The sequence below is a fragment of the Miniopterus natalensis genome, chromosome 14, assembly GCF_054644295.1.
Source record: "Miniopterus natalensis isolate mMinNat1 chromosome 14, mMinNat1.hap1, whole genome shotgun sequence".
Classification (NCBI taxonomy): Eukaryota; Metazoa; Chordata; class Mammalia; order Chiroptera; family Miniopteridae; genus Miniopterus; species Miniopterus natalensis.
The window spans coordinates 59304927-59376560 of NC_142094.1; the positions used below are offsets into that span (position 1 = coordinate 59304927).

The 71634-nt window shown below is 47.9% G+C and overlaps 1 protein-coding gene across 3 annotated transcripts; it reads right to left on the reverse strand.

Moving 5' to 3' along the window:
• Positions 1–824: 824 nt before the first annotated feature.
• WDR11 (WD repeat domain 11) lies at positions 825–39893 on the reverse strand. 3 transcript variants are annotated; one of them, XM_016207161.2, is made up of 29 exons: positions 39770–39893; positions 38473–38584; positions 37077–37230; positions 35972–36145; positions 34366–34552; positions 32106–32271; positions 31592–31706; positions 30610–30805; positions 30247–30350; positions 27602–27778; positions 25792–25876; positions 20297–20403; positions 18681–18756; positions 17817–17925; positions 15909–16033; positions 15115–15262; positions 12720–12826; positions 12311–12425; positions 11810–11975; positions 9092–9200; positions 8126–8188; positions 6922–6987; positions 5999–6173; positions 5298–5393; positions 4841–5006; positions 4280–4377; positions 3709–3854; positions 3116–3195; positions 825–1794 (listed from the first exon to the last, which is right to left on the reverse strand). In XM_016207161.2, exons 1-29 carry the CDS (start codon positions 39853–39855, stop codon positions 1637–1639), a joined length of 3666 nt encoding a protein of 1221 aa, XP_016062647.2. In that variant the 5' UTR covers positions 39856–39893; the 3' UTR covers positions 825–1636. The 3 variants fall into 3 exon arrangements, with proteins under 3 accessions (XP_016062647.2, XP_087680204.1, XP_087680205.1); XM_087824078.1 differs by lacking the exon at positions 825–1794 and having other exon boundaries at positions 2793–3195; positions 30247–30347; XM_087824079.1 differs by lacking the exons at positions 825–1794; positions 3116–3195; positions 3709–3854; positions 4280–4377 and having other exon boundaries at positions 4850–5002.
• Between the last annotated feature and the right edge of the window lie 31741 nt (positions 39894–71634).

Sequence of the window (71634 nt, forward strand, 5' to 3'; positions counted from 1 at the left end):
ACGTCCACTCCCAGGGGACACAGGCGGGCTCGGCGGGAGCTTTTGCAGAGAAGACACCTCAGGGACTGGCGGAAAGTTGTCTCTGATCCACGCGATGCATGTGCTACCCAGGGAGGGACAGGGCCTCCCAGATCTCTGCATTTGGGTGACACGCCTGCTGGCAGACATCAGGGCAGGGGTTGGGGTTTCCCGAGAGGGTGGCTTGAGTTCCCTCACTCCTGCATCATTCACTCCCTCCCTCAGCCACTGTTTGAGCACCAGCTATGTACCCTGCAGGCTCATCTGGCTGCTCCCATTTGGTTCCCATCCTTGCTGGTGGGTCCATGGGGCACAGACAGTAGACCTGAAACTGCACATAGAAGGAGTCGGCTGAAAGTGACCAGTCACAGCTGTGACCAGGCTTTGAAGGAGACATTCAGGTTCTCAATGCTCAGCCCCAGTGCAGGTCTAGGAACAAGCAATCCTGACAGGCCCTTTCTGTCTGTGGGTATCAGTTCCTCCTGGGAGCAGGTGGGCAGAGGCTATGATTCTACCTAAGAATCCCACCCCTGGGTGGGTGCACACCTGGGAGGAAAACCACAGGAATGCTGTTCCTTCTTGTCTCACCCCTAAAGCCGCATGCCGAGCCAGCTCTCGGGAACATGGCAGCGGACGGCTTGGGGGGAGCAGGTGCTCGGTCCTACCCTGGCTGCACCCTCGGGATCCCACAGCCTGGCTTTCCCGGGCTCAGCGAGCAGCCTGGACTTCAGTGGGTGGGCAGCCGACTGACCCCGAGGAGACTGCACAGAGCCCGCCTAACCCCCACACACAGCACCCGCCTCACGCACAGCACCGCAGAGAACAGAAGCCTGGCTGGAGTTTCCATTTTATTGGTTGCTTCCGAGTTACACACAACCTGCGTTCTCAGCAACAATTTTCAATAGCCACGCCTCACATTAACAGACAGTTAAAGCATAGATTCCAAACAGGCAGCTACGTGATGCTCCACAGAGGAGGTAAAGTTTAGACTATCCAAGACACATCCCCACCCCCGCAAATTCTGGAACAAAACACGCTTAAAATTCCGCCATGAGCCTATGAGCCCGAAAGTACAAAATCTAGCCACTGCTTAAACCTGGGAATGGACAGTCGTGTGTTTTCTAGGTCAGAAAACAAGGAAACAGGAATGCTTCGGAGTCATCTCTACTGTCTGAGTATTTCTGCTCTATTTGTATCTTAAGTGACTGTATAAACACAGGCACAGCACGTATCTGAGAATAGGTTTCACAAACAATACAGATTTTTCAAACATCTTTAAATTTAATCAATGAGAAAAGTAATTCAGTCGCTTGAATTTTAGGTTTAAAAAAATTAAAAGTATTTCCATGGACTATTAAAGCTCTCTCCCCAAAAGTATAAACCGTTACACACTTTCAAACCTGAAGCGTTCACCTCTTTCTCTGAGATGAAAACAGGAGAGATGGGGCCCTAAAGGTATAAACGATGTAAATACTTGACGCAGCTGCACAGGAGCCTCAGAAGCTGGAGGGACAGCGTTCCCACCAGTCTGGGCTGTGACCGTGACGATGACCACGGCACGACTGACACCTGCCTCACCTGGCTTGCAGGGTCAGAGTTCCTGGCACGTGGTAACCTGTCACTCTTTGGCGGGTTCCTGTTTGGGGGTTTCCAGCTCATTCAGTAAATCTCTGCCGGCAGCTCCAGCTTTCGAAGCAAACAGAATGGCTCCCTGTTTAAAACCAAGGCTCCTCAAGCTCCGGGCATAGTCTGCGTATATGGCGGAAATGAGTCTCTGTGAACCACAGTTAAGGGGCAGAACAGAGGCAAGGGCCCGGTCACACTCCGGCCAGGCTCCCAGGCTGGAGAAGCTCCACCCAATACGCAGGAGGGACTGAGGGCCACTCCCGGCCTGGGGGAGGTGACGGCTCCACCTGCGATGACACCAAGTCAGCAGCAGCTGAGTTGTCGTCCTCCTAGAAAGCCCAGCAAACATCCTCCCGGATTCCCCCGACCTAAACAACTAAAGGCTGGAGGAGAGGACTCGTGCATGCCCCTGTCTGAGAGGCTGGCTTTTGGGGGCAGATACAGGTTCAGTGAGAGGTTCTCCTGACAGGGCCTGACCCAGGTACCTGGGCTTTGGGTTTTTAGATGGCCCTGCTCGCTGGGTTCGGCTCCTTTGAGCTAGTCAGCTCCACCAGTGCCTAGACTCAGGATCCTTAGTACGCTTACGTTCAGTTTAGTTTTCTGTACTAAAAATGCACAGAAAACCAAGTACCCGACACGCAGAAATGAGATCACAATGTAGTAGGTCAGGAGAAAGTGCAATGAGGACAAGCAGGTCTACAAACAGAAGGAAGGGAGTTGTCCTCTTGAGCACGAGCTTTTCAAAGGAAAACGGACTCAGCTGACACCCAGAGCAGACAGACCTGGTTACAGGTGGACCAGTGCCCGCCTGCATGACACGTCTCTTCACAAAGTCGCGTCCTGTCCCGCACTAGACTGTCACTATGGATAAGGAGGAGTCTTTCTTTTTACTGCTGTACATATCTTCCAGATTAACATGTAAACTTTTACTCCACGGAGGAGTTTTGACATCGTGCCACGTTAAAATAGCTGCCCCTACACCTTTCGTAAATTATTCCTTTACCTTTTAAAGTTCCGACAAGAGCCCGGCTGGGCGTGGCTCAGCGGTTGAGCATTGACCTAGGATCCAGGTGATTGGGGCACATGCCCGGGTTGTGGGCTTGATCTCCCGTTGGGGGCATGCAGGAGGCAGCCGATCAATGACTCTCTCATCATTGATGTTTCTGTCTCTCTCTCCCCCTCTCCTTTCCTCTCTCTGAAATCAATAAAGATATATTTTATAAAAAATAATAATAATAAAGTTCCGACAAGATAGGACAACCTGAGGCCCTCCCCTTACAGCCCCTCCTGCTCCTAGAGCTGGGGCCAGAGGTGCACCGTCCTTGTCTCAATTCTCCCCTCCCTGCCCCTCCTCGGCTCTGGATCTTTCTTGAGATAACAGAGTTCCTGCCCAGGCAGCTCGACAGAGAGGAATTCTAAACCCACTTGTTCATCTGCTTCCTCCTCAGCATAACCACCCAGCAAAGGATATCTGTGTCCTCGCCGACCTCCATCGCCCCGTACATGAGACAAGCCTCCACAAACAGGGCCGCCCGGTCGAAGTATCTCATGCTGCCCAAGGGAAGAAAACAGGAGTCAGGCTTGTGACTTACGGCATTTGGGGTAGAACCATCCCAGGGTATGTCTCTGTATAAAGACCTGTACACGTTTTCCCTGGAAACCCAAGTACTACGAAAGTTACTCCAGCACCTTTCCAAGTCCTGGCTTACAGAGGACAGGAGGGAGCTCACGCAGGTCCCTAACCCCATGGTCTCTTCTATTAACACTTAAAAGAATGAGGAACAGCTGAAATACACAGAAACCTTTAGAGACGGGACTGCAGGCATGTACCCATGGTCCAGCCATGTTTACCTCCACCGACCTCCCTGACTTTTACACAGATAAAATGCCCCATAACAAGCTATGGTCATTATTACTCTTCACGGTTGCAAAGGGCATTCCCCCCACTTGCCACACGGTCTCCCTCCTGCTGCTCACTGCCCTCACGGCAGGTGCTCTGCGCAAAGCTGAACCGCCCCCAGCCCTCTACAGAAGCCTCTCATATTCCCGCAGCGTGTGGGGCACCTGTGGAGCGTCTCGGCCACGCTGGAAAAGCAGCCCAGGGAGAGGAGGACCAGGAGGGCTTTCGCCTTCTGGTTGACTTGGGGAGAGCACAGGTGGTCCACCCACCGCTTCAGCACATCGGCGCACTCCTCAGAATTCAGACGGACCTGGGAGAGGTGCCATGTGAGCAGACATTGCACTGTATATATGTATATAAATCAACCAAGATGGGGCCAATTCACGAGGCAAATGCTAGGTTTTGCTCCACTGTCCCACAGCCCAGACGCTGCTGTTGCCTGTGACTGGGGGCGACAAGGACCCGGGCTGCGGACATGGGGCCCACAACACCCGAGGGCTGCAGTCTGGCTCACACCCCAGCAGGGAGAGGAGGCGGCCACTCTCACTTCACTGCCACCAACATGAACTGCCTCTTCTAATAGGAAGCAGTGCAAATTATACTCAGAGAGAACAGGAGGGTGGGAGTTACAAGGAAACATTGCAAAGCAGCTCTGAAGCCAAAAATACTTCTGATCATGAGTAAGAAGTTCAAGATGAGATCCCATCCCAAATACTCAGCACCGACAGGAATCACCTTTGCGAGCCATGCAGCCCGATTCCACTCGCCGTAGGTTTGCAGGTAGCGGCAGGCGTCCGCGGCCTTGTCGATCAGGCAGAGCAGCTGCACACCCTCTGGAAGACACAAGGGCAGCCCCTCGTGGCACCACAGCCCCCTCTCTGACCAGCCACCCACAGTCAGGTCAGACTGACTCCACCTAGTCATGTCATTTACACCTGCTGGAGACTCCTGACTAAAATTTTAAAATAAAATATTAGGACATAGTTCTATGATGCTGCCACTCAAGTAAACCAGGCAGGAAACACAGTCAGTCCTGAAAATAAACAGGTAAGCACCTCACTCACTGGCTTTCATCTATTATTTGCCCTGGTTTGTCCATCTATGCCTGTCATCTTGGCATTAACAGTGCCCCCTTTCACTCTTAAAAGTGCAATTATATAGTTATCTTCTAAAGAGCTGGCAATTATCTTTCTTTCTCCAACACATATAAAAAAGACAAAAATATCCGCAATAATCTAATCCCTTGCTAGGAACAGGTCTGACTTTCCAGAGCACTGACCCACAGACACGCCTCACCTGCCAACTTGCCATTAGCGATCATATTAGTGGCCACGAGCTTGATGGTGCTCTGGGAGGGGCCCGAGGAGGTGACGGTGGTAACCAAGCAGGCTTTTAGGGAGTCACAGTAGTAATGCTGGTTCTCCGCACTCGTTTCCAGGAGCAGCTGCACAGCTCTGTCTGTCTGATAAAGACACAGCTCCTCTAATTCCTCTCCTCCAACACAACCTTTTAAGTTCATAACCTGGAACACTGACACAACTGGAAGAGGCCTTTCGCTTCCAGCAACTGCCTATGAATGCTTTGTTTACAAACATTTACTGGTCTTATTTTGAGAGAAGGCCTACATTTATACTTATACTTTCAGAGAAACATGGTGTGTGTATGAGAGAGAGAGAGAGAGAGATGTGATACTCTGAAACACCTGTCAACCAGCAGCTCCATGAAACGTGAGGAGTTATAAAAACTGACGCACTTGGCCCAGGAGAAGTAGCTGGTCCGTGCATTTCCGCGCATGATCGTAAGTCGACCGTTTAACTTCCTGCAGATTAACCCTTTCCAGCTGAAATTTCTAGAGTAAAGAAAAAAAGAAAAATTGAGCCTGGGTTATAAGACTTCTGAATTATTTAAACTTTACTGTCCTTAATAACTTCATTTTAACAAACATTACTTGGACTTCTGAGGTTATTAACCAACTTTACAGAAATCCACAGTCTAACAGGAATGTGACAGGAACACCTGAGACGCAGCACCTGCCAAGGACACGGGCACCTGCACAGAGCTGGAGGGAGAATCCCTGAACACTAAATATACTGCAGATTAAAAAGCTACGAAGCTACCTTCTTATATATAAAACAGCAAATTCAAACCAAGTGAAATACTTTTTATAGAAAATAATAAAGGAGAACTAAAACAAACCTCCTAAGTTAAACATTTTTAGGCAAAGAAAAAATAAAGGACTGTTAATAAAATTTCAATGTGTATTAAAAAACTCAGAAACATTGGTAAACTTTTCCAAGTCCTGGTCAGGCCTTTTCTGCGCGAACGTGCGAAGGGGCTCGTTTCTTTTGTGTGGACTTTAACTTAGTTCCACAGCTTCCCAAGTTGACCAGACTTACAGACACACAAGTAACCGAGACGACAGCTCTCGAGGATGTAACACATGCACTATGATACCTGAAAGTAGGCGTTTTCACAGAGTATATCATAGCATATGTCCAGTGGGTTGCTCGCTCTGTCCTGAGGGGCCGCTCCCTGTGTGGTCCCTGTGCTCTCCTTCCCTCGGGACAAGCTGTGCAGGTAGTGGGCGGCCACTGTCCAGAAGTGCAGCTCTGACTCGTCCCCATAGAGCCTGCGGAGGTGGAACCGAGGTGTCCCCTGAGCCACCCGGGAAATGGGGTCTGGACAGGGCTCCTCAGAGCACCTGAAACACTGGGGCTCAGTGGTGCCACGTGGCAACATGTGGTACCGGGCGTGGTTCCTGGCTCCGTGAAAGTGCTGAAGCAGCAAGTCCTCCAGCCTGTCCCTGGGGCTCAGACAACACAGGGCCAGGCCTGAGCGCAGAGGGTCCTGTCAGCCAAGACCTGTCTCCGTTGTGTTAAGAGTGACACCCCAGTTCAGAAGCTTGGGCCACAGTGCCTTTCACTCTGAACCACAGACCTCAGTGAGGATGAGGCTCCTCTGGGGTAACTGGCCACACGAGGTGCGGAGACAACTTTAAGTTATTCCCCAGGGCGTGGAGGGAAATGTCTTTTTTGTCAGTTACTACTCTGTTGTCAATGAACGTACAGCTCATTGATTCTATAACTTACTGATAATACAACTTATTGGCATGTTTAAGGGCAGGTCCTTTATAGCTGATATTGTAAAAAGCTGTCTGTAGGAGGAAGTCTTTTCAACACAGGCAGCCTACATCTCACATTTAAATGTAATTTTTTTTTTTTCTATTCGTGTTACTACTTTTAAAATTGTCATATTAAAGAACGAACTAAGGTATTTTTCTAAAATCTAAGAGTTTGGTCTTAACTAAAAATCCACAATAAGAGAAGTGAGTTAACCTGAAATTCTCAGTCTCTTACACAGATTCTTCAAAGTGTTACCTGGAAATGAGCAGACATCTCTGCAGGAGAGAGAACTCGGGATCAAGCAAGAGCCTCTTTATGTCGCTGCAGACAGGAGCCCAGAAAGAGGCAAGAAAACAATTAATTAAACAATGAAGCAAGGAGATAAATCAACATGCTCTAGAAATGGAAAATTCCACCCAAAGGGTGTGCTTGGAACTTACATAAGACATTCCTTTGCCATGCCCCTGACATTACAGAAGCTTCTAGAATGTGGAGTGTGCACCTGGGCAGAGAAGTGGTGCCTGGCCCCACACAGGGGCCAGGAGGCGCTGACTGGCTGACGCTCCTGCCACACTCCAGCCCACATGTCTGGAACTATAAGCAGCTGCCTGACTGCAGGCAGGAGGACTCGCTGCTGATGAAAGGACCTTGCTAATCACCAGGATAGTGTCTGCCTTAGAGAAGCCGCATTCAGACTTACTTCTGAAACTACCCCAGGCATAAAGTAGTCAAGGAAGAAGGGCTAGTGTTTTAGGAACGGTTATCTGTAGAGAGCCACACACAGAATATTCATAAATTGGCAGTGAGGGGAAGGAGAGAAACCCTTTAAATCTATTCTTTTCCTTTGAAACGCAAATGTTCACCTCTGAATAGAGAAATCAATAGGTATTTTGAATCTGACATCGATAAAGCACTGTATTATGGCGAGTTTATTAAATGCTATAATCATGAGTAACAGATTCTAGATGGCATACATGTGTGCTGTTTTACTGAGAACTCCTCGTGGACCCGTTCCTACTTCCTCTGCAACATTACTCCTAACACACACTTCTCAATGCTCTTGGCTTAGGGAGCACTGGGTTCTTCCCCAGAACTGTGCGTCGTCCTGCAGGGAGAACCCACTGCAGGAGCAGGAGGCGGGCACAGAACCGCCTGAGTACGTCCTCGTGTGAGGCTCACAGGGTTTGTGGTGGAGGCTGGAGGACGCACACGCCTGCTCTGTTCCTCCCCAGACAGGAGACAGGGCACCTGACACAGAGGAGCTTGCTGAAGACAGATGCTCAGTGTAACTATGAAATAACCACTCACAGAACCAGGCTCTACAGGACACAAACTCTGCCGGAGGAAATAGCCTCTCCTCGGGTCACCCATGCTTCCTAGAACACACAGTCTTAATTTCAAATAGCCTAAGTTACTATGTTTCTTCTATCTTCTAACCAAACATAACTAGGGTGCTTACTTAGACAACGAGCTCAGCTGTTCCTGGAGGAGGCTCTTTATCTCTTCATTCTCTGGATAATCGCTGCAGGGAAAGATTGTGAGTAAGTTCTTTCTCTCTCCACTGACAGCCGTTTATTTCTTTACCAGAAAAAAAAAGCTGTGTTAATGACAGAAGTAACCTTTCTGTAACCTTGGTCAAAAACCTGGCTACAGACCAAACAGCAACACTGTACTCAGGAACCCGCCAATCATCTTCAGTGTCTGCTTCTACCTCATTCAGTCAAAACGAGGAATTGGGTGAAGAGGGTCTCTTTGACTTTCAAGAAACCAGAGAATGTATCAGTGGGCTCCAAAAACAATCAGGTTTAGATTCACATAAATAAGGAGTTTAGCAATGATGAAGGGGTTTGCTCATTCCATTCCACCAAACGAACCCTCGTTTCTCCTCCGAGACACTTCTTGGAGCATAGACACATCAACGTCTACTTTTACCCACCTGACTCATGCCAACCTGCGCACTCCACATGGCCTGAATTCAGTGACACCTGTGGGTTTACTTACAACTACTAACAATAGTTTCTGTGAATATTTCTTTGCAATGAGGTAGGTATTGAGATTTATAAAACATGAAATACCTCTGAAGTAGGCCCATTCTGGGTGCTTTTAAAAAGATTTCAGCCTGGCCCCAAATTGCTCGTGGTTTCAACCGACCCTCTCCACACTTATGATGCCATGTTCAAACTGTGGGTGAAGCGACTACAGGGCCAGCTGAGAGCAGCATAGGCTCTCAGCCCCCCAGGCTCACACCACAGGGCCCCAAGGGCAGGAACAAGACAGCCTGGCAACTCTCTCTGAGTCTCTGCCTCAGCCTGGCTTAAGGTTCCAGTCCTTTTAAGTCCTGGAGTGCAGAGGCCACTGCTCATTTTCAGGGATGTCCTTCATCCCCCAAGGAAATTAAAAAGGAAAACAGAATGGGGAAACTTACACCTGAGAAATATCCAGAGAGTACTGTCCATTCCATGGCTGGTGCAGCAGGAAAGCCTTCAGGGCGAGGGAGGCTCTCGGAACAAGGAGGTGGGGGCACCACACGGGCTCTGGAAAAAAGTTTAAAAAAATAAAATTTTATGCTGCTATGAAGCTTCGGCTACAGACAGTTTACAGAGGAGTCTGGTGGCAGGTGAGAGTAAGGTCAACGTAATCACTGCTTGAGACACAGAGGAGAGATTCTCTTCTTCAAACTGAGGTATCTTTCTTCCCCTTTCAAAGATCCAGGTGTCCTGGAGGGTATATGATAACATCCTACCTGAATGAAAGATCCAATGCAACAATCCAACAGGTGTCAACAGAGCTCATTACTGTAAAACACTAACAAGCACACTTAGCAGCACCACCTTACCCCACCCATTCGATGTGTGCTTTTCTGAGAGTTAAACTAACACGGCACCTCAACCCTGAGCTGCTTGCTGCAGGGACCAGGCCAACTCTGACGAGTATGTCCGCAGGTCTCACTCAGAAAGTGGCCCTTGAACAAAATCACTATCTTCCTGGACCTCGGGCCCCAGAACCCCCCACACGCAGTGGCGGGCTCACTTAGGACACAACAGACAAGATGTGCCTGTTTTCCAAGTTCCAGTGCAAAGAATCTGAAGACACAGAGGCTCCAACACACAGGCAGCGGGGCTCTGACTCCCTGAATGGCCACATTCGCCAGACTCCTGACCTCAGCCACAGCTCTCTGGGACCCACTGCCCCTCACACATCCCACAGGACCCGTGGACAGATGCATTTACAGGAGATCACACGAATCTACCACAGTGCTGCCTTACATAACTGACCACACAGACCTGGCACTGTGCTGTCCAGCACGAGAGTCTCTGGTCCTGCGTGGCTCCTGAGCACGGGAAACATGGCTAGTCCAGTGGAGGAAATGAATTCTTACCTACTTAATTAATTTAAATTTAAAAACTAATGCCTGATTCAGTCATTGGATACTTTTAAGAATATTTGGAACAACCTGAATATATGACTACTTTCTCAGTTGTAAATTTTATAAAATCTAAACACAACTCAAGAATTTCTGCTGAAAATTTGTCCTTTGAATTGAGATACGCTCTAAATGAAAATACCTGGATTTTGAAGATCAAGCACTAAAAAATGTAAACTATCTCATCAGTAACTTTAATAATGATTTTGTGTTAAAATGATGAAGTTTTGGATATATGGGCGTAAATAAAATTTTCATTAAAGTCAATTTTGCCTGTCCTTTTTACCTTTTTTTTAATGTGGCACCAGCACTGTACTTCTACTGGACAGCACTGCTCAGAACACTTTGCTCTGTGTAGTTAAGTATAAATTAAATCACAGATAAAATATTTTATGAGGACTATTCAATTTCAAGGTTGGAGAGGGGTCAAGCATGTTTCTAATATTACTTTTTCACAACCAGAGGTTTAAACACTGACTCAATGAAATTATCTAAAACACAGCCCACATTCAAGTTCTGCCACCCTCACACATCCCGGGAGCTGTGTTCTTTTTGGGAATCTAAGGCTCGTCACGGCCATGCCTGCACTGGATGTCCTGCCTCCTCAGTCTCCGCAGCCGTGGGACAGACCTCCCTTTGCTTCTGATCTCACAAGATGTTTTTGCATTTAAAGTGCCAGCTGTCTTAGGAAATAACCCACATTCTGACTTGTGTGTTTTGAGCATCAGACGCAGGTGAAGCATCTCTGGCAAGAAGAGCGCTCAGATGATGGTGGGCACCTCCCACTGATCCCACCGGGAGGAGCAGGTTAGTGGGTCTTCTTCTGGTGACACCAAGTCAGATCATCTAGTTAGGAGAGGGAAGTCACCAGAGCTTGAATTTTTGCTAATCAGACAGGTGAGAAATGGTGCTTTGTGTAGTTTTAATTTACAGTTTCCTTAGTATGAGTAAAGTTGGGCATCCTCTCACCTGCTAAGTGCAAGTGTTTGTCTTTTATACGCCCCCCTTGCGAGGACAACCTGTTAATGACATGCACATACTTTCACCTGGTTATCATTTGTATTTTGCTCATAGTTTCTTTTGCTGTGAAACTTTTAAAAAGTTTTCCATTTAGTCGAATGTATGTTCTCTTTTACACCCCATCATAAAGGAAGGAGTGTGCTTGGTAAGAATGATGCCCACCTCCTCCACAGAACCACAACCCCACGCTGGGCAGGGTGAGGGAGGCGTTAGTTTGCTCAGCCCTCTCTCTGTCCATCCCTAATGAGGCAAGCTCATGATTCTCAAGTTTTCCAGGCAGCCCCTTCGCTTCAGACAGTAGCTGCCAGCATCCAGTCACAAAATGTTTGGAAATAGTAAACGTCAGCGAACAAAAATGAACAGAAGGCTAGCAGCACCTCATCCCCAGGCTCATGCCCTCTGATGAACTCTCTCAAATTCTGAGTCAGCCATTTTCATGACTGTGAACTTCTCTGACCATTTGAAGAAGCCCTCAGGTGAGAGTCAGAGAAGGCATCTGGCACACTGGAGTTGGGGAATGATTGACATCTGCAATTACAAGGGTCCAGCAACTCAGCAGTAAACACACCCGCGTTACTTTCTCAAGTTCAGGCCTCAGGGAACAGGGACTGAAAGAATGGAAGCTGTTCCCTCCCCGGAAGAGAGCCCCCTGCACACAACGAAGCCCGGGGTCAGAGCACCGTTCAGTAGGGTCCCTACCAGTCAGCTCCTGCTCATCCATCCTGAAGCACGCAGACTTCATGGACACCTCAAGAACACGGATGCACCCGTCATCACACGCCAGGATCACTTTATCTGACATGCACCAGTCCACGTCCAGTATCCGGAAGGTCACGTTCCTCCCGCTCCGTAAGCTGCTCACCATCTGCACATTCAGGAGTGAATTTGGTCGTCACTCTCAGAGAGAAAAGAAGACATTCACCACTCTGATCAGTCAGAGAAAGACGGTGCATGGCAAAGGCCAGTGCAAGGTCGAAACGCAACAGTCTCTGGCCATCCGTCTGTCCTCCACACGCAGACAGTGCTTTAAAGGTCCCAAAGGTAGTAATAACATTAAAAAAACCTGCTGAGCTGTCACCTTTGGAACAGAAATACTTGGAAAGGAAAAGTTTGAGGAGGAAACTGTTCTACGTTTGACAAGCCGCGCACAGTGTCATCCTAAAGCAGAGGGCCTAAAGCCACTCGAGAAGCTGGGCCTACCTCCTTAGTGTCCCACACTTCAGCTCCATCATTGTACATCGCTATTAACTTCTGGTTTCCTTTGCCAGGGGCAAAGCGAATCTTCCTCACCCAGCTTCGGTGTGTGGGTATCCCTCTGCGGACAGACAAAAACCAAAACCCCAGTGTGAAGGAGAGTCAGACCTAGTCACCAGAAACGATGCCCTAGATCTCTTTCTGTACCCTCTGACAAGGTCTGGGAGGGAGGCCACACTGGACAGGAGGCGCCTGCCCCTCACCAGCAGCGGGACAATGTCCTGGCACTTCTGTGGGAACGAAGGAGCCAGAGCTCCGTCCGCCCAGCGCTTCCTCCCGAGTTCAGTGACAAGAAGCTCATATCAGGTTACTTTTTTAAAAAACCAAATAACAACGCTGCATTTTTAACTCATACCTGGATATTCTGCCTTTCAAATCCCAAAAATTTAAATTTCCATCCACATCTCCGAGGACGAGCATGTCGCCTTTCCAGGCAATGCAGGTGATGCTGCCCATGCTTCCCTAGAAGAGCAGCAACAAGCACACGTGAACGCGCCACCTGCAGGCCGTCGCACAGAGCGGTGCTCTTACTGAGTAACTGTGACAAAGTAAAGATACTGTAATAAAACCTGACTATAAATGGTTTGCTTTATTATGAGTACAATCAAACACTAACTGGCCTTGGACACTAGAAGAGCTACATAGCCACCTGGCTGGCATGGCTCAATGGTTGAGCGTCAACTTATGAACCAGGAGGTCAGGGTTCGATTCCTGGTCAGGGCACATGCCTGGGTTGTGGGCTCGATCCCCAGTCAGGGGCGTGCAGGAGGCAGCTGATCAATGACTCTCTCTCATCAATGATGTTTCTCTCTCTCTCTCCCCCTCTCCCTTCCTCTCTCTGAAATCAACAAAAACATAAAAAATAAGAAAAGAAGATACACTGCTTCCAAAAAGCCAAATCTTTAAAAAAAAAGAGCTACCTGGCCTATCAATTTCAACTATGAAAAAAACCGAATTTCAACTTGATGGGCATTAAGTAATCTGAACTAGATTTATAGAGAAGGGATATCTTTTGAGAAAGAAATAGCTAAAAGAAAAGAAAATTAAAAGATAAAAAAAGAGAAGGAAAGGAAACACTGACCAGAGAGCTATGGTCTCCAACTTCTCTCTCCCTGCAGGACAAATAAATCTAATCCAGGGGGAAACGAAAAGCTGTTTCGTAACAATCATGCAGCAATTTTTCCACCAAAAAAGAGGATCCAGAGCTTGTGATTCCTCTGGAATAACGAAGGTGAAAAGAGACGCATGTCTGCACCAGGTGCCTGCACCACCAGAATCCACAGGAAGCTTCGCAGAGAAGTTACTTAGGGAAGCTCGCGGTTAGAATGTAACACTGTCGGTTAGAATGTAACACTGTCGGTTAGAATGTAACACTGTCGGATTGACTCCCGGCGGGAGCAGCCGTAACAAACATGCCAAGGTCATGGGACAAGGACTCTGCAGCCCGCTGCCTGTTTCCCAACTTTACCACTAATTTGTTGCATGATTTGGGGCATGTTTACTTAACCTTTCCATGTCTCGGATTTTATCAACCATAAAGTAGGGCAAGCTCATGAAATCTGAGGAGCTCCCATTACTATTAATAAAAATATACAGGTAATGGCCTGAAAACAGCACCTACCGCACAGTGAAGAGTCAACACGTTAGCTATTAAATAATAGCATCAGTCAATTCCTTCTCTGCTTATTTTTGCTTTTATAGAACAATATAAAAATTCACATTTTCATGGCATCTACAGTAAGGAGCAGGAAGGGCCTAGGGCTGCCAAGCGGACCATGAACACACTGGCACCCCACCAAGTGCTGCCTGAGTCCCAGCCATGGTCAGAGCAAAAGGGAAACCAGAAAAGTTAGAAAGTTATGTTCAATAAACATAATTCTGTGTAACATGAAGCAACACTCCGAGATCTCCTCTCTGTCCTCCTGACCATATTAACACAACGTTTACCAAGAATTTGCCTTAAATTTACTTATTATTCCTGAAAATTTTTCCATTTTATAATCTTACTTTCAGACTTCTAAAAATCAGATCATTAAAGCTTGAATTAACCCAGAAGTCAGTGTTATCAGCTCAGAATGGCAGGTGATGTGCTAACACAACTGTATAACTAGGACGTAGAGTTTCTACACCCTCATCTCGAATGCGAGTGATGAGAGGGACTGAGCTGTTTCAGGGGCACGGGGAGGCCCAGGGGGCTGTCTGGGCTCCGAGGGGGAGGTTTCACACATCACTGAGACAGCCGGCCCCTCGCCCACAGGGCAGCACAGCACAGGGCAGCTCTCGGTCTGCACACGAACAGCACGCTGATCCCTCGCGGGTTGTTATGGGGATAAACACAAGCCGCACGTGTAAGTGTTTAATGAAGCAGTTACAATGCCCGCAGTATGGAACAAGTTCATTCAATGACGACATCCCCTTAAATGCTGAAGTTTATTTACACTGAATTTTTCTGAAATAGCCTTCCCACTGAAGTATGGCTTCACTGGATATGGAACCAACAAATCTTTGATGAGAACTTCATTTTTTTAAGAAAAGCTTATTGATTTTTAGAGAGAGGAAGGGAGGGGGAGAGAGAACATCCGCCGCCTCCTGCACGCCCCACCAGGGAATCCAGCCTGCAAGACAGGCACGTGCCCGACTGGGAATCGAACCGACAGCCTCCTGGTACATGGAACAACGCCAACCAACAAGCCACACCGGCCGGGGCACAACAAGAACTCTTAATAAAGACAGTCAAGGGCTGGACTCACGTCGGGCGGGATCCGCGCACTGTCTTTCACAGAGTTGCCCTCGACAATGAAGTGGTAAACCTGACCATCGTTATCGGTGAACACGAAATGCTCCCTCGCGGAGATGTTCTGGCTGAGCTCAGACTTACTCTCTGCCTCCTGCAGCAGGCTTGGGGTAGCAATAAGATAAAAATATTTCATTTTCTAGGAGTGACATCCATAATTAATTAACACAAAATATAGACGCATTAACAGAAGGTCCAAAACCCATTAAAAAAAAGGTTGAAGCTAATAACAAGGAAACCCAAGCCACACCCCACTGTCCCACCACAAGAGAACATCCACCCGTGGAGGAGGCAGTGCTCCCCTCCTGACAAGAAGACACTTCCTCACTGCTCCACGTGGAACTCTCTCCACAGGGGAGGGCCTGCCCTGACCCAGCGTCCTGCCGGACATTCCTTATTGGTAAAATAAAGATGTATACTTAGAATTTTCAATGTTTCCTTTGGTGAACGTAAATGACAGTCTGACATCTCTGCATGTTCACTGCCACGTGTGTTTGAACTCCAGAAGCTCAAGTTTGTGGAACAGAAGGATCATTTCACCGGTGGACGTTACTGTTTAGGTTACTGACTGCATCAAGCGATGTGACAGTTGAATGAACTCTCCAGGAATCCGGGTATTGAGTGAAACACCAGGTGTGTTCAAAGGCAGAGGGCCGTATGCCTCCAGAGATGCCTCTGGATGGCACCTGTCAAAAGTTCCCACCACGACACGGACATTATGGGTGACAGGGCAGGAAAGGGCACACTAACCCAATCACAGACGACTCGGCGATGCTCAGCTCAGTGTCCGAGACCACGGTCTGCCGGGCCATGGCCTCCCGGGTGGCCAGCTGCTTCTTCCTCAGGCTCTTCAGGTTGTGAGATGGCGACCACTCCTGTGGTCAGAGACAGACACACTCAGCAGTGCTCAGTTTCCCTGACAAACAGCTTCCTTCCAGAACCGCCAGGCACACTCACCAGTGCCCAGCGTCACTTATTATCCCTACACACGAATTTACAATCTGTCCTTAAGGTTTACCTATTTATAGAAAGGCTGAATGAATGCATTTTAATTAGACCTTAAGGTAGAAGAGTTTAATGGCAAACTTCCAAAAAGTCTAACGACTTGATACTATTGGTTCTACAAAATGAAAACAATACAATTGTAGCATCTCCTATTCCTTCCCTTCCCCCCACCCTTAGGTGTGCAGGGTGAGGTGATCGTGTTCCCTACCATGCCCCTTATCACCCACGGGTCCAGCTCAAACCTCTCATCTTATTTGGTTCTCTTATGTACCTGCCTACATTAATGTGTTTAATCTACTACCCTCTCACACGTACACGCATGCACTTGTAACTTCTGTGAATAGCACCGAGTTTCCTCCCCATCCCCAGACTTCACTCAGCAGTGCCCCGAAGTTCCTGCTCTGCCGAGTCTACAGGCCATGGGACACTCCACCTGTGCACCACCAATGCCAGTCTGTTCTCTTAGCACAGGACACCCGTAATACCTCAAACTCTCATCACGACAAGTAACACTGCAGTCAACATCCTGACAAAAGTCCCTTATGACCAGGAGCTGAACACCGGGAGCCTGGAGGATGTGTGCTTGCCTCAGTGCTGCCAGGTGGCTTCACTGGACCACATTCCTACCAGCAGTGCCCACAGGTCCCTACAGCCCACATTGCACCCTTATCTAGGCCCCTGGCTGGCTCTCCAGTTCGTTAGCCTAGAAGGTACAGCATGGTTATTTACTTTACGAATCTCTAAACACTGGTGTGTCTGGATATGTCTTCATCTGCTCGCTGGCCTCCTAGGCTTCTCTGGCATTCACTAACTGGTCACAGACTTGGTCCACCTCTCCACTGAGCTCCCATCTTCTCAGGAGTCCCCACAATACTGATCCCCTAGGGGGATGAGTCAGTCCCATCAGCCTTAGGCACTGGAAAATTTACTTTTCCAGCTTACCTTCCACACTCAATGATGGTGGTGCCCTCTGTTGAACGGAAAGCAATCTTGATATAATGAAACACATTTTTTTTGCCTTTTGGGTTGACTTTCTGATGCCCTCTCCTGCCCCTAGAGCACGAATATTCTTCTACATTCGATTATATAATTTTATAGCTTTACTATTTCACAGTTAGGTCACTAGTCCTCTGGGGCCCACCGCTGAATGTACTGGAGACCCAGTATTTTCCCCACCAAGTGAGACTGTTTTTGCAGGACTGTCCTACAGTCTGTCCCCCCCCGGGTCTGTTTGCTCCTTTACTGTACAGTAAGTTCCCAAACATCCACAGGGTCTGTTCCTGAGCTCTTCCGACACTGGCCCATTTCCCATTCTTGGGCCAGTACAGCACTGCTTCCATTTCTCTGTTTCATAACTTGTACTGTATCAGGTAGAATGGGCCCAACCTTTAGTCTTAAATAAACACTTTGGAATATGTTCTTCACGCTCCTCACAACATCTGAGTAAAACCTGAATTGGAATTGCACTGATGCAGCATTAGCTTAGCACACCCAAGAATAAGGGTTATCTCCATTTATTTAGATCACCTTCTCTGAACACACATTTTTACCAAGAAAATACATGGCAGTAATGATTTGAATCCAGGCTAAAGAAAAACATTCACCACACACACATATCTAAGTAAACTGCTTAGCTCTTAAATTATAACTTACCAAAGCGGTTATTACAGGGAAGTTTTTGGACATTTCTCTAAGAATAGTGCAAGTCCTAATGTCCCATAACTCCAGGGGTTTGTCTTTGAATACAACTGCCAAATACTGCCTAAAATAAACAAAATTACTAAATAAGCCCCTTTTTGAAAAATTTTCACCATACATAGTACAAGTAAAAAGTTCAGTAAATCAAAACACTCAGATGACATAGTCTCGACTCTGTGTTTCGGTTACTCACAACTGTAAACCTGTACACATAAATTATATTCTGTTATTTTGTTATTTTGATAGACTGAATTTCTATATTTCATATGGAAATGCAAAGATCCCAAAAAAGCTAAGGCAATTTTGAAAACTATTTTAGAGAGCTTACTACTTTCTTAGATCTTCTGACTGGTTTTCACTTAGTCTTTGCTTTAATAATCCTGCCTTACATGTATATTCCCTCGAAACAAAAACCTCAGAAACTTCCAGGAATTAGAGTGCGTATACAACTAAGTAAAGTGATTCTTTCACTTAATAAACCCATGCTGAGGTGGAAGCCCACCAGAATGGCATTTTAACAAATGACATTTTCTCAGTGGGAGACAGGATTTGTGTCCATACAGCTACAGCAGAAGAGACAGGGTTGTTGGCTTTATCAATCTAATGAAATAAGATCCACATGAAAGTCACCTCATCTGCGTAGAATTAAGAGAGACAGCAACTTAATTTTGTGATCAAATTGTTTCCATGAATATGGCTGCATATCACCATCTGCTCACATTAAGAAATCCCAGGTGGATGTCCTCACTCTCCTAAAGAAGGAAAGAGAATCCCTGACACTCCACTTGACGACCACAGAATTCTTAGGTGGACACTTACTTCAAGTGAGATACTTTGATCACTTCGATGGGCGATTCATCACTGCCCCGTTCTCCTCGAAAAGCAATGCTCCTGCCTTTAATTGCAAATGTTAGAGAAGACGTGAAAAAACAGCACCAGACATGGAGGAAACAAAAAGCTACCCTGTGTGCTCTGACCCTGCAACTCTCCTCTCCCTTCACTCTCCCACTTCAGGGCGTGTTCTCAAAAAGTGTTACAAGTTAAAGACAAATAGTATGTTACTTATACTCAAAGTCTACTTTATAAAAAGATATTTTCACTTGTTATAGAGTTTCTTAAATTTCTTCTGTGGTTTCTTTCAAATAATTTAATTTTAGAAACTTAGAAATATCACTTTCTAGCATTTGAATGCATTTACAGGAGTTATAGGAGAACTGTCACTGTGACAAATGGTACATTTACAGTCACATGAACATCCCCATGCTTACAAATACCAATTAGTGGGGAAACGCTCTGACAGATGTGTAAGATTTTCCTGTCTGTGTGCAAAATACTCAACTGAAATATTGTGACATATTCCTATCAAAAGTTCTCCACAAACTAAAATTGGGGAATGATAAGAATTAGTTAACTGCCAAAGAAGCTAAATGATTTTCTCTAATTAAAGAAATGAAATTCTACCTTATGTCTGAACAAATCTTAATATATTTTCCTAGGTTTTTATTTATATTAAATGAAAGAAAGAACATACTCAATTTAAAGACAACAGAATGCCCACAGTCCTCCTTGCTCTTCAAACATAATTTCTCTGTTATTATTCACCAAATATTTCACATCCTTTCCTGACTTTATTAATCAGCTGCCCTCCTTAGAAGACAAGGCTGTAAAAGCCTATAATCTATGAACTCATCTCTCACTTTAAGAGTCAGTAACTACTGCCCGGCCAGGCGTGGCTCAGCGGTTGAGCGTCGACCTAGGATCCAGGCAATCCGGGTTTGATTCCCAGTCAGGGCACATGCCCGGGTTGTGGGCTCGATCAGTGACTCTCTCATCATTGATGTTTCTGTCTCTCTCTTTCCCTTTCCTTTCCTCTCTCTGAAATCAATAAAGATATATTTTTTAAAAGGCAGTAACTATTACTTAGAAATTGGTTCCTCAATAGATTGTGCCCCGAATAGGAATTGAACACAGGACAAGGGCCAGCCAACTGAGCCACACTGGCCAGCGCGAGACTACCAAAAGATTTAAATTTGAGCATTTAAAAATAATCCTTGCCTACAAGTTTTTTAAGGGTTTCCTAAAAAGTCTAAAATTCTGAAATAGAACCTTGTAAAGTTGAACTACAAAGATTTATTTTAAAACTGTACCTTTGATTTCCTATAGCAATGTCTATGAATGAGGAACTGGTGTCCTATTTATTTATGAAACTGCCTGTCAGGCTAGTGGTCTCCATTTCACCACACAATCTGCATACAAACAAGGATGAGTCTTTTCTAGGAAAACCACTGCAGACCGACAGGGAATAGATGCATAAACACAGAACACAAGGAACTCCACGGCAAAAGAAAGTGCTTTAGAACATGCTTACAAGTGACACTACCTCTGACCAACAGGACAAACCATTTCGAACCTTTCAATAGTCTAAACACACAAACCTGTTGGAAGATCAACCAGCTGAAGCTCATTTCTCACTAATCCCATGTTGTTTGGTGTTGAGGTAGCAAAAGACAGAAAGCCAGTCAAACTCGTCCACTCGATACCCCTATAATGAGAAATTAAACAGATTAATCTGATACCTTTAAAAAAAAGTTTTTCTTAAGACCTAAATTATACAAGTTAATTAAGAAGTACTATTACTATGACCATTTATTTGAGGCTACATTACCATATATTTCCAACATTTATAAAATTATTTCTAGTTAAAACTATCTCCAAATAATGACAAGATAGTCTGGTTATTGGCATTCGTAGCAGCATTAAAATAACTTAAAACCTGGCAAAGGAGAGCGTCACATCGCAGCAGTTTCTGAGAATCCCACTGCTTAAAAACAAGTGGTATAGAAATATCTTAATTGAGCAGGCTGCTTAAAGTTAAGTACACTCAGGAACTTTATTAAATTTCATCAAAATTCTCGGTCAGGAAACAGAAATCCCTGAAACAAACAATACAAACTGAGCCGTGAGATCTGGAAGTGGGTGAAAGCTCCAGATGGCATCTCAGAGAAGAGCAGAAGAGAAAAACCTCAAAGACGACTCAGTGCCGGGGCAGCAACCTATCCACCTAGTGCTGGGGAGTCTCCTCTGTGGGGATGGCAGGACGTGGGCCCATGTCTCTCCCACTAGCATAGCTGGAGTGCTCACTCACCATCATGGTGGGTGGAGAATGGGGAAGAGAGGGCCAGGCCCAGGGGACATGCAACCACCAGGGTCATGAGGAGGAGAGACGCTGCACTACCACCTCGCACTGCGTCCAAGGTCACGGAGGCTGGCTAGGAGGGACTCCAAACCTCTGCTCTACACCGAGTTGCTCATCAGCATTTATGGGACATTTTTACTGTACTGTCTACGGCTGCTTTCATGACACAGGGCACAGCTGGATCGCTGTGACAGAAATGTTACAGCCTACGGAGCCTGAAGTATTTGCTATCCAGTCCTTACAGAAAACGTTTGCCAACCTCTGATCCAGCTGATCCACTTCTCCTCCAACGTGAATGCAATGGATAGATTTAGCATTAAAGGCCGCTCTGCATGTCTCCCATTTGCCCAAGAAGGTAGTGGCTTCCACCGTCCAAGCCGCAGGGCCATCTGCCTCACCCTACCTGACCAAACTTACCTCTCAATCACCTGACTCTTATCTACTTTAACTACAGTAACTTTCCTCACTGACCCTGGTGTATCTACCTCGTCTTTTCTCAAAGCGGCAAACCCCAAGCAAACTAAAAATAGTATCTGCAACAGCAGGGAACTGCTGTAGTCATCAAGGATTATAATTCTTTTTAAAAAAAATCTATCTCTATTGATTTCAGAGAGAGGAAGGGAGAGGAAGGGAGAGGAAGGGAGAGAGAAGCATCAATGATGAGAAAGTAATTGATCAGCTGCCCACTGCATGCCCCTGACTGGGGATCTACCCACAACCCGGGCATGTGCCCTGACGGGAATTGAACCTCGATCTCCTGGATCCCAGGTTGATGCTCAACCATTGAGCTGCATGCAGCCAGGCAAGGACTATAATTCTTTAAAGGTAAACCTGCTGAAACCCTCAGACTGGGCTGTTTAAAACTGAGTACTCTTGAGAACTTCCAAGCCCAAGACGACCTCTCTTGTTCCCTCTTCAAATACTATGTGAGTGCAAGGCCTGGCTCCGGCTGGTCTCCCTTCCTGTTTCCCCATCAGCTGTGCAGGAATGAAAACGCTGTGTGAATAAGACAGGCCTGGCACTGCGTGTATCAGCCATCATCACCGTCGTTGTCGTCACTCTTACACCAAAATCCAGCTCAGGCCCTATGCTCTTCAGGAGGGCTCCCCGTTAAACTCAGACCACTCCCATTGTGACCACCCTATAATTTGGTTAATTACTCACTGGAACAGTCCCTTGTCTCGTTTCTCTCTTTCCCCTACCACGTAACAGCTCGAGTTTTCAACGTGACCAAGAGGAAAGAACCATTTTGGACATACCCTGCTCTGTTACACACAGACCTCAGGACACACGCTCCAAGGCCTGTTGCTGGCATCTGGACTGCTTAGGCTCCAGTACTAAAGCCACTGTCTCTGCACACGACAATTCCAGTCCTCCCATTCTCCATGCCGTCTTTATACACACACACTTGCTGAGTACCCAGCACAGGCTAGTGGCCATGCCAGGCACTGGGAATACGGCTATGGAAGAAACGGATACAATCGCTGCCCTTCTGGAACTTCTGGTCCAGCAGGAAAGATCATACATGTTCGCTCTGTATTGCTTAATACCAAGGAGAGCAGTGCAAAGGTCAACAGGAGCTTGTCAGAATCACACAAAACCTGATCTCTGGGGCCAGGCGAGGCTTCCAGGACCATAAAGCTGAGGGCCAAAGGCCATGCAGGGCTTTGCCTGGAAGCCTGAACAACAGAGGAAACAGGCGACTGTGTGAGAAGCCCTTCCCTGGACTGTACTCTCTCTGCAAGCAGGTGCCCTGTCCCTTCTCACCAGGCATGTGACAGGCATTCAGTAAATTCTGTCAGATTAAGTGACGTTCGAGAGAAGCCTAGCATTCTTTCTATTCACTATGCCACACACATTCAAGAAGTGCCCTCCCTGTGTTTATAAGCTGCCCCGTGTTCAGAACACACAGAATGGGGTGGCTGTTGTTTGTAATCCTGCGCTGTGAGCGGGCGCCTCTGAGCAGCCTCTGCAGCAGCCAGGATACCCACCTGTTATCTACTGATCAACAGAAGAAAATAAAAGTTGGCTGGACTTCCAGGCAGATTAGACGAGGAGGGGTTAACTTCTCAAAAGAGAAGAATGGGAACTGGTCACACACAGCTAAGCATAACAGTGCTCTAAGAGCCGAAGACTATTGTTGAGGTTTCAACTATGCACTGAGCTCTACAAAAGACGCGTTAAGAACAGCAACTCATTTTCTGCCTCAATCCAGGCTTGTTTTGTAGGGTTCCTTGCTACCGAACAAAGAACCTCATCAGTGGTATTTGGGATTCTGCCTCCTACAAGTTTCCAAGCTGGGCCTGCTGACCTCCACTGGGGGTGCTAGAGTCTACTTCTCAGCCCCAGGTGGCCAGGGGAGCACACACTCCTGCAAGGCCTTGCAGTTCTAGGATTATGTAAAACTAACTTCTGCAAATTTATCGACAAACTAGAGATCATTTAATTCCCACAAATCACTCAAGTTCTTCAAAGCAATACTGAGCCAATCAATGTTCTGATACCCATATAAAATACTGTTCTAATACTCTCTGACACTGAAAATAGTACTGGGTTCTATTATGATAAATCTAGTCTGCTGGAAAAAGGCACAAACGAGTAATCTAAGAGAACCTACATGTTCCTATTCACCTACTTCCAGGTATCGTCCAGCAGATGACATGCCTCACAGATGCTGCTGCTCGATGCGCACTTGTAGAGCACAGCTGGCTAAAGCATCGTGGCTTTAGAAAAACCACACAGAGGCAACTACCAGCAGCTGGGCAGACGGTCCCTGGCCATGTGCCAGCATGAGATTCAAGCACTTAACACTAAGTGTTTTTAACACATTCAGTATTAGGTATAAAACTGCTTTCTGAGAGCTGACCTTTAATTTGCATGTGGATATCTAAAATGTATTGGGTTGACTGCTAATGAGTCCAGCAGTTTTTATAACACATCTGTGAAATTTTCATAATGGCTTTTAATTACAGTACTATAATTGCATTAATTGAAATACAAAGACAGCGGGATTTTAGCATCTTCTTGGGCACCATCTCTGAATATAAAAGGTGAATTATCTTCAAAATGGCAATTAAGAGGGAAAATTCGTATCAAAAATGGAGCATACTTGTGTGGTCATTCACAACAGCCCGTGTGAGGAGTCATTTGGAATCCCAAGTAACAACGTACACACATTTTGTCACTTAGTAACAAATATTGTCACAGAAATTGTAAGTCATGTAGTTAGTGACAGCTCTGACCTGGATGAGCCACTTTAAGAAATGAATAGCTCACTGATAAACTAGCGACTGTGTCTTTATTAAAAATTTCACTATTCAGAAAAAAATAAAATGTACTTGATTTTCCAGAAGCATGTATCAGATTCCTAACATGAATCCTGGCTCAGTCACACTTTTATCTTATTGCCAGATGTTTCCCGCTATCGATGTGCATACACCACAAGTACAGGAGCTCAATTCTGAAGCCTGAAAGCCTCCACTGCACTCCAACTTTCAGATTCTGCAATATGTAGCTTCCTCTCCTGTGAACTGGGAATAAACTAGTGCTCACTGCACAGAACTGTGGTGGAGACTCAATAAAACGGTGCAGGCCAAGGGGTAGCACTTAACATAATCCTCAGAACAAGCACTAATTAAATGGAGAGTTCTGACTGGCTGGTGCTGGCCATGAGAGGAAACACTACACACAAAGGGCAAGGGTGAGAGGGAATGTCAAGAGAAGAAACATGGACGGGAAGGGAAGGGAGGAGAAGCCACTGGCAGTGGCAGCAGGAACTGCGGGAAGAAGAGAGAGAAATGACAGCCTTGCCGATGTACCTCGGAAGCCCAGCTTTTGAAGACAACACTGCTCCACGTAAATGTAGTGAGGGAGACACTGAAGGGGCAGCACAAGGTGGGATCAGCAGTAACCCAGCTGCACCGCCAACCATGTGCCTGGGAGAAGGCAACGTAAACCCTTCGGGAGCTTCCATCCCCATCAGCAGCTGTGACACCAAAGGGTTGACCCTGCTCATTCAGAAAATGCATTTACTCAGAATAATATGTTCTTTACGGGTTCACTAAGAACTAACATGTGCATAGGACCTACACTTCGGTAATGGACAGAAGACAGAAAATGGTCTTTCTTATATTTTTGTTAAAAGGTCATAAAATACTGGCAATTTAATAACTTCATATATGTGTAACTGCTCGAGTATAAAAAGGAAAGCAGCCACACAACCAGCACAACAAGGCCAGAGAAGATGTGCCTGCACTTTAAACTGGAAAGCAAGAGGCATTCCTGTCCCTCAGCCTCCCTCACATACACTCACAAAACAAATCTCGTCTCAAAATGAACAAGTGCTACAGGCTCGGTCCTTTTCTGACGGTGCTAAAACAAAGAAATAAATGAGACAAATTATTAAAATGACACTTCTCAGGTTTTCATAAGCCGTCCTACTGAGGGGCCTTTATAGAAATGGAAAGTGAACTAAATAAGCCTGAACAAGGAAACACAGTGACTTCCAGTAAGAAAACAGCCTGAGCCTGAGAAGAAACAATTCAGGTGCAGCAGTGAGGACACTCTCCACTGCGCAGTGCCCTTCACAAAAGGCACACAGTCAATGCTGCTCCCTGATCACAGCCATTAGTGGGACATGAAATTTATTATGCGAAGTTCTCAAATAATCAAGCTGCAGAGTGCTCCATGTGTAAGAGCCTGAGTGTGTGACTCAGCGACACAGGACATACTCACTTGACTTCACAGGAATGGACGCTTAACTCCTTGTGCAGCAGCCCGCTGGTGAGGTGGTAGACCAGGACAGAGCCGTTCCCCGTGCCTGCAGAAACGACGTACAGGACGGTATTTACCTGCCGGGTCCAGATCATTCCAACACAGTCTTTTCTCACGATTTCAATCATTTTACAACATTTATCTTTTATAAAAGCATATGATCTCAGGTAGTGTATCTAATTCTTAATTAGAAAGGACAGGGTCATACCTGAGAAAGTAATGTTTCAATTCTTAAACTGCTTTTGTAAGTTAAGCAAAAAAGTCAACAGTGTAAGTGGTCAAACAATTATGATCTCACTGCCCATGACTCGAAGGGATTAATGAATTCATTTAAGGCAACAAATGTGGAACTAACAACAGAATATAATAATACTAATAATACTTAATACTAATAAAAGTGGTAGGCAAATTTCAGCTGTAGCTTACTTACTGAATAAAGCTTCAGAAATAATTTATAGAACTGCTCTAGAAAACTACAGGGTTACACCTGCTTCCACTGATCAGCGAAGCCACCATAATACTGTCCAGTGCTGAGAAAAGGGCTAAAGAATTACTAACACTTTTCAGCTCACAGACCTTCATAATAACCAAATAATTTCTGTGCTCTGCAAGTTTTGCTGATGTTGAGCCTATGACCTGTAACACTCAAGGGGCCCCCTAAGGAGACGCAATCCCACGGCTGAGCTCTGCTTCTCCCCCCGGGTGACTCCGCAAACGCCTAGGCACTTATTTCACGCTTTGTTTTTACTTTGTTATTATACTGAATTCAATGAGTGACTTGATATTCACTATACACCAGTACAATACAGCTTATTCTACAACAGAAACCTCAGACCCTAACCTGGCTCTTATTATCTAGCTGTCCTAAGGGATACTTTTCTCCAAGAAATTGACAAAATCCTAACTGAAAAATTAAGTATATTGACCTTGAACATACATTGTACACTGACGAGTCTTAATTAAAAAATCTATAAGAGGTTTAATACAAACCAGTAGGTCCTAAAGCAAAAATTAAACATTTGCATTTATATAAATCTGGACATATGTACACATGGACCACTGAACCTTAAAATTCAAATCACTTTCAGAAGATAGTAATGAAAAAATGGGAAAAATACTACCACCAGTCATATGCAAATGAGCAGCTAGGACTCATGAGCCAGCCAGTAAGCTGACATCTAGCGTAACTCAGACACAGCTCAACAACATACAGGTGGTCGGGTTTTCATTTTAGGAAAAATCACAAATCCCATGTTTACAGACCTGGGGAGGAAGCCAGAAGCCAACAAATACAGTGGTGCCTTGGTTTTCGAACGTTTCAGAACTCGAACGGTCTTCCAGAACGGGTTACATTAGAAAACTGAGGTACCACTGTAGCATCTTTCAAGAAATGATTTCACTTGGCCTCTTCCTCTTCATTCTCAAAGATAAAAAGGATTTCCTAGTAACTAGCAAAGTTAAAAGTCTCATAAAATATAAAACATGATGAATTAAAAACAAAACAAAACAAAAAAAGGTCCAAGCCCTGGCCCATGTGGCTCAGTGGCTGAGCATTGTCCCGTGCACCAGAAGGTTGCCAGTTCGACTCCTGGTCAGGACACAGGCCTGGGGTGCGGGCTCGATCCCCAGTAGGGGGCATGCAGGAGGCAGCTAATCTGTTTCACTCTCACATCGATGTTTCTCTCTAACCTCCCTTCCATTCTCTCCAAAAAGTAATTAAAAAATCTTTAAAAAACAAACAAAAAAAAACCACCCCAGGTCCAATACTCACCAACCGCAAGCAGTGGCTGATACACCTTGATGTTTTTTGTGGTCAGTGGTGGACACATGCGGACTGTGAACTGTGGGGAGGGCAGCCCAGAGACCAGCCCTGTGAGCAGGAACCTGAGGTGCACTTCCTGCAGAGCGGAGCCTGTGGGACGTTCTCCCCCAGCAATGGCGCTCTGCCCTGGTTGGTGATGGAAAGGACCCAAATATTAACTGTGTGCTGACGTTCAAAATCTAAGAAACCCTTCAGGGAAATACTCTTGCGGCCTAGAAAAGTACATCCAGGTCTAGAAGGTGTGACATAGCACCTCAGGGGTGTAGCTAGATGAGAGCTCTGTGCTTCACCATGGGACTTATAGTGCATTCACTGTCCAACATCTCGAAAGATAGATACTCCAGAGTACTGCTATCCAGGATTGCTAACCGCTGTCTTCTAAGAAACACCATTTCTGCCAAAGTTCCTGGGATTAGGACACCAAAGGCAGGTCAAGGGGACTTGGATGAGAGGGCAGTTTCCGTGGAGGGGATGGGGCAGCACTTTCTAAAGGTTACTTTCAACTGATGACTTCGTAAAGGGTACACAGAGTCAGTGATCACAAACAACAGGTCCAAAAACTCACTGAGATTTCTAATGAGAAATCTCACAAAATTTAAGCTTTACAATTAAATATGTTATATGTAAATGTATTACATATAACCTGTAACTGTTGAGAGTTAGGTATTAAATGGAGTAAGTTTCAGATATAACATTCATTCTTAGTTTGAGAGATATCAAGTCTCAAACTAAAAAGATGACTCCAATGAAAACGAGTGTAACAAAATGCGAACATAGAGACTAAACAAAATCAACACCGTTTACTAACAAGGTATACAAACTGTTTCCTATAAACCACTACTGACTGCTGACTAAATTGTCAAAACTACTACATAATAAAGGCTGTGAGTGTATATATGCACACACACACTGTGAAAAGAAAAAATGCAAATAATTACTAGAAGTGGGTGACAGGACTCAATATAATCTTTTGAAGCTATAAAGTTGTTTTAATAATAAAGTTATTTTAAAATCCATAAGATATACAGAAAAAAATGGCCACCAATTTAATGCAAATAAAATGATCCCTTAGGATCAGTCCTACAATTGATATCAATCTTTGGTGACAAAAGATGGGGCCTAAATGAGTGGGAAGCTCACCAGGCAGGTGCATGTTTACCAGCCTTCAGTATCCTGGAGCTGACTCCTGAGAACTGCCACACTTTTGTTCCAGCATCTTCCGTAGAGGCAATTCACAGGTAGGGCAGATCAGGCCTTAAGAAGCAGCGGCCTTTACCCAATGAATATAAATCAGGCCTCTGGATTTAAATGAATTGCTTTCAATTATCACTAAGTACACAGTGAATTTCAAATTAAAAGCTTAATTAGAAGTTTTTATTAGAATGTTTTCAAGTAACAAAGCTTTATTTAACACTTTTAAATCAACTACATTGTCAAGAACTAGTATATAATCTATATCCTTTTGTCTCTTGAAAATGTAATTTATATGACTTAGATACCCAAACAGCATAAAATTTCAGTCTTTCACATTACTGATTAGTTCTGTGCATGTGTGTGTTTACAGTTCTTTTCAATTTAATATTTTTATCAAGTGCAGACAAGGTCAATTAACTCAGAAAATTGTGTTACTGATAAAAGTGCATTTTGCAAAACAAGTTTGTGTCTAAACTTCCTTCTATGGATTTGTCTGGAAGGAAAAGAGAAAGAATGTGAAATATAAAAGTTAGTATCACTGAGCAAAAGGATTTACACCTTAGAGGGATCATTAGAAAACCAAGGCCTGGAGAGGTCAGGTCTTGCCTGAAATCCCAGAGGAGCAGCCAGGACTGGAGGCCACAGCTGAGGGGCAGGCTCCAGAATGGGGTGAACAAGTTCACATTTTGGCTCTTCCACCTCCTGGCTGTGTGGTTTTAAGCAAATTTTTTAAATCTCTCTGGTCTCAGTTCCCACAAACATAACTGGAGATAGTATCACTTCCCTACAGAGCGCCTACCACAGCACTTAATACAGCAACGAGCACCCAGCAAATGTCACTTCTGATTAAAAAGACTAATAAGGTGAAGCTCTATTTTGTATATCAAGCATTTAAACAAAACAACCTACTAAATAACACTGATTTTCAATTACATCATGGAAGAATAAATATGATATAGGAAATCCTTTCTAAGCCACAGCCACAATTTAAAAGAATTAGACATCACAACTGCTTGGCATATTTATAATTTCTAGTTGAACAATATTTGAAATCACAAATCATTATTCTTTGTCTAATACATACTGGCCCTATAATAACTAAATAAGTTGGAAGCAATATTTTATCTGCAAATAAGTATATGTTGAAAGAAACACCAGTGTGTATCAAGACAATGTATGTCAAAAAGGTAAAACAAAATAATTTTTTCGAATCCTTCTCAGTTCTTTATTCCTTCATAAATATTTACTGTGCATCTAGAATGTACAAGGCTCTGGCTCTCTACATTTCTGTTTCCTCAAGTATTAACTCTGACTTTATAATAACTGCAAATCAGTGACTATTAATTTTGCCCTTTAAAAAGCACACCTGAAGTGAAAGTCAGAGAGAAACGGAAGCTCACCGATCATGTTGTCCAGGGAGAGGTCGGGGAGCTTACTCTGCAGCACTCCTACTGGAACCCCACAGAAAGACACCGGGGAGTACAAAGGGGACACGCCAGAGCTGCTGCAGAGACATGATAATTGCATGGCTTTTAACAGTGACTAACAAAGTACTGATTTCAGGTCATGGTAATCTATTTTTCTCATCCACAAGTCAAATATCTCTAGCAGGTTTACATAATTCCCTAATAAACTAAAATCTCAATTAACATTTTAAAATATTTTTAACATTTTAAAAAATCCCTTCTATTTTTGTATGATTCTGACATTTTTTTAAAAAGAGGAAACAGAACACAAAGCAACGATCCCACTGATTTACTTGCCTGCTCCGTGAACTTCGGTTACAAAGGGTTGACTTCAGCTCCCATATCATGACCCTGCCATCGCTCACGACGAGGGCCGCCGCGTTCTCGTTAACCGGGCAGCACACCATGCTGAAGGGGCGGACGGTTTTCGTCACCCGGATTGCGTCACACTGGCTGCGTAAGTCATAGGTGAGCTCCTGGACAGGATCGGGATCTGACACAGTGTTGCTTTCTTTTAAATGTCAGGAGGCAGCCACACCAATATTGCTCATATTTCTCTTAATTTAAATAAAACCTCAAGTGAAAAGACTATCAGTCCTTCACTAATGGAAAATCTGTCATGAATGGCTTCCCGTTCTATAATTATTACTAATTTCTCCAGAATATAATTACCTTACTGATTGTCTATGCCAAGTTTAATTCCCAAAATAACAACTATAATCAAGACAGCTTGTTTTTAAATATTTCTAAAATAAAGGCTCTGAACAGTGACACATGATCACATAATGAACAGTGCACGACAGACCACAGTAATTTACAGTGGTCTGTAATAAGCCTGGAAATAACTGCACTTTACAGAAGATGTTAGTCACTCTCAACTCGATGTAGTCCATCATTTCACAAAACATTATTTTTATTTCCCAGGAAAAAGAGGGAAACTGACAATGGAATGGCCTGGAGACATATTTACTGCCACTTTACGGGGGATCCTAAAGCAGGGGGAAGGTCAGAAAGTGTGATAAGTAATAAAGGCACATACAAAACTGGGCTTGTGCTAAAGAGATATTCACAAAAGATAACATCTGCTTGGTCCCTGGAAATCAGCACTGTTCTAACACTGAGATCAGTCGTGGGCTTGTGTTTTTTATGCGCCATATCGTAACCATATCTACTTTCTCAAGGCAGGGATTATCACCAACTCTAAGATTTGGCTGGTATTTGCTTTATAAAACAATTCTAAAAAAACGATAATGGATATTAATGTGAGACAGAAACTCACCTGGCTCCTCATTTGAAGTGGTGAAAATATTATTATAAGATCTTCGAACACGTAGAGTTATACAGCCATTCTCATGTAGGCAAAATAAGCCATCACGCTGAAAGCAGGGTATCACCTTTAAATAGAGGATTCATTTGTTTTTAACACAGATTAAAGAGTACATACTGTGAGACTCATAAGCTCATATTTAGAGAAAGAGATAAAACAAAACAAAAATACACCACGTAATCCCCAAGTTTTAAAACTAAATGAACATTTAAAAATCCTTTTATAATCATAAAAGTTTGTCTTTATCCACATAACTTAAATAGCTCAGTAAGTATCTCCAGACCAGTCAGAAGAATTTCTAGGGTAAATCAAACAAATCAAAAGTGTAAAAAAATAAGAAATGGAAAATAACATTCTTTATTTTTAATAAACAGAAAGTGGAACTAAGGACTTTTGCATGGTTACAGTTTTTCCCTATGCAACATTCACAGTCGACTTCTGGGATGTGATTATGAATCATCGGTACCTGCAGAAATGGGACTCCTGTTCGCTCTATGGCAACCACACCCACGGTTTGATTCACCTCAAGGTCAAGGATTAAAATCTCTCGAGGATACAGTAGCAACATGTGGTTCCGTTTGGAAGGCAGATAGGCCAGCTGAAGACAATCGTTGAGAGTTATGAACTCAGCACTGAAAAAAGCAAACATTGACTTTAAGCATTGAGAAATGAGTCAAAGATTTTATTCATATCAGAAAAAGCTAGTAAGAGAACCGGATTTTGTAATTTCCACATAAAAACTATCAATGAGAATGTATAATTGTTTATGAAATGACCAACAGGGCGAGTATCTAAACATAAACCTCTACGAGGTGCCAAAATCCAAATTATGGCAATAACGTTGTATAGGCTGAGTGAGATGTTTCCAGATTTCTGAAAAACTTAAAGTAGCAAAAGTCTATGATATAAGATGATAAGTCTATGATACACTAGGCATTAATAAGATAGTTTTATTTTTATTGTGCAATCAGAAGTACTGAACAGACTGCTGAAATCAATATTCAGGATTAAAACTAAATGTTTAGTGTGACGAGGGAACTGGATCGGAGCCAGTGGACTGGGTATATGGCCCTGGGTGAGGCACTTCCTCCACTCTGTCTTCATTTTCTTTTAAGCTGCCTGAAATCTTTGAAACAAAGTAGTGTGTTTTACGCACTCATCACAACGGTTTCTTCTGTGTAAATAAAATATACAAAACTACATGAGGATTGTAAAAGATTGTTAGAGTCTCAAAAAACATGTTAGTAATTTGTGATTAGTGCATACATTTAATCACAACCTTTCTAAAATAAATATATTCCAATGGGAATAGACATACAGTTATGTTCTATTTTTTCATAATAATAATATGAAACAGTTCTGACACTTAAAATGAAGTTAGACTAGAGGACTAGTGAGAGGAAAGAGGACTGCATTACCATCCTGGCTCTCCCATTTCCTGTAAGGGTGAGTTGAGTAACATTTAAAACATGAGACACAATTTCCTCTTTTATAAAAAGGGAACAGCACTGCGGGGCAAGACTGTAGCAAGATTGTAACAATGTCTGTGAAAACACCCAGAGCAGTTCCACTTGAAAGTGTTAATAATTCACTTCCCCAAACTCAAGGTGAACATGATTCGCAGGAGAGAAAATGTAACAAATATAAGTCATAACATAAAACTACTCAGACTGCAAAACATTTACTTATGATACAGAATCAATGAAAAATAAAGAGGAAGTTTTCAAGATATTTAAGGAGCGATCTTAAATTATTTGGCACAGGGTCGGGAATAAATTAGTGAACTTAACCAACCTATGGTTTAATATATAAAAATGATATTTACCTATAAATTAAAAATGTAGTTGTAGAGCAATTAGTATTTTACCATGTGTTTTTCAGGTAATTACCCACAAAGTCTAGATAGAATAATCTTAGTATATTAAAAGCAAAGGCTCGTTTAAAATAAATGCCAAAAAACTGCCAAAGTAATAAAAATAAAATAATCATGGCTCTAGGAAAAAGACAGACATCTACCTCTAATGCATAAAATTAGTTACTTAAAATAAAATTTTATTCAGCTGCAATTTCTGGTATGAGCAATAACAGCTGGCATTTACCAAATGAATGCTCACTAAGTATCAGCCACTATGCTACATACTGAAGTTACGGTATCTATTAACGCTTACAGAGCCTGGTGAAGCTCCTTAAGCCACTATGGTAGAGATGGGGAAGGTGGAATCTGAGCAAGATTAAAGAATTTTATGAGTCACACAGCTGCAGTTTCTCCTAAAATCCTGGCCCTTAACCAGCACTGAGAAACATCTTTACAGAGTAAGAAAAAGACCCATATTTTACAGCTCAAGGGAAAGCACAGCATTTAAGTCAGAAAAATGTATTTAAAATGAAAAGCCAGATTCTGTCCTCAAATTTCTAATATATTCAATAGCCACAATGTTAGAAATGCTCATCTCATATTTCCTAAAGTACAAATCAGCAGTTAAAAACTTTAATAGGTAAAAAATCAGTGGGGGGAGTTCGGCACAACAAAGGAGCCGTGTCAAATGCTGAGTCTCCTCCTAGGGGAGGATCCAAGAAGAGCATCTTTCCTCATAAATTCAAAAGAAGAAATGAGAAAGGGTGTGACGAAGAAGAAAACCAACCATAGTACATGTTCAAAACTGATGTTTTCAAGAGCAGATGGCAAGTGGATGAATGTTGTCATTAGTTTCACATCTGTAACTTACCTGGGTTTCTCTTGCGTGATTAAGATTCTGACTTTATTGAGAGCCTTCTTGGCTCCCGTGGCTGCGGCCAGCTTGTTATGAGCTGGGCTGGAGTGTGGGCTGGATATGTAGACCTTTTTCCCGGGGCCCGAGGGAGGCTTGGATGGGGAGAAGTCGGAGATGAACACAATACCCTCGCTAGTGAGCACTATACGGAGGGAAGCAAACTGCTGATTAACGTTCAATCAAGTTGAGCACAGATTTTCTCCAATACTGTTTTGAGAACAAGGCAGTGATCATTTTAACCACGCGGAACTGGCAGTGTTATACAATCGTAACGTAATGGGAATGTTCTCCAAGCTGAAGGGAAACAGGTGTCCCATTACAATTCATCAGGGCCTCCAAGCTCTGCATTCTCAATCAATGTTTTATGTTTAAAAGATACCAAGAGATTACTTGCGGATAGAACAAATGTTTGTTCTTCCAAATAATTCAGTGCACAAACTTTCATTAAAAACCTTCCCTCATTATATCCCACTAAATCTGAAGACTTTTCTGAATATAAAATTCACAGAAGAAAAAAATCCCACATCTATACGAGGCTCTGCATATCATACTTAGCTAAGTTCAAATATTTGATCTGATCATACAAATTTTTTATGATCATGAGCTACGCGGCCTACATATATTTCCTTTTCTTTTTGGCATCAGACTGGACCTGAGGATGTAGAGTGTCCTTTTTCTCTGTAGATGGAGAGACCAACCTACCACCCAACACAGCCACCTGCCCACTCTCCACCGTTCTCCTCTGCTCCCTTTATCCTGGCCTACTTTTTATACCACCTGTAACCTCTTAACATCTTAGACTTATTAATTCATCATGCTCCGAGTGTAGGACCTGACTCCCTCTCACTAGAATGCAAGCTTGATAGGGCAGGAATCCTTGTCTTGTTTCAATGATATATTTTAGGTCCCAGAACATGACTCACACATAGTAATAGCTCAAGAAACATCTGCTGGATAATTGAATAAAAATATTTTCTAAATAATGTAGTCAAAGAGTTGGCAAAAGCAACCTCTGCAGGGAACAATCCCACAGGGCTTACTGTTCCCTGCATGCATATGGCTACGGCACTAAGAACACACGGCACCAATTAGAACAATGTTTTAAAAAAGAAATAACTGAATTTGGCCACATCAAATGAAACTCTAACTTAGGTTCTTTAAATGTTCCAGAAAAGCAAGTTTAATTAAGCTGGAGTTAGAGTACACAGCAACTCTCTCCCTGGCATATCTAATTCTACTCACAAATTCAACACAGCGGAGGTCTAGCTTGCTGATTCAAATTTCTAATTATGAAAATACCTGCCAATGCTACGGGCTATGACTTAGAACCTGTATTGGAAGCTGCAGGTTATGATTTAGGACCTGTACTAGGAACTGCAGGTTATGATTTAGGACCTGTACTGGGAGCTGCAAGAAATGAATGAGGGGAGCTCAGAGACGTGCCTCTCCACTCTGCTCAGTTTTAACATCATAGACAAATGGCGTGTGCATAACTTATCTACATAGGGTTAACTATATCATAAATACCTCAACTCATTTTCCACAAGAAACTATTACTCACAAGTTAAGTGCGAGGAGTCAAAAGGGTCGAAAGAAAAGGAAAGTATGTTGTCTGCGTAGCTCTTCTTCCAGAGCTTGGTACCCGTGTCTGCATTCCAGAGCACGATGTAGTTTGGCGGGTGGATAGCAAGCAGTAAATCTCGGGAGGCATCCTGGCTCCATAACCACTGAACGTCTATAAAGACCATACAGCAGAATCCAGAGATCATCCACTTCAGAAATACTTGGATAGCATGCCCTTGATATTTAGTTGTGTTTTATTAGCATAATCCTTAAAATCTTAACTATCCCTCCTTGCCCCAATGTTGCATAAGTGTGTTACGTGTCAAGACTGCAGAGGAAAAGTTAATTTTATATAAAAATGAGCTGTGTGGACATCAGCGCCTCAAGGTCAAAACTGGTAAGTAATCTGAAATGTTACCTCCAAGAAGATACAAGCCTATTTGCAGTAATCGATACTTAAAGCTTTATGTCAAAGACTGTCCCAGGCGGGATGGCTAGTGTGAGCCTCTCCCAATGTCTTTGTGGAATTCCTCAATGGGATTTCAGTTTCATGTTTTTTCATAACAATACATGGGCTAAAGATCTAGTTCAGTACCTAGTATACACAGTAAGTACTCAAAAAATATTTTTTAAATAGTCATTTTAAAAATTCATTCATTCAAAACAGCCAATCAGTCAAAGCCTTGAGTTAACTACTATATTGGTTTTAGGTCCATAGAAAACAAACAAAAGACCTACATAAAAACGAAAATGTGATCATCTCTTAATAGAGAGTGGGCACTGAGGGCTAACACCAGGTAGCAGTTGGCCCAGTTCGCTTCTACTAGAGCATAGGGTACCAGACTGTTTGCAGCAGCTTAATTTTCTCACCAAGCTTGACGGAGGCTGATGTTGAAATTAATGCATTTTACTAAAACTCAAACCAGCTGAGATTTAGGAACTATGCCCAAAAATACATTGATAAGGGTAAAAGACTAGATTCGGGTCAGAACAGGCTAAACACAATCAAGAGTTAAGTGGGGAATGGTGAGGCTAAGTGAATGGGGGAAAACCACTCTAAGAGTAAGTGTGTAATACAAACAGCAGAGCGCGACTCTCCTCACCCTGAATAGGCTTGGCATGCTCCTGGATCTCACATTGAGCTACGCCTGCTGCCACATCCCAAACGATGATTTTCCCACTGACATCGGCAGAAGCTAGGCGCAAGGAATACGGTGAGCCAATGTGATGGTGGTAATTTTCTCTGGCCCACTTAACCTAGTATCAAGAAATCAAATCAAGTAAATACTTGCACTGGATGAAATTAAACATAACCTTTATGAAACATCAACCCAAACCCATACTATTACAAAAATATTTAGGAAGAACAAAACAGTAAAATGGTTTCCATCTTGAAAGTTAGACATTTTATTATTTATGATTTTTTTAAAGTTGCAATTAAAATATTTTTGAAAACATCACCATGTTTCTGCCTTTAAAATATGAAAGATGATGCATAGCCTTAATATTCTGGGAAATTAGGGTAAAAACCCCAGAACACCATGTCATAAAACAGTAATGACCAACGGTGTTGATCATTCCAATGATCAAATGTTACAATCATAAAATCTAATTATGACAGAATATCTAAAATCCCAAATTGCTAAGTAGGAGGTTTTCCTACATTCTATTCTCCTAATTACAAGGAGATACCTTAGAGCTATAAAAACCTTGCAGAGAGAAAAATAGGAAAAAACAAAATCAAACAAAAACCTCTGGCTGTCCCTCTTTCATAAAATTGGAAAAAGCAAAATGATGTTACGTACCTCCAGCAACATCATTTAAGAACAGAATTTTCAAAATAAAAACCATAAAAGTTCCAGTGCAAATCAGGTCAATCTTACAAACCTTTCAGGGCAGGTGAGCATCTCTGGCTGCCTCCTCCATCAGCCCTACAGGGGGATCCCGTCGCTAAGCCCTATGCACACTACTTACCTTTGTGCATGTTCTTCCTCTTTCCTGCGCTGCTCCTCCCCCAATTTTCCATTTGTCTACCTACAATTTATGGGCGCCTAAAATGAAGACTTCTGTGATCCTCCCCAGATCCCTACAACTAGGTAGTATGTAGACTCTTGGTCTTCATATTATGCAACTCTCATCACACTGTTCGTGTTTTGTTTCCACTCTTCCTCACGAGACAATGAATTGCCTGAGAGCTTTCATCTCTCTCTCTCTCCTTAGCACTGGCTATGTGCTCAAAACTAATAATGAATGAGCAGTCCAGCAAATGGCAGAATTGGTGTTTTCCATCAGCTTTAAAATGACCTAAGAACCAGCATTTAATAGATCATCCTGGATGGACATTAAGTCATATGCATGGAAATACTAGGTTAACCCCAAATAAGTTATCATATTTAAAAGTTACCCAACATTTATACATATGACTCAATGAGAGTTTAGTGCTATTTAAAACTTTAGAACTGACAACAGGTTATAGGGCCTGAGTGGAATCTGACTTACCTTCACAACATCAGCTTTATGCTTTTCTAAAACTTGAAGAGTCTGGGCAGTACTGGAATCGATCACCACCACGAGCGAGTGACATCCATAAGCAATTAAACCTTGCCAGCCCCTAAAACAACAGCAATGTTAAACTTTAAGTAAAACAAAGCAAGAGGCCTCTTGCCAAGAGGCATCCTAAATATACAACAGATCTAATATGTACGACCATTCATAAAATTATTATTTAAGCCCCAAGGTCAGCATTTTACATTATCTCATTTAAACTGAAGGTTTAGCTAAGCTAAAAAATGCTTGTTGAAATTCGTTTTTCATTTGAGTAGAAAAGGTCCTGAGAGAGATGCACACAGAGGTGTGAGAAAGTATAAAGCAAGCAGGTCCTCTGTCTGTCCTGGAGGGCATCTCCGAGTCTCACTCGGCCTGGAGTCCTGGGCACCCAGCAGGTGCCTGGGGCCTCCTGCACGATGTCTGTGATTCCTCCTGCTCCTTCCAACCAGGTAACAGGACAAACCCCGTGCAGGCTGCAGTCCTCTTGCCAGGGTTCCCAGCAGCCTCCCTAGAGAATGTTGCATTATACTAGTGTAACTATTAATTTTCAGAGCTGCAGTGTTACCTGACAGTCAAGAGATAAAAGTGAAATGAAGGACAAGTGAGCGAACAGGTGTCCGGCGCAGGGTGGCACATTCTGGGAAGAAGGAAGGTAAGGGGACAGGAGGGAAAAGAGGGCAGAATGGGGACGAGGGGGCGGCCGGGTGCCACAGCGGAGGGAGAAGGGCCGGGAGACGAGAGGGACCGGGAGACGAGAGGGGCCGGGAGACGAGAGGGGCCGGGAGACGAGAGGGGCCGGGGCCAGGCCGGGAGAGGGGCCGGGAGGGGAGAGGGGCCGGGACCGGGCCGGGAGAGGGGCCGGGAGGCGAGAGGGCCTGGGGCCGGGAGGGGAGGGCCTGGGAGAGGAGAGGGGCCGGGGCCAGGCCGGGAGAGGGGCCGGGCCGGGAGAGGGGCCGGGAGGGGAGGGCCTGGGGGGGGGGGGCGCAACGGGACGCTTAAGGCAGGTGCGGGGAGAAGAGGACACACAGAGGCGAGGAAAGGGGCTGACACATTTGCCCAGGGACCGTTCCCACGCGGGGTATTTACTGCTTTTATAGCAACAACAACTCCAGCTCCGAGGACAAAGTCCCTTTAACGTGAGGGCGGCGCCCGCTCTGGACGAGGCCGAACTCGTCGGGGTGAAACCTCCGGCTGTTCCCCTTCCCCTCCAACTCCGGCCGGCCCGCGGCCTCGAGCGCGGCGCCCTCACCAGTCCACCGCCGCCTTGTTGTGGGCGTTGAGGGCCCCGGTGAGGGTGCGGGACGACACCTTGAAGTTCACCGTCAGCGGCAACATCGCCGCGGCCCAGCTGGCGCTCCAGGCGACCGGCAGTCCGGAAGCGGCGCCATGCACTTCCGTTCCAAACTCAGTCCGGGCGGCTCCGCGGGCGCCGCCCATTGGTTCCGCCGGATCCAAGGTTTCACGGCTCCTGGAGATCCCAGACCTCGTTCCACCGCCTTCCGGGTTCCGGCGCCTTCAGGGTTCCGCCGCCTTCCGGGTTCCGGCGCCTTCAGGGTTCCGCCGCCCTGGGGTTCCGCCGCCGGGCACAGGCCTGGGCTGTGCCTTGGAAGGAGCGATGCCCCCCTCCAAGCACGTCTGTTTTCTTCACACTGAGACCGCGTAGGCCTCCACCTTGCTGCAAACCATGAAGAGAGAGCTGAAAACTCCCAACCAGCCTTTCTGCCTTAGCTCAGTTGCCTCGGGGCGGCCGCCAACGCCAGGCGCTGTTGCAGGCACGGGCTGCAGACGGGGTGCAGCTTCGGGGTGCAGCGACGGGGTGCAGATGGGGACGCCCCGCCCTGCCCTCACGCAGCTCCGAGGGCCAGTGAATGAGGGGGGTTAACTGGGTGAAATGGAGAAAGCGAGTTAGATCGACGGCTCCAGTGCAAAGATTTCCAAGCATGGGGAACACTCCATATCTGGTTTGGGAAACACCTGAAAAAAAAACAGCCTGAGGCCGAGCGCCAGTGCGTCTGCGGGAATAGCTGTCACCCTGCAGTTCCTGCCCCAGCTCTGGGTCACACTGGGCTCCCTGCCCCGCGCTGCCTCGCTGCCCCGCACCTTCCAGCAGCGACCTTCGCAGACGTGTCTCTCCCTGCACTTAGTTCCTTGGCCCACAAAAGGGACAGCATATCGGTGATTTTGTCGTCACGGGTCTTGGTGTCCACCGATCGCTCATAAAGCTGCGCTCTCGAGGATCCCCCCGGTGCCCACCCGTGGTCTAGACCCTGAGCGTGTTTTGGCTCCTAGGTCTCCAGCGGCTCCTCGCTGTGGCTCCCCCCCCCCCCCCCACGCCCTTTCCTGCCCATGCTTCTGGGCCCACCAGAAGTGCCCATGACCACAGCATAAATTTATCAACCCCTTATTACAAATCTTTGATGCCTCTTGTGACAAAGGTTGCTAATTGGCTCCCAAAATCCATGCCCGGTCTCTCATGGGAACAGCCGCAGTTTGTATCTGGACCTCGCTGTCTCCCGGGGGCCCACCTAATGGACCTGCCAGCACTTCTTCCTGGGGTCCCTGGGCTTCTGTTGGGGTGAGCTTGTCCACTTATTGCCTGTTGTTAAAGGAAGAATAAACTAGAGGACTTTCTTATTTGATTCCTCCTTCAGAATTTTATTAGTCGAAATAAGCAGTGTCTTAACATCGTAGTCATGGACAGCACTTCGTAAATTAGATTAGCCTAACCGGGTTGCATCTGGTGCGTAATCATGATTTCTTAGAGGGGAAAAAAAAAAAGACTCTATTGATTTCTGGTCTTAACAAGCTTGGTCTTTGGTGGAAATAGATTGTGAGACATTGTAACAGGTTTAAGAATTCCATTGTCTGGACTTTCACAGAACCCTCCAATTGTTTTCACCACTGTTACTTTGAATCTCTCAGTGTCATACTTGGGTTTCTACCCCGGGTAGATGAGTGACTTGTAATTTGAGACATAATTCAAGACAACTAATTCAAACCTGCCCTATAACGAGGCTTGAATGTGGACTGAATCGGGAGGCCCAGACTCCAGCATAAGACAGAGCAGGGAGCTCCCAGTGCCCTGAACTATGCTGAAAGTGCTTGCTTCAGGACCATCTATCTCATTTTACCCTTTTGAAATACAAAGAACAATCTAAGAACTTAAAAAATATATATCCACACTCTTCATTTGCTAGTGTAATTATTTTTGTATTTACACACTTCTCCAAGTGCTTGCCAAATGAAGATATATTTTACATAGTTGCATAATACACATACATCTTGTTCCTTTTTTCTTTGAACATTCTATCATAATCATATTTATAATATTAATATAATTATCATTTGAATGATTTCACAATATTTGTAGAGTTATTTGGCTATTCCACTAGTATCTGATATTTAAGTTAATTCCAGTTTTTTTTAAAAAAAATAACAAAGATAAAGTTACAGTAAATATAGGGCTTATAGTTGGTTTTAATTCTATTAAGTCATGTCTTAAAAATAATTCACAGGCGTGAATATAATTATCTTTTTTCACTATTGAAATTTTTAAATTACAAAATAAATAAATGCTTATTGCAGAAAATATGGAAGTTTCAGAAAAGGGTAAATGCAAAAATTAATTATATGATCACTGGTAAGATTGGCTTCTTTTAAACAACTGTCTTCCTTTTAAAAATGCATCTGTTTTATTTTTTTATAGACTGAGGTCAAACTATAAGAACTATTTTTACTCTACTCTTTCCCACTCAATAATCAGATGTAAGCATTTGCAAATATTTTCCTAATTTAATCTCCCTTTTATTTTGTGAATTTTTTTTTAAATACAGAAATTTAACATTTTTAATTGCACGAAAGGCACTGCCCACTGTATGCCCTTTTCGTACAATGAGAGCATGTCTTTCATCACTTGATGCCAGCCGACCACTCGATGTTCTGTATCAGTCATAATACATCTGACTCTAGGACAGGCATCCATCACAGAAGCTGAAGGAAAGGAGCCCTTTCTGAAGACCCCAGGCAACTCCAAATTTGAAGTTGAGCCAGGTGCCAGGCCTGGGAAGTGCTGTTCCTCCTTCCCTCTGATCCTGCTCCTCTCACTGGCATACTCCCATTTGTTCCCATGGGGGCCTCTCCCATGGGGACCTCGGGTGTAGCAGAAGCTGTCTCCCAAAATCTATACTCACTACCTACATGGACCTGCAGGCAGCCTGGGCCTCCCTTTGCCTTTCCTGGTCCATTGCAAACCATTTAGTCCCACATCTGAGAGGCTGCTCCAGGTGGCCAGAGACCACCACCCGACCCACACATCCACCTCATGGCAGATTGGTAGTTGGTAGTCACCAGAGAAGCTCATCGCTAGGAATTTGGCTCCTACCTCTGAAGGATGCTCTTTTGAGGGTGAAGTTAATGCCCAGGGGTATCCAGCCAAATCAATTAAGAAAGTCATACCAACTTTGCCATGTGCCAAGCTCCTCATATCGGCCTCATTTGCATGAAGGGTTGCAATAGAAAACAGAAAAGGAAAACAGTCATTAATCTTCCTTATGTCGGAAGGTAGTGGTTATAAAAGTTTATTCTCTGTAGGAATCAGGCTTAAATTTCACTTTTAAGTGAAATATTCACTTTTAAATATTTTAAAAGGGAAAACCACTAGGATTCTTGCATAATTGTAGAAAATGGCATTCTATAAAACTTGGTGAGCTGAATAACAGAGCCATTTATTGAAAAACAGTAAATAGAAATTCATATTTCTGACTTTATACATAATGTACATAATTTATATATATACATATATAAAGTCACAAATACAAAAATTCACGTAAAAAGTATTTTAGTTCCCACCATAACTTGCCATCCAGTAAAATGGCGATGGTGTTAAAATGCTCATATTTTGTGTCTTGCATTTTCTGGCTGAGTGCTCGCTGGGGCTCGGGAAGTGGGTGTATTACTGCTGAAAGCCAGGAGTAAGAGGCCGATAGAACAGCCTTTACCAAATGCCTGTGATTGAGGGATCCATTGTTTCTCTGCTTTATATAGCCCATAAGGATAGTCTTCCCATGGTAATATGTTCGTGCCAGGGTTTTATTGGTATTGACGAATCTGCATCAGGGCTCATTAACCTACAGCCAGGAGGTAGTAGGCACCTTAATGTGAGCATCAGTGATTTAAGGACGATACTAACACAACATCAATTTTTAAACTGCAGGGAATCATCTGTCCCTGAACAGCACCAATTTTTCTAAAACAGAGCATGTCAGGTACAGTAAAAATTTCTTTAATGTTTTTAAAACCATAGGGGCTCCCATGGCCTCATGGATTCAATCTGTCTTCCTAGGCAACGGTGCTCTCTGCCCCCTGACTCCCGCCCTTCTCCTCCCACCCCCGCCTCATCCATCCTCAACGTCACACCTGTTCACAGAGCACCTGTTAGGCGAGTGCCGGGGGCTCCGCTGGAGTCCACCTGCCTGCCCCGGTTTCTGGGGCTGCAGCAATGAAGCAGGCAGGCTTCCTGGAGACCAGTCAGCCAGGACAGTGCCTCTCCTCCACTGCTGGGCCTTTGTTTACGCCGCTTCTACCTGGGGGTGTGTGTGTGTGTGTGTGTGTGTCCTTCCTTGGCTGGCTCTTCCTCTTCATTAACCCAGATCTGGTGTGTCCTCTGGGAGGCCTTTCTAGAAACTCCTGATTCAAGGCTAAATAGCACTACTTCTATGCTGTTAATTCTTTTTTAAAAAGAATTTTCTGTATTCTGATTATGTAAATAGTGTGTGAAATATGGGTAAATTTAAATATATGTCATTGAAATATTGTAAATACAAGAATGTAAAAGAGGAAAAATTCAGCGTTAGTTTCATCTAAAGATAACTGTTACATTCTTATTGTTTTAAAAGCATCTTTAAACAGGCCCATTTCCTTCTCCACACCTCTGGGGACACATAGTCGCGTCTCGGTCTTCTTGTGCCCTCTTCCACCCGGCGCGATGCCCATCACGTGGCAGGCCCGCAATACGTGGGTGTTGAACTAAACCCAGACGGGCAGGGACGGCAAATCCAAACCCAGAAAGGGGCCTGTTCTAGGGAGAGGAAATCTCGTCCCGTCCACGACAGAAAGACTCTAGTGTGGTCAACATGCTGCCAGGCTATTAGGGTTTTAGGGCTGGCTGCTGCCATCAAACTGCGCAGTCCCGGTGGCGGTGCCGGAGCGAAGGGCCTGCCTGGTGGCCGACTCCCTGCACGTTTCCCTGGCTGAGAGCAGAGAGGGGGCAACTCTCAGCGCCTCTTCCAACAGGGGCACTACTCCTGTTTGTGAGGCCTCCACCCTCGCGACCGATTACCGCCCCACCTCCCAATGCTGTTGCCTCTGGGGTTAGGATCTCACATATGATCCGGGGGACGGGGCGACACAGACATTCCCTCGACAGCAGATCTAGAGGCGGGAGCTGAGGAACTGAACTGGAAAGAGTAGGAGCGTTCAAAGCGCAGCCTCGAAAGGAAAGGGGCCTTTCAAACCTTGAGCTGGTTAACATTAGCTAACTACCAGTCTGCCTGGCCATGTAGTTCACCGTGACCCATCTCCTAGAGCTCGGACTTCACTCAGCTACCCACCTCTTCTCAAATAACCCTACACCTCAGGAGACGCTGACTTTACCACCCTTGGCTCCAGGCATGGGCTTCACGGGTCCAGGTGAGGTCGTTTTCCTCTCTGCCAGGGGTTGGCTCATGAATTAACACGACATATGCTTCTGGCTGACGGAGTCTGAGAAGTATTTTGCTGAAAATTCCTGAGAACCTTTCCTGCTTCGCAAGCCTTCCAGAAGCAACTCTCCCGTTGCCCTGTTGTGTGGAAACAAGCGGGGACACAGCTCTGACTGCTGCTGGAAGCCACCCCACGGCTGGGAGGAAACCAGCTTTGGAATCAACCCTGGACAGTGGAGCCGAGCCATGGAAAAAGCCTGGGTCTCAGTTATATCGGGAGCCTGAAGACATCAACCCGCCCAAAGCCCACCCTGTCGTTAGACTTCCTCTTACGCAAGCCGTGGATTTCCAGCTCAACCCGCTTGGGGCTGGTTTCCTGCTCCTGCAGCCTAAAGCATGCACACCGACTTGTTTCGATGCTGAGCACAACACGCAGGTCAAAAGCATAAAATAGCATTGCCCGCGGTGCCCGAGGGCGGTCGTCAGGGCCGGTGAGCAGGGCACACTCCCGTCAGGACAGCACCCAGGGCACCGGCTCACAGGCCTGCCTCCACCAGCAAGCATCGGGCTCCTGCGAGGTGCTGTTTCCAGAGAGTTCGTTTGGCAGACTCTGTTTTGACCAGAATTACCGCTGCTGGCTGTGGCCTAGACACTGTGTCGCGTCCTGCCATCGATTTTCTTAAGGCCTCGATCTGTCTGTTCGCGACTTCTCTGCCTCTGTCCCAAAGGCAGAGCGGGACAGCCCTCGCTCACCTTGAGGGCACTTTCATTTATATTCATCGTTAATTTGTGGGGAGCCAGCTGGAAGGCAGCAATAGAAAAGCTGTTGCCTGGGAAACAAGTCTGCTCTCAGTATTTTTTTTTTTTTTTATAAATGTTGACTCTTTGATGCTTTCACAAAACACTCTTCATCTGAGGGCTGAGCCACCAGGGTTCCCCGGGCAGCGCTGCCGAATGCGGAGCTCCAGAGCCCGGAGTCCTCTCCGCGCAGAAGGCCACACCCGCTCCGTAGTGAACTCGCACATGCAGGCGGCGACCCAGGGCAGCGGACTCTGAGGGACTGCACACGGCTCTCTACACCCGGCCGGGCTGGCGGAGGCCTGCTCTCGGCATGGTCTTCATTTCAGATCCTCACGGAAAGAACGTCTGCGGGGCCTGAAATTTTCAGATTCTTTACCACCAGGGAACTCCTTGCTTCCCCCGGAGTAACAGCGTGTTGCAACAGAAGCTGAATTTCAAGGCTAGCAAATAGTAGGTGTGTGTCTTGTCCTTTTTAAGAGTGTAAGCTGCGGCTCAGGCTGGTGCCCCTGGGGAGCGAAGCCAGTCAGGAGATCTGGAATCTGCGTCTCTAGGTCGTCAGCGCCCAGTGACTCTTTCTGTCCCAAGACAGGAGACAGAAGGTGTCGTGTTCTCAGCACAGCCCCGTGGGCGTAGCCAGATTTCAAGGGAAACCTGAACAAGACCTTTACTGTGACCACGTCTAACCACGTCGTGGTCATTGCCAGGGCATCGGCTCAGGTGTGTCCCGAGCAGAGGTGGGGCCGAGGTGGCGGGGGTTCTGGGTCTGCCGTCTGCGTGTCACCCTCTTGTCTTCGAGTCAGGAGCACCCATGGGAATGTGAGTGACAGTAACTCCACCACAAGTGTGCCTTGGATCCTTTCCATTTTAAGAGAAAAGAGATTTACTCCCGGACTTTAATTAGTAGTAGCAATTCCCTGTGACCCATCTCACTACCTACGGTGGCTCACCAGTGAACCGGGCAGTGTGCTCAGAGGGCCCACCCCGCACAGCGTCCCCTCTCGGGAAATAAGCAGGGACAGCGAGCGATAAAATAAGACCGTCATTAGCTTTGCTCTTATCTTAGGACAGTTTTTCTTGATTTCTCCTCTGACCTCAAAATCAAAGCCCCTGCCTAAAGCTTGTGGGCCTTAGGCATAGAACAGCCGTGATCTGGCAGCAGAGAGGTCTGAGGCACGTGGCCGTGTCTGGACTAATGACGGGAAGACGGCCCAGAGGACAGGACATGCTCACGGAGGTAAAGAGGCTGCCGCTGGGGGCCAGGTCTCGGGAGCTGCAGGGCACGATACTGATAAGTGAGAAATTAGGCTGTGAGCCTGGGGCCGGGCTTTATCACCCACCCCTTTAGTTTTGCCATTAAAAGAGGGAAATCAGTGCTCCGGGCTTGATTCAGGGAGAGGGTAGAGCTGTAGGCCTGAGTTGCTCATGGGCGGCCAGAAGGGGAAGACGGATGAGCCCGGCTCCTCAGAGAGTTGGTAATGGAGTTTCCCCTCCACTGCACCCCATTTCTCTTGCCACAGATCCTGCGCTCCCCCTCTTCCCGCTGGAACACACTCCCTTCTGTCTGCAGATGTAAATGTGCCCGCGCAGTGAGCGGTGGGCTGTCATCCGAGCCAGAGCCAGCTGGCGCAGAAAGGCAACCACGGGGTTGCGGCCCCCTGGAGAGCCAGAGAGGCCCCGGCCTGGGGGCTGGTGTGCCCGTCGGCCTTCTTCCTCCTGTCTCCTGTCTCTGGGGTGGGTCTGTCTCCTGGTCTTTCTCCCCTGGCGACCTGTCCCTCCGACTCAGAGCGTAGCTGCAGCGCTGCAGGAACCCTCCCAGATGAGTTCTGCTGGGAGTTAGGGGCCCCTCCGTGGGACCTGCTGGTCAGCTGAGACAAGGGGGCCGAAGGGAGGGATGGGCCGGGCACAGCCTGTGGGAGCTCAGCTTGCAGGAGCTGAGGACACATCCTATTTGAATCAATAAACGTGTTGTGGCCGTGAGCGTTCTCGGGATTCCAGCCACACCATTCTGCTGAGACTGAAGGGATATCCCGTTGGGCATTTTCTGTGGGTCCTTCTGTGGCGTGAGTCCTGAGAGGTCTTCACCCTGTACCTGCTGTTCCCACGTGATAAGGGATTATTAGCAAATCCTGGGCTCTGCCTTCCTTGGCTTTGAAACCACTACATGGTACTTTTCTTTCTCATTAGCAGCCTCCACCTGCCGTTGGAGATCAACCCACAGGCTCTGGCTCATGTTCAGTGGATATCGGTCACCGTGTCGAGCAGAAGCACCTCCACCATGCTCAGAGTCCTCCGGGTGACATCTCGCCCTGCCATCACTGTCACCTTCTCCCCTCCATGTAGGAGGGAATCACAGAGGGAGCTCTGAGGGGGACCAGGAGCAGAGACGGCTGAGAGCCACCACGTGAGAGGGAGCACGTTCGCCATGGAGACATCACCTCGCTCTTCGGTTCAGTTCTGTGGCGTCAAAAAGAGCCACGTGCACATCGGGCTTTCCATCCATCCATCCATCCATCCATCCACCCACCCATCCATCCATCCATCCACCTACCCTCCCATCCATCCATCCATCCATCCATCCATCCATCCATCCACCCACCTACTCTCCCATCCATCCATCCATCCATCCATCCATCCATCCATCCACCCACCCACCCACCCATCCATCATCTGTGTATTTTTGTATCTATTTATTTACCCATCTGCCTACCTACCTTTCATCTATCATTTATCTATCTTCTATTTTTATTTTTTACTGAAAAATAATTTTGACCCCTTTTAAGTGTACAAGTCAGTGGGTGTTAGTATATTCACGGAGTTGTGCAACCATCACCACTAATTCCAGGGCGTTTCCGCATCCCCCCCAAGCCTCTGCACTACCCCCCGCCCCAGTCCCTGGCGGCCCCTAATCTACCTCCGTCTCTGCAGACGTGGGAGCTTTGCTATCAGGGCTCTGCTGACGGGGCCCATGGCCACTGTCCATCAAGAGCCAAGAAAGACGGAGAAATCAAAACGCAAGTGAGGGAAAACCAGTTTCTTGGTATTTCTTCTTGACTTCTGAAGAAAAACAACACCCCAGCAGCTCCTCCAGCTGCACTGTGTCTTTCTTTTGCAGCGACTGTTGTTTTGGGGGCCGTTGCCCAGCCTGGGGTTTACCCAGTGGCCTCGGGTGTTGGCCCAGGGGTGCTTGAAGCAACCGGCCTTCCTGGCCATGCAGACAAATGAAGCTTCAAGAGCATCTCAGGAGAGGAGAGCACAGGACCACAGCGAGCGCGGCCGCCGCTCAGTGAGGGGTTTCGCTTAAGAGCAACGAGGGACCAGCAGAGATGGGGGGAGTGGGGGCCGAGGGCCGGGAGGGTAGCCTGCGCTCCGGGGGAGCCGGTGCTGGCTTCGGGATTTGTGCGGTGCAGGAAGTAAGTCAGGTGTGTGCTTTAGGGAGACTGATTTGGTATAAGTTCCCCCTGAATTTCATTTTACTCAACATGGAAGATCACTCTCGGACCAGCACGGTGTCCGATTCTTGAAGCGCATCTCCTGACGCTGTAAATTCAGAGAGGTCCTTTGCTCCCGAAACCGGCATCTATAAATTTTTTTACTTAGTGTTACAGAGGGATGCAGTTCCACTTGCTTCCATGTAACTCAGAAAAATAAATCTAATTATTGATCAACAACATTCTTGGGGACATTGCGCTTGCCTTTTTTTTTAAATTACTTGCCCGTCTACCTCTAAGTATTCAGTACAGGCTTATTCTTAGTAAAATCGCCCTGCTGTCCTTTTGAGACATGAAAAAGCTGTCTAATGTCAAAACCATCGGGGAGGAGTACCCTCGACCCCTCGACCCTCGACCTTGACCTGTGCGTCTCTTCCGTTCCTCCTCCGTGACCGACGGTGGCTTCGCGCGTCTTCCTTCCCCCGCGTCTGCTTTCGTCTCTCTCCAGCCTCGTTTCAGAACCCGCTCGGCCGCCTGCTCCTCGGAGCTGCTGTCTGCGGGGAACGGAGAAAGCTCCAGGTGCGCCGCCGTAATCTAATTTCGGGATATTATTGAGAGCATTTAAGTCACATAATTGTGTTTGATTAGGGAAGAGATGGCTAAACCTGGGATTGAGTCGACTGGGGCACGACTATTTTAGGGCTTGTTGTTAAGGACTTAAACAGGATGGACAATTTCTCAGTCTGTTAGAGGCATCTATTTTCACTTGTAATAACGATTCTCCTTGTAAAACCCTCTAATAAGGTCGCATTTTGTACTTGACAGGGGCTGGCATGTTTTATGTGGTATAATCAGCGGGACGGTTCCGATGCTCTTCCATCGTTTTCATGTTAAGTTTGGGGGAAGCTGGAGCCTGGGGCTCAGCGACCTGCCCGGAGCTGGCTGGAGGTCGGCCGCTCCCCCGTCCTCAGGCTCGCAGGTCGGGCCTCCGCCCGTTGCCATGGGGATGCCTCGACCGCAGGTGGCTGTTACCCCGAATTTGCTTTTCCATTTGTCCTCAGGAAACCTGCGGATTGAGCTGCCGGCCTCCCAGAAACGCGGCATGACCGGCGTTTCACTGGCTGGACGCCGACAGCTCTGAAGTTACGGTCTTTAAGTTACGACCCACTCCTTTCCGCGGATTCTTGATACTATGGTGGCACCGACGTTAAATTACTATAAATTATTTTCTGTACTGTGAAATCAATGGCTGATTTTTTGTTTTGTTAATTCTCGCCTGAGGATATTTTTTCCCCATTGATTCTTAGAGACGGTGGATGGGAGGGGGGAGGAGAGAGAGACACCGACGTGAGAGGGACGCGTCTATTGCTGTCCCTGCGCAAGCCCTGGCCGGGGCCGGGCATCGAACCTGCGGCCCAGGTACCTGCCCTTGACCAGAATCGAACCCGTGACCCTTCGGTCTATGGGCCAGCACCCCAACCACTGAGCCACACTGGCCAGGGCTATTTCTCTCTTAACGGTTATATTTTTCTTCAGGGACTGAAATCCTCTACTATCTTGTCTTGGCTTTGAAGACTGTGTTCATGTTGTGTTGTTACGCATCCCGATGAATCGACACTTTATCACTAGAAATGCTCCTTTTTACCTCTGCTCTCGGCCTTCCTCGGAGGAACATTGTGACTGGCGTTCATTCAGCCACGCCTGCTTTCCTCCGCTCGCACTTCGCCCGGTGTATCTTTCCCCGCCCTTTTTCTTTACGCCTGTCTGGGTTTTTATATTTAAAGTGCATCATTTTAAGATATATTTTTTTTGTCATCCATAAGAGAAAAAACATGAAAATCTCTCGATGCCTGTGATGAAAGCTGAGCTTCTAAATGGTATTATGTCAGGGAAATGAGAAACCAAATATCAGCTTTCATGACTCGAGGCGAGTGATTGATTAAAAATATAATTTCCCATAATTTGTCAGTTGCCCAGCTCACCCAGGTCCTGTCGACAGCTGTTTCTTCAACGAGAGAAATATGCGTGTCAGAGGCGGTCGGGGCTGCCGGCGTGGCATCTCGCAGCAATAGCGTCATCTGAGTGAAATGAGATCGTAACTGTTTGCTGCCGACTCTGCACAGACACCTCCGCCTCTCCCACAGCCGGTGACGCCGCCCATGAGACACGGGTCCTTGGGACGGAGAAGGAGGGACGGAGAAGGAAGGACAGAGAAGGAAGGACAGAGAAGGAAGGACAGAGAAGGAAGGACAGAGAAGGAAGGACAGAGAAGGAAGGACAGAGAAGGAAGGATGGAGCGGTTCTTTCACTCTGAACGACAGGAGCCTTGCGATTAAACGACCTTCAGCACTTAGGTGACCTCTGCTCCTCTGCCCTTTTCCCGTCCATCACCAGTGTGAACAGGCCAGTCTCTAACTGCTGGACCGAATCAAACCTGTTTCTACACAGAGTCAGAAATACAATCAAAACAGTTGTTATCACGGTGATGATTAGACTCTGTATTTATAGCTGTGTTTCTCCTTTGCTCCTAAGGTTTACACTCATTTTTCGCAGTGAGTGTTGGGGTCAATTTGAAGTCTAGAAGTGTTTTTGAAAGGCGTATTTCTTGCACACTCAGAATATTTTGCCAAATTCCTATAGACGGAATTTCCGAGCCGCAAGCAGGGAAGTGCTGAGACCAAGAGCGCGTCTGGTGTTCCCACAGAACATCACCACCTGACTCTAACCACCAAGGGAAACCAAACCATGAGGAACGTTCTACAAAATAATTGGTGATCTTCAGAAACACCAGCGCCAGCTGCCCACAGAGCTGGAGGACAGTCGAACATTAAAGGCAATTAAAGGAGACGTGGCGACTGGACTTAACGTGTGACCTCGGCCTGGATTCTGAACCAAAGGTCTGACTGCCACAGGGAGACGTTCAAGGCTGCCAATTAAAACATATATATTTTTATTGATTTTTTTCTTTTAGAGAGAGAGAGAGGAAAGGAAAGGGGGAGAGAGAGAGAGAAACACCAAGCAGCTGCATCCTGCACGCCCCGTATGGGGGATCGAGCCTGCAACCCAGGCATGCGCCCCGACTGGGAATCGAACCAGCGGCCTTTCAGTGCACAAGACGAAGTCCAACCAGCCGAGCACACTGGCCGGGGCAAGGGCTGCCCATTCGGAATCTCCGCGCTCGAGGCAGGAGGTGTGGGTGCTGCTGAAACCTCACCTGCTCCCCCCATAGGGAGGCTGACCATCCTGGTTCCCCTGGGCCTGAGGAAACACAGAACTCTCCACTTGAAAACCAGGGTAAGTTGGTCCCTCTCTCGTCTGCGGGCCACCGTCGGTCCTTCTTGGTGAAGCTCTAATTTGGGCTGACGTGCCCATCACCCAGCAGAGCTCACCGAGCCCTCTGCTGCTGGTCGTGGGGACCGGGGGCTACGCCCAGCAGGGTGGGCACTGGCATGACTGACAGCCCACCGCGTGGCCAGTGCTCCGGGACGGGGTGGTTCCCTCCTGCTCTCCAGCCAGTCTCCTGTCTGAACGTTACAGTTACTTGGGCAGCTTTTAAACATAACAATTCCAATAGCTCATCCTCCAGGAGCTTCTGATTCGTAGGCCTGGCGTGAGGGCCCAAGCTCTCCTGTTTGTGAAAACTGCTCCCAGGTGGCCCTGGATACTGTTTGCATGACCTCAAACTAGACCTGTAAATTTCCCAGCGCAGCGCTCGAGGCAGCCAGTCCCGGTGGCACGTGAGAGAAAACCGATTTGCTCAGCTGACACGCAATGTGGGCGCCTGTTGGTACAGAGCGAGTGTGACAGCCCACTGGCGGGGCCCCAGGCCGTCTGCGGGCAGATGCCAGCCCTTTGCAAGCTGCCCGCCTCCCTCTCTCCAATGCGGAAAAGGGGGCGCCCCTGGTCCCACTGGCCCCTTGTCCGGGCAGCCCCAGGGCAGCTCCCGTGGGTGCTTTCAGACAAACTAGCTTGCTGCCCACCCCACACCGTCCTGCGTGAAGAAGTGAAAAATCCACGGAGGATGTCGGCCACATCACGTCTTGGGTAGAAGTTGGTAAAATGTGACGAATGCCCATGAGGACATAGTCAGGTCAGACAGTTTGTGCCAGGGGCCGAGGGAGGACTCATTAATAACAAGGGAGGGGCAGGCAAGCACCACCAGCCTCCCAGGTGGCGGGCCTAGAAGGCTTCCTGGGGGAGGCGAGGGGGAGCGGGCAGGTCCCGCTCAGCAGAGAATGAGCTTCCCGTCATCACGGCCACTCACCTTGGAGTAAAACACAAGGTGTCGCTTCATTTTCAGACTCTCGCACGTTAAGTCACTGACGTTACCAGTGCATAAAGCTAGAGGTCAAGAGCACAAGCTTCCGAGACCAGCTACCCGGGTGCGAATCTGGCCTCCTGGTTACTAACCAGACAAAGACGCTAGATCTGCCTCAGATGACCGCAGCGGTTGATGGTGGTCGCAGACACACACCACACACGGGGCGGACGGCACAGAGCCCGAAACACCCAGGGCTCCCGATAGTGCCGGTGGTGGCCACTCTGTCATTACCGAGCAGAGGCTCATCAGTCACTGCAACGCCCTGGCTCACACATCACCTCTCAGACGTTCAGGAAAGTTCCCAGTGGAATCACTGCTCACAGAGATGGCTCCCGTGGCCGAGACAGGGGCCTGGCTGACGCTGACCATTAGCCCACCATGTTCTGGTAATCGCCAGCTTAACTCTAGATCCGACCTAGATCCAGGCAATTCTGCACCCAGTGGGCGACAGCTGAGGTCTTGGAGCGCTAGGGCTGCCGTAGAAATACTACGCCTTCAACAACAGAAAGTAATTTTTGAACGGTTCTGGAGCTAGAAGTTCAAGACCCAGGTGTCTGCAGGTTTCGTTTCTCCGGGGGCCTCTCTCCGTGGCTTATGGATGCCCCTTCCTCATCGTGGTCTTTCCTCTGAGTGTGTACAGGGCTGTGTCCTAATCTCTTCCTATAAATACACCAACCAGATTGGATCAGGGCCCACCCTAGGGGCCTCATTTTCACGCAATCACCTCTTTAAGGGTCCTATCTCCAAATGCAGTCACATGCTGAGGGACTGGGGGTCAGGGATCAACATACGAACGTGGGGGGACAATCGGCCCACAGCAGCTGAGTTCTGTTTTCCTCCCTACGTCTGTTATTACAGAGCAGAGGAGGGTCCCGGGGCTGCGCCGTCCGCATGGGCAGGAAGGCTGGGCCCCCTCAGGGGCGCGGCTCCGGGTCCCCCGTGCCAGCTCCGTCCCGTGAGTCTGTCCGCAGCCTTCACAGGAGCACAAGCCATCAACGGCTTTCAGCATAAACAAAACCACCACTTCCAAAGTGCTTTCGAGAAATGAAAATGAGTTTTTAAATATGAACCATTTGTTGAACACAGGCACTAATGTGCACAGCCAATACTTCTCACTAATGGGTGGGCTGAAAAACGAGTCTACAGCCAGTCTCTCATACTGAAGTGTGTGCTCTCCTTACAGCTACTAACGATTTAGCGCAGATCACTCCCTCGCTTAGGAAATGGAATTTTTACATCTTTTATCTCAGGTTAAATAAAATGAAATCATGTTGATGATATTCAGCCAAAAGAAAATGCAAAATAAGGGGTGTGTGTGTGTTTTAATGCATTTCCTCAACTTTTACATTGCTAATGGCCGAGGGACTTTTATAATAGATGGTTGGCTCCTGGTGCTCCCATGAGGAAGGGGCAGAAATTCCCACTCAAACTGTTGATTTGCCACGGTTCAGTCGTGCAGGCTCTTTTAGAGTTTGTTTTAAGTAAGTCCTTGGATCTACAAAATGTTTAATTTACTTGTCTCTTTTCTTTGAGGCAGCACATGAAACAAAATTAAATTCTTTTAAAACTGTGTCTGCCCGAACAGGCTGGGTGTCCACGCCAGCTTCACTCACACCCTCCGCGTGAAAGTGCTTAAGAGCCGAGAAAGTCAGGTTTGCTCCCATTTTCCTTCCCTGGCTTGAAACGGCCCCGGGCGTCCTGCGTGGCTATGGGAGGGGATGGTGAACGTCCTGGTGGTTGGGTATTTTTACGCATCACGAAATGATTGCCACAACGCGCCCGGTTACCGCCTGCCGCACGCAGTTGTTACGGGACCGTGGGCCTGTCCCCTCGGCTGGAAGGGGCTTTGACTGGGGAATAGGGGACCCGGAAAGCAGACTAAAGGCCGTTTAAGCAGCGAGGGCTCTCTTCCCCACGTAAACTTTCTGAAGCGAGTTGATTCCTGGGGTCGCTCAGCAGCTCAGTGGTGTCTGGATTCAGAGTTGGTGCCTCTGCTGTTTTCTGAGCCAAAAAGTCCACAGGGGGCGAGGCTGCCCCTCTCACGGGGAGGAAGGTCTTCCCCAGAGGCCCTCAGTCTGGTTCCCCTCAGCTCTGCCCCAGGCCAGGCCCATGGCTGCAGGGGCCCGAGGGGCTGGACAGGGAGTGTCCGGCGCTTTCAGTCTCTGTTTTCACGGATCCAGGCTCCTCCAGCAGGGAGACAGGGGGCGGCCACTGCTGGTGCAGACGCCACCGTCCATGAGAATCCGAGTGCTAGGGCCATGTTTTCTCCCCTCCCCCCCCCCCATATACTCTAAAGGCTTCTTTTTGCAAACGCATATATTTTCTCCTCCGGGTCCCCCCACCAGGGACGACACGTAGTAAATCGTGTAGCACAGTCTTCACGTGCGTATCTGAAACTTGTCCAAATGTGGGTTCCAGGGGCATCGGAGACAAGAACTAGCCTCGTCTTCCAAGAAGCAACAAGGTAGCAACGTAACTAGCTACAGTGTGAATGCCTCGGTCCCTCTACTGAACCGGAAGATTAGGCCCTGGGGTCTGCTGTTAACTTACAGCTTCAGCAGATGAGTCCTCACAGTTGTGAGAAACCCTCCTGTCTCTTCCCGATTCCTTTTATCGTCAGGCGAGGACGTGTCTGGAGACGGAAATCTATAGCTATCACGCGCACCAGAAAATGTTCGGGGGGGAAGAGAGAAATAAGTAAAGTGTGGAAAATATTTCCATGATTTTATAAACCACACCACTGAAGTAAAGGTACCTAAGGTTACCCCTGGAGGAAGGAACTGACCGCACGCCTGTTCTACCGATGAAAGAAAGAACTGGAATTCGAGGGATAAATAGCGTCAGAGCTGGTCTGCCTGGCTCCAAATGCTGTATTTTTATCACATCACCAAACAAAACCCAGCACTCTAAGGATGAATACAGATTTTCTTTCCATTCTTCGAGTGAGTAGGGAATATTGTTTTACGTGAATTCTATGTTAACATGAGTTTCTTTTTACTTTCTTAGGTTTTGTGTGTGAGATGCAGTTTGATGCTCACGAAGTATGCAGCTTACAAGGGCACGTTAGGGCTTGGGAACTGCGTCCCGGTCTGTGGTCTACGCAATGGCCACGTACCGGGTTGGTGGGTCAGGCTCGAGGGCCTGCAGCTACCTCGGGGCAAATAAACGCTCAGGCTGCGTGTCCCCTGGACGGCGGTGAGGGGAGAGGCTCAGAGGACGCGAACTCCTGCGGAAGGAGCCAGTCTCCTCTCGGCAAACCAGGTGTCAACTTGCTCATGAAACCACCCTCCGTGGCCAAGGCACAGCCGGGCGCCCGTCTGTTGCTCCGAGACCTCCAAGGCCCCAAACACCTTTGTCCCTAAGGCAGGGTGCGCCCGGCCGTCGCCGAGACGTGCGACTTTCTTCTGTGGAAAATCGTCTGGCTCTGAGGTGGCCGCAGTTTTGAGGGGGTGGCGATCCTTCGCTCGTAAGAGAAATTCTCGCCCAGAGGCAGTGCCCTAGGAAAGGCCCCGGCTGGCCCCGGGCTGCAGGCCTTGCTCTGCGGACAGCGGCTGAGGCAGTGGGCGTCGAAATCACTGTCCTCAGAGCTCAGGCCACGCCAGACGTTACCCTGCCCCGGTGTCGTAACACAGCTGCCGACATCGAGAGATTGTAACTTTACTGTGGAAGATTCGACACGCAGAAAGAAGACAATCTCACATGGGTTGCTCCACTCTTAAGTAGTTATTTTGGATTGTTTCCTACTGTTACTGTCGATCGTTCTAAGATTCCCAGCTCCCACGACATAGTCTTACTCGGATACCAGGCTCCTCCGATATGAGGGATCTAAAGTGGCTGCTGAGCAGCACTGTACATGGACGGCTCTGCTGGGCGCAGGCTGGGCTTCCACGGTTCTCTCCCCGCCCGGCGTAGACAGTCTTTGGAAAATGCTTTCCCCGAATCAATTAAACGTAGTTGGGTATCCTCATGTCGCCAGAGCTCGTTTTAAAAGCCAAGCTCCATCGGGTCCCTTATGTTTCTTATGTTTCCGCACTGGGCCTGTTTCCCCACTGAGCGTAGGGGCGTTTGGTCAGCATGTAAACTCGGTCGGGGGCCCGGGATGGGAGGCCGGGCTCATCCTTAGAATCTGTTCTTTCTGGGACTTACCCACCCTCAGCCCAGTGCCATTTAGTCCCCTCACCGACACTCAGGGGATGTCGTGACCGTTTCCCAGACGACGGATCTTTCACTTGCGGGGCGAGAATTCAGCGATCGCAAACCTGAGCCTGACAATAATTAGACCAGCTCCACACGGCCGAGGCTCTGTTACTGAACCCCTCCCAGCGGAGGCGAGGCAGGGCGGCGGGAGGTCTCCCGAATTCAGTGGGAGGTCAGACTCCATTATCTCTAATGTGCCTTCTTCCTCTGAAAGCTGTAATTCTGTGGTCTCACCGCCTCTAACTAGTCCTGGCGCCAGATGACAGATGGGCACAGAGCAGCCAAGAAAGAAGGTAATCCGCTGATAAATCTGGGAGCCACGTGGCCTCGTTTCGAAGCATCACATTTGTACGACCCAAATCGGAGCAGCCCACGTAGGATTTAGTTTCACTTAGGCCTCTCTCCGTGGTCTCAGGGACCCCGAGGGCAAAGTCCGTAACAACCCCTGACTTCTCCTGCTTTCCTCTCTTCCCTGCCATCCCGTGCCCGCTCTCCTAGGTGGCGCCCTCCCCTCGTCCATGCCGTCCTGTCCCGGCCACTCCGCTCGCCTGTCCCGTTGTGACCCATTGGGCCGGTTGCCTCTTTTCCCTCCCCATGTCCTGTCTGATCTCTTCCCAGCAGGATTTGCACAGACGACGCCCCTTCTGCTCTCGGAGGTCAGGGAGAGGGGCCGAGAGGGCACAGAGCCGGCGGGCAGCCCCGGGAGTGCTCCGTGCGGGGCCAGGCGGGAGCCTGAGAACCTGCACTCAGTAAAAAGCTGGGCCCCTCGCGGCGCGGGAAGCGCTGCCGTTGTCCTGCGTCACCCGCGACTGCCAGCGGCCCCAGGGTGCCCGGTGCCCGAGAGCCGCCATCTGCCGGCGTCAGCAGGGTGGGTGCCTCCCGCACGGCCGCCCCCCTGGTGAAAAGACACAGGGAGGGAACGGGGGAGAGGCGGGCCCCACGCGGGCGAAGGGGAGGCCGCTCAGCCCCTCAGGCTGGCGCCCGCAGCCCAGGCTTGGCCAGCCGAGGACCCTGGTGTGAGGACATGGAGCCTGCAGCGGGGCTGTGTCGGTGCCCGCGGGGTGGACGGGCTAACCTGGCTGCCTGGGCGGGCTCTGAGAACCCTCATTAACTGCGGCATTAGGATAACGTAGAAATGACACGCGCAGGACAGTGACTTTCATTATAACGCAGGGATTCAATCAGAACGTCGTCGTCCCCCCCCCCCCCCCCCCCCCCCCGTGCCGTTCAGAGGAGACGCGCAGGGGCTCAAGCGCTCTCGGAGGAAGGAACGTTTCAATAGACTCAGCAACTTCAGTTCATTACCTACCAACGCTTAGGACCTTCCGTGGGACGAGGCGGGCTTGCCGCCCTCTGCCCCTTTCCCGCCCACGTCCCTCACTCCTGGCAGAGCTCCTGGAGTCCTTGGCGAGATAATAACAACTTCTCGTGGTGGGTGGAGGCTGCGTAAAAGCACATTGGAGTCCCGCAGGTAAAGCTATTTGCCCTCTAACGGCTCCAGGCTGAGCACCGGAGGAGCCAAGGCTTCCTGCAGCCGAGCACCTGCCACTGCCCCCGGGGAGGGAGCCTGGGGTGACGCCCGGGGCAGGAGGACCCAGCATACGCTTCTGGGAGGCAGCGGGGCCCGGCTGAGCGGAGGCCTCAGGTGGTCGTGGTGGCGACACAGGAGGAGGGGGCCGCAAAGGAGAGGGACACCCAGGGGTGCGGCAGGGTGGAACCTACAGGATGGGAAACGAGGGGCTGCAGGGTCCTCCGGAGTCTGAGTGGGCAGGTGAATCAAGAGGCTTTATAACCAACGTAAATATCCGACACGTGCTCAGGGGCTTAGAGTTTTACTCCATCAAAATGTTGAACTAACACCGATTCAGAAGAACGTATGCTCCCCATGTTCTCTGCAGCGTTATTTACAATGGCCAAGACCTGGGGGCAGCCCAAGTGCCCATCAGTAGGTGACGGGTAAAAAGGCTGTGGGACGTTCACACCCTGGAATACTACGCAGCTGTGAAAAAGCAGGATCCCTTACCCTTTGGGACGGCGTGGAGGGGCCTGGAGAGTGTTATGCTGAGTGAAATAGGCCCGTCAGAGAGAGACAAGTACCCCATGATCTCGCTCATGTGTGGAGTCTAATGAACAAAATTAACAAACTAGAAACAGACTCATAGACACAGAGATATAGATACAGCTGTCAGAGGGGAGGGGTCGGGGCTGGTGAAAAGGCGGGGAGATTAAACAACAAAAGTTACACTAAGAAGAGCGACAGTCGGCCTTGGAAGGAGCAGGGGGACTGGACGAATGTTTTACGAGTCACGGTGGTGGCCCCGTTTCGCTGTTGACGGAATCACGAATCTGATGACAACCTGCTCTGCATTTGTTGACTGTGTGACCTGTCGTGGGTTGAATCCTTAAATCACCTCCAAAGATGTGTTTATGTCTTAACCCCGGTACCCGGGAATATGACCGTTTGGAAATAAGGGCTTTACAGATGTGATCACGTTACGGTGAGGTCGCACCGCATCAGGGTGGCCTCCAAGCCCAGGGACTGGCGTCCTTCTAAGGAGAGGGAGTCTTGGGACACGGGTCTGGACGAACTCCGGCCTCCCCTGCCTTCCGCTCCTCAGCCCCTCCTGGGTCCCAGGGACACTGCTGCTCGGAGGACTCTGGCTCCGGAGTAAACCTCCCCCAGCTCTGCCAGGTGTCAGTCTTACTGAGCAGAGGCCGGTGCAAAGCTACACTCAAAAGGAAAGAAATCTGGGGGGTGAGTAGAGCGGTCTGGTCAAGACTCCTGGGGAAAGGAAACCGGAGGCACTGGAAAGAGGCTCACCCTGAATAGGTTACGCACCTGGTCGCTGTCTGCAGGAGGGTGAGAGGCTGATTGATTGGTGATCGACTGACTGACGGGGCTACTCTGTTCTACCCTCTGCAGTGAATGGAAGTGTGGGCACGGTATTTACCCAGGAGCGGCGCGGGGGGAGGAGGGGTGACCCTTCTCTGCGGTTCTCAGGAAGGAATGTGGGGGGGCACCCGCAGCCGGCCATCCCCTGTGCGAATCTGGGAAGAGCTGACGTCTCTCCCCCCCCACCAGAGGCTCAGACGGAGGCCATCTCCGGGGCTGGACCCCCCGCGACAGCACTTGGAATAAACTCGGCTGATTTTCTCTCCTTGATGGAAATTTGAGCAGATCCCAGCTGAGCTGCCTCCTCTGCTCTTCCTGGCAACAGCCTTGGTCAGCGGGGGGAAGGGGGGACGCCGGAGTGTGGACCTAACTGAAAGTACCCACTGAGACTAACGAGCGTTCGCGCGGAGGGACCGAGGCCGTCAGAGTTCTGGGGGCTGCCGGGCGACGCCAGCGGCCTCTGCTTTCCCGCTGCCCACTCACCCCTCACCCCTCTGGCTCCGGCCTTGGTTTCGCTCCCTCTCTGGAAGCCACGGCGCCCACGGCCACCGAGTGATGCCAGGGGTGCCGCCCATGTCTCTGCAGGAGGAGCTCCACCCCCACCTATCAGCCCCTTGGCGCTCCTTCCTCTACAGGAGGCAGATACAGGAGCAAGTGAGGCGAGGAGGGCAGCCTGGGCACCTCGACGCCCCCAGCCCAGGTGAGCTGACAAGGGACGCTCGTCGGCTTCCGTCGCCTGACAAACCGGGTCCATTCACCCACCTGCTCAGACTTCAGGGAACACTGACTACGTGCCAGGCGCCGGGCCCACAACAGGTCTGTCTCCTTCCCGTAGAGCAGAGGCTTTCCCACCCTTTCCCGTGTCTCGTCCAGAACGAAAGCAAAGGGGCATTTATGTCCAGGAGCATCTTATGGCTTCAAGGGATCTCCTGTCGAACTCTCAGCCTGTGCCTTCTTCCCAGACCTCACTCCAAGGCCCCCCACGGTGCACCTGCTCCACGGCCCCCCCTAGTGTGCCTGCTCCACGGGCCCCCCAGGGTGCACCTGCTCCACAGCCCCCCCTAGTGTGCCTGCTCCACGGGCCCCCCACGGTGTGCCTGCTCCACGGGCCCCCCACAGTGTGCCTGCTCCCTGGGCTCCCCAGGGTGTGCCTGCTCCACGGGTCCCCCAGGGTGCGCCTGCTCCATGGTCCTCGGGAACAGACCCCGCTACTTGGTGATAAGAGAGATTCTGGGTCACCGAGTCTTCAGGGCCGTAGCGTCTCAGCACCCGACAGCCTGCAGAACCCACCTCGGCTTCCACTCCCCACCTGCGCCTCAGGAGCCCCGCCCTCTGCACGGCTCAGGCTTCCGCCTGAAGCTGCCAGGAGCTGCTTACAGGCAGGACCTTCCTTTTGGACGCTGGTCAAATACGTGAAGGCTGAAGGTAAATGCTATGTTTTGGAAGATGGCTTCTGTTCTCCGAGAGATAAAAATGCACTATGAAACTCCTACCTAGACTTGCCTTTTAGGGTTAGAAAAATATTAACACTATTTTTCCTCCATTCTGTACGTGTTCTTCAAAATCAAATATATATTTCTATCTTTGTCCAGTGTAATACACTTATAAGACCCATAATTCTTACCATTAGTATCAGACCTTTAGTTACTTATTTCTACTAATTTTTATACAATAAATAGAATACAATAAATCGTATAAGTACACACTGAGGTAGCAAGAGAGCACCCAAACCAACTGGTGGCTGGCAGCTTATTCCTACCTGGTAATTATCAAACACTCGTACGATAGAATATTATGTAGCCATTAAAAATAATGAAGTAATGTGCATGTATTTATACAGAAAAAATCTTTACAATATGCTATTAAATACAAAGCTGGTTATAAAACAGTGTTTGTAATAAAATCCCATTTTAATTGTATGCGGTCTTTGTAAGATCTATAAAATAGCTACATTGTATTGAATGCTTACTAGGTACCAGGCACTGACTTAAGACTTGATACATATTATCTCATTTGTTCCTCCTAAAACACTGTACAGATGAGAAAACTGGATCAAACAAAGAATAAATGAATTCTCCACATGACAAGTAAGTGATGGGGGAGCTATGGGTCCCGTCAAATGGCCCTGGAGCCCCGTTGTACATATACCTGTGGAGAGTTTAAGGCAAGATCAACATGGGTCGTTTCTGTAAATAAGTCATTTTCTTCTTTTAGCTTATTGGTAGTATATATTGTAAAAATTGTATATGTATGTAGTATATTTATACAATGAATGTCTACATTGGAGAAATAACCAGAGAATAGTGATTGGAAAAGGACGTGGTCTGAGGAAGGACGGCTACGCATCTTTGTTTCCGCCTGTTGAGCTCACCAATGCATTTCGGGGCCACCCCGCAGCACGACTCATCTGCCTATAATCCTCCTAAGTGCTCCGGGGTCTAACTGGTTAGTTGCTTAATGAAAGCAATTCCCTTTGAGATTCTCTAACAAGCTCAATAATGCCTTTCAAAACAGCTGAGTAACCAGGTAAGCAGAATTATGTGGGCATGGCTATTGGCTGTGATAAGCCCATTTTGATATTCTCAGGCTTCATCATCGGCTGGGCTTTTCCTGACTTTGGGGCTAAAGAACATCTCATACCTCTTGGTTTGTCAGCACAAAAGAAACTCATTGTAAAGCTGATACGTACTTCATGGTGAGGGGTTGGAAAACATATGCTTTCAAACGCTGAGCAGACACTTTTACAAAAGGTCATGCTGACCGTTGGAAAATCAGCTGGTGTATAAAATTCCATTCATCTTAGCAGCTCAATCAACCTCACGGTTTCAGGGGAGCAAAACCAGCAGTGCCCAGAGCACAGTCCCTGGGTTTGACGCTGCACAGGCTTCCTTGAGATCAGAGAACGACTGGAGGCCGTGCGGGTGGTGCTGGTTACAGGACGCTCTCCTCGGGGGCCTCTCCAGGGCCTTCACCATCGAGCCCTCTCTATTCAGGCTGAAGGCTTAGAGCCAAGAGCCTGGGTGTCATCCGGGGTCTAACTGGTTAGTTGCTTAATGAAAGCAATTCCCTTTGAGATTCTCTAACAAGCTCAATAATGCCTTTCAAAACAGCTGAGTAACCAGGTAAGCTGCGTGGCCCGGCTGGGTTGGGTCCCATCGCCGGGGCAGCAGGGGATCATCAACCATTACAGAACCGCGTCTGCGGGGTCCACGGCCCAGCCTGTGCCCGTGTGTGTGAAAGGGGTGCTGAGGTGGGAGGGGTCTGTTCTCAGGGACCTGTGGCTGCACTGACACACCCAAATCTCCTCTCCACATACACACTTTTGTTCCAGAGGGATAGAAACTCCTTTTTTTTTTTTTTAATCCTCACGTGAGGATATTTTTTCCACTGCTTTTCAGAGAGAGTGGAGGGGAGAGAGAGAGAAACATCAATGTGAGAGGCCAGGGATCGAGCCTGCAACCGAGGTACGTGCCCCTGGTGGGAATCAAACCCGGGACCCTTCAGTCCACGGCAGACACTCTAACCACTGAGCGACCGGCCAGGGCTCTTCCATTTTAATGAGACTGTTCCCAGGTCGAGTCCCCTTTCTGGGTTTTGGCACCTTCAGCAGAAGTTGCATAGACGATACCTGAGCATCGTGGAGCCTTAACAGTGCACCCCGATAATACTTCACCCAGACGTGGGGAGTGTGTCTCGGCGGAGAATTCAGCTGGCCCGGGGGACGGCAGGTTCCACTTGGAAGCACCTGCTGCCCTTTGCAATGGGACTGACAAGAACGAATCACGAACCAGGCGTGTCCTTTCCAAAGACTAATGCTGCCCTCGGACACCAGCTTAATGGGCTTTTACCTGGATCGGAAGTACGTTTCTTCTGTCCTGCAATTTCATCAGTGTCTGTGGGCCTAATGCCTTTGGCTCCTGCGTTCTTGCACCACGCCCGCCTTTGCCACAGTCCACTCCCCACGATCAACGAATCACCTGGTGCAACAGCTGAAGAAAGCTGAGGTTCAGCCTCTGGCCGGGGTCAGGGACCGGTGCTGACCCCGTCCGCCTTTCCTGCGAGTGGAGCCCTGATCAAACAGCTTCAACTGTCAGGACTTGTTTCCTGGCCTGCAAACTGGGGTCTGAATTCCCATCTTACCCAGGAGCCGGGAGCGTGCGGCTGGGACAACGCGCCGGAGCCCACTTTGGGTGTTGCCAAGGTCTATGTAAACGTTAACTCTGCTCCACCGTATCATCTGCCCACCCGCCCCCTGGGTGTGCTAAACCCCAGGCACCCACGCTCCCCACCAGCCAGGCCCTCCCTCCTCTGGGCCATGTGGCAGAGGAACAAAGTCCGTAATTATTTTATTTGAACGACTCTCTCATTTTAGAAACTGCAAAATCTTCAGAGAAAATAAATATCCTATGATACAGCTATACCCCTAGGAGAGCCATTAGGAGACTCTCCTAGGCAAAGTTATATGGAAAATATCCCCAGGAGGTTCATTTTTCCACTGAACCGTTAAATAAAATAAAAATGAGAATCTCTCCTGTCACTCCTACCACCCCCCACTCCCGCCACATTCCCTATGGACACAGAATTCTTGTGGTACTATGAAGGTTACTTATATCTTGTTGCAAATATAAATATTAGTTGTCTAGGCACTTAAAATTTAGTATTTACATATATAGGGTCATCACAAACATTCAGAAAAGGTGAATAATTTTTCTGCAAAAATAGCTTTAAACCTATAAAAGGTCCTTCCCATTCTGAAGTAATTCATATCTCTTGACCCTCAACTGAAATGAAAGTTTCTGGCCATAGGCTTGGGGTGCATCTATTAGTGGCGAGACCATCTGTGCAGAACCACCTCTCCCATAGCACGTCTTAGTCACGAAGAGAGATGCACGTCCTAGTGACGCAGAGGGGGGCACGTCCTAGTGACGCAGAGAGGGGCACGTCCTAGTGACGCAGAGAGGGGCACGTCCTAGGGACGCAGAGAGGGGCACGCCCTAGGGACGCAGAGAGGGGCACGCCCTAGTGACGCAGAGAGATTCACGTCCTAGTGATGCAGAGAGGGGCACGTCCTAGGGACGCAGAGAGGGGCACGTCCTAGGGACGCAGAGAGGGGCACGTCCTAGCCACGCAGAGAGGGGCACGTCCTAGGGACGCAGAGAGAGGCACGGCCCAGTCAGCACACTAGCGGCTCCCAGCCCCAGGTGCCAAAGTCCCGCCGAGGTCTAAGCAAGAAAACTGGAGGCGGAGCTGGCTCTGCTTGACCCAGATGTGAGCAAACGGTGTGGCTCTGAGGCTCCTCAGGGCTCCTCTCTGACCCTTCCATCCTCATGGACAGCCCAAAGCCTCTGCCTTCGGGGAGCTCAATAGAGTGTCCAGCTGGCCTGAGCACAGTAATTCCTACTGCCCGCTAAATGGCATTTAGTTACCCTCCCCTCCTCCTGCGGTGTCCCAACCCGAAATCTCTCAAAGGAATAATGGGACTATTTCTGAGTCACCCCCTCTTTGTTTTAGTGGCCACATGAGTTTCATCTGAACTCCCTCTTACCTTCAGCCTGCGTTGCATAAACCCGAGAACTTTTTCTGACCAGTCGAGGAGAGACAAGCATCTGGTTCACTCTCTAAAGGGAAGCGCGGTCCACCATAGAAACCTCACACGTTAAATAAGCCAAGTTTGCCAACATCTGCCCTAAGCCGCCAGCGGCACAGCAGCCCGGGCAGTCGGCAGGTCCCTGAAGGACACTCTCAGCCAGTTCACTGACTTTGTTTAGCAATTTCAGGTTGGAGTTCACAGTGAGGTCAGTCCTTCAACCCGGCTGTGCCATCTGCCCCTGGAGCTCCCAAAGCCCACACACGTATTTAGGTACTGACAACTCAGTTTAGATGTCGCTTCTTCAGTGGAGAAGGATTAGCTCAGGTTGCATGGAAAGCACCCAGCATGTTAGACACAGCAATGCTCAACCAACAAAGCTACTACTACTATTATCGTTATTACCACTGCTAAGTGCAAATCTTACCACCTCACTGGGGGAGGCCTACACCAGCCTCAGATCCAATGCAAAGGGGGCCCAGAGCTCATTTATCTGGAAAGATGAAAACGTTGGGGCTCGTGTGGGGCTGAGCTCCCCATCCAAGGGCGTCCAAGCCCGAGTGCACAACCACGGTGATAATTCCTGCCACTGCGCACAGAGCCTCGAGAGCAATCAGCTCCTATCAGCTGTTATTAAGTTATTTTTGTAACAAAACACCTTTCATTTCTATGCAAATGCAAGGAAGCCAACAGGAAGCTAGTTTATCTAAAGGTGTTCTTGCAGGAATTCGGTTTGTCCCTCTGAAGACGTGACAGGAAAGGTACAGAGAGGAGAACAGCTTGAAGGGTTCTGAGCTGCTGATAAAGAAAAGGCAGCTTCCTCCCCTTTGACTTTCACACCGAACCTTCTCACCTTGGCCAAGGAGAGCGCGCCCAGGCCTGTGGTGGTAACGCCTGGAGAGAACATCGGGCACCTGTCTGCAAGATGCAGTTGCCATGAAGTAAATCCCAGCCCACGTCTTGCCACCTGGAAATGTCAGCACAGAGACTGACGACAACGCCCAGTGCCTGCTATGTCTACAGGGCCCCAGGGAGGGTCCGGGACAACTTTTGGGAAAGAAATACCCAAGCACAACATTTTGAGAAGCAATTCAATATAGAAGGAAGAACATCGTACTTGGGGGTGGGGGGCAGGAATCTGGAGCCTGAGCCCAGCTCCACACTTCAGATTGTGTCTCCTGGACAAGTCGGTAGCTTTCCTGAGCCTTAGTTTCTTACAGAAACAGAAATCGCCATAACCGTGCTTTTTTCAGAGATACCATTCATTTTGAAAAACATGAAACAGAGGCCGTGAAAGCACTTGGGAAATGAAAGAAAACTATCTGAATTACCAGCACTTTTCATTCAGTCTCCATAAGAAAGGAGAGGCCGATGTGGGACATGGACACGCCCGGAGGGATCCGCACGGTGACTATACGAGCTCTGCTGCCTCACGCGGGGATCACCGGCTCTCCTCGTGCTCACTGTGACACATGCTTGGAATTACATCCAGGTTATTTCACGCCAATTGGAGTCAGGGGCGCGTGAGTTGAGCAGAAAATGGTGTGATTGAGTATTTACTGTGAACAGAGCTAAATTGGCAGCAACGGCTGGAGGGGCTGGTTTAGGCCATCAGGAGGCAGTAATAAAACATGATTGAATCCCACTGCGGTCCTGGAGGGAAAAGAGGAATTTCCAGCATCATGTTTTGTGATGGTGTTCGATTGAGGCCTGATCTCTGTTGACTGACTCAGGTGCAAACCACTGGCTGCCTGAAGGTCTCACCGTGCTGTGCACCGACTTTCACAATAACCTGTTATGTGGGATGATGCGCGGAACTGGGGTCTCCTTTGGACATGTGCAAGGAGACCGGGTCCTCAGGTGGGCCCTGGATAGGACGGGCCCTGGATAGGATGCGCCCTTCCCATGTGCGGCAGGTCTTTGTGGGGGATCAGCTGGACCGCGTCTGAGATACACGCGGGTTATGACAGTAAACGTGCATATGGAAAAACAGGACGCACTGTAGATGAGAGATTTACCAGCTTGCCTCTTGTGATCCATCTGGTAGCAAAATTATTGGCTGTTTCAAAGCTATAAATTTAAAAACACCCTCTGCAGGTGGAAACTCGTGTCTACACAGGCTGTGTGTTAAGTGGCCGATGAAACAGCCGAACCACTGAAAGGCATCCTTTCCTGACTCTAATTTGTATGCGGGGGCCCAACTTACTCGAAAAAGCCTCTTTATTTTCTAAGAAGTAAATCCACTGCAATAAGCTAATAAACAAACAACAAACAAAAAACATCACTGAGGCCCTGTAGGATGAGCCAAACCTGCGGTGCCAGTTCCTTGGGGAAATTTAGAGGAAAGAGATTTATTTCCTTGATAAAGGAACAGACATGCGAGCTGTGTCCAACCTTTCTCCTCGAATGAACTCGATGCATTAGAATTTTGTAAAAGTCTTGAACGAATAGTAAGAATTGTGAGGAGCGCCGTGGGAAGTACTCTGGAATAGAACGTGGGAGGCTGTCTTAGGTTTGCGCTCCTGAAATACGATGAGTGAGTGGCAACAGCTGATCTTGGAGGGTCCTTCCAGCTGACATCCATGATCCTCTGACTTTGGTCTCCCTGTGAGGTGTGCAGCCTCCTAAACCCATGGGATTTAGAACACGGTTCACAGACTTAAAAGCCTTAAAGGGCCAGAGGAGCAATGGAAACAAATACTTGCCCAGACGGCAACTGTGGGAGAGCAGAGGAAGGCATGTCCCTGCTAAAGGGGGTGTTATGGGTTGAATTGTGTCCCCCCTAATTCATACGTTGAAGTCCCTACCCCCAGGACCCAAGAATGTGATGTTATTTGGAAATAGCAGATATAATTAGTTAAGACTATACTAGGGTGGACCCCCCTAGTCCACTGTGACTTCTGTCCTTATAAAAAGGGGACATTTGGACACAGATGACACATGGAGAACACCAGGTAAACACAGAAGCAGAGAGCAGAGTGATGGGTCCACAAGCCAAGAACACCAAAGATTTCTGGTGACGCCCCCGAGGTTAGGAGAGAGGCCTGGGGCAGACTCCCCCTCGGCCTCGGAAGGGACCAATCCTGCCGAGACCTTAATCTCAGACTTCCAGACTCCAGATCCGAGACGATAAATCTCGGCTTGTGGCCCTGGTCACGGCTGTCCTAGGAAAGTAATACAGCTGACGACATCCATTAGACTCCAACCCAGTGCTGTCAGGTGAGAAGCGCTAGGGTCCTTCTTCCAACCTGTTAGGAGAAGTCAGTATAGACTGCTCCCTGTAAAATCTCCCAATTTAAAGATGCTGGCAACAAATACAGAGGACTTGAAATACAAAATAAAGGCAAACTATAGCACATCCCACCTTGAATCCTCTTAGTCCCCAAAACTGAGTTGAAATCGTTCTGGAGCCGGGTGACGCTCAGACACAGAGCGACACGCAACAACGATAAACGGACACAGGTCCTCCCGGAAGTATCCTTATGTTGGTCTCCGAGTTATTTCCACACACAGTTCTGCAGCCATAACGTGTAGCGTGCAGTTAAATTAATCAGGCACCAGAGGACATAAGACGTCCTGAGTGACAACTGACAACCAGCCACAGAAACAGGCCTGCTAAGGCTAAACATGCTTGGTGAAGACGCTTGTGCAAAGATGTTTACAGCAAAACCGCCTTCCGCGGAAATACCCGGAACTGTAATTCTGAGTCCCAGAGGTAGAGGAGAGAAGGGGGGCGGGAGCAACATTAAAGAAGCGATGGCAGAGAGGACCCCAAAAGCCAATAAAAGGTGAACCTGCAGATTTAAGGAGCATTATGCTCCTAACATAAACACAAAGTAAACAGTACCCAGAGTCGTCAGGGTAAAATTTCTGAAAACCAAAGATAAAGAGAAGATCCGAGCAGCCTTGGGAAGGGGAAAGGTGATTTTAAAAGCAATGCAATTAGACAAGAGACGTCAAAAGAGCGGAAGCCCGATGTATTACCCTTCTGTTGCTGTGTAACAACTGCCGCAAGCCCAGCGGCTAACCCAACACCCACTTGGTCTCTCACAGCTTCCACAGGCCAGAGTCCCGGCCAGGTGAGCTGGGCCGTCGCTCACCACGGGCCTGAACCTAAGGTGAACCCCAGCCTCCTTATCTGGAGGTTCACGGAAGGGACCACCTTCAGGCCGGGCGGTGCGCTCAGCTGCTGAGCGTAGACTCAGGAACCAGGAGGTCCCAGTTCGACCCCCAGTCGGGCCACATGCCGGGCTGTGGGCTCCATCCTCAGGAGGGCGCGTGCAGGAGGCAGCCGATCAATGATTCTCTCTCATCGATGTTTCTCTCTCTCTCCCTCTCCCTTTCTCTCTCTGAAGTCAATAAACACACACACACACACAAATAAAAAAAATCCACCTTCATTGAAGCCTATTCTGATTATTGGCAGAATTCAATTCCTTGTAGCTGTGGGACTGTGGTCCTGAGAGTCCTCGTTTTTGTTTGTTTGCTGACTGCCGTCCAGGACCCACTCTCAGGCCCTAGAGACCACGCACGCTCCTTGTTGCCATGGGGACCCCTCCATCACCAAAGCCGCAGCGGAGACTTTCACATCAGATCTCTCTCACGCTTCAGTTTCTTTTTCTTTTTGGCCTCACCTGAGTGCGTCAGGCCCACTGAGGATAATCTCCTTACCTCAGGGCAGCTGACCTGGGGTCTCAATTGCCTCTGCAAACCCCTTCCCAGCAGCGCCTGGACGCGTCTCCGACCGACTAGCTGGGCGTGGGCAAGGCCGGGAGCTCACGGAGAACCTGCTGGGCGACGATGCTGCGTCTGCCTCCCGGGGCTCTGGGGGCAGAAGTGTGTCTTGTGTGTGACCATCTAATAAACCGGCACTTTCAAGCCACACACAATAAGCTAAAATATTTAGGGCCCTGGCTCTCTCTCGGCACAATACTGCATCAGCCTGATAGATTTCTTTAATCCACTGGCTGCAAACATCTTGCCTCTAACTCGCTTCAGGATTTTCCGGCAGAGATGGATGTCCTGCCACCAAGGACTGGTCGCCTGCAGGGGTGTGTTACTAATGATGTAATTTGGAGCTTAAAGTTTTATTAAAATTCTTACATATCTATGCTTCTCTGTTTTTCAGAGAGATTTTAATAATCATGAAATGGGATTTATTTTCTTTGAAACAAAAATCCAGTTTTGAA

What these genes read in the sequence shown, in the direction of transcription:
- WDR11 (XM_016207161.2), bottom strand. Translation starts at nt 39,855, where the DNA reads ATGTTGCCGCTGACGGTGAACTTCAAGGTGTCGTCCCGCACCCTCACC. An exon ending in TCTCTGGATATTTCTCAGGT is followed by an intron (nt 8,189 to 9,091) that starts GTAAGTTTCCCC and finishes CTTTCCCTGCAG; the next exon opens with CGATTATCCAGAGAATGAAG. An exon ending in AGATGTCTGCTCATTTCCAG is followed by an intron (nt 6,174 to 6,921) that starts GTAACACTTTGA and finishes CCACCTCCGCAG; the next exon opens with GCTCTATGGGGACGAGTCAG.